Genomic DNA, 72089 nt, shown 5'->3' on the forward strand with positions numbered 1-72089 from the left:
AAACCTTTTGGTATTCTGTGCAGAATCTGTTGTGCATTTTCGATCGTGTGTGATTTTGATTTCTTAAGTGTAGAAAGAAGCTCGACTGATTATGTTCGCTCTCTCTAGTGTGTTCTCTATATCTCACGTTATAATTTCTTCCTGTTTGGCCAATGTAAAAGCTATTACAGCCGCCACATGTGATTTTATATATGCCTGGGTTATCACATTTCGATGTTCTAGGGGTGGCGGAAGGTAATTTTATTGAAAGGTGGTTATTAGTTCGAAAGGCTAGTCGAATATTTGTGGCTTTGAAAAGTGCATTAATTCTGTTGGAGATTCCACCAACGTAGGCTGCTGGTACTATCTTTTTTTCTGTGTCGGTGATGTTTCTCGAGTTACGCATATCTCGCTTTGTAATTGTGTTCTGCTTTGGTATTTTACATTTGTAATATGATTTTGTGATTATGTTGGGGTCAAAATCATTTGTATGGGCTATATAACGAAGTGTGTTAAGTTCTTTTTGAATTTCTGTCTTTTCTAATGGGAGGTTATGTCATCTATTAATCACTGAATGGAAAAATGCTAGTTTATCAGCCATTGGGTGACAGGAATTGGCATTTAGTAGTAGTAGTAGTAGTAGTAGTCGTAGTACTAGTTTATAATATTGTTAGAAATAATCCAAATAATGAAACATAACCTATTACAATAAAGGAAAATATACGTGGCTGGAACACTTGAAATTATAAATCTTTTGGAAACAGCATTAGCACAAAATTATTTTAAATTGAACAACAAAATTTACACGCAAGCAAATGCAGTAGCCATGGGTTATAGGCACATTAGCCGATATTTTCCAAAATTCTTTGGAAAATAAATTCTTTAACTCAAATTGGCCTGCTCTCAACCAAATTGTATACTATTTTAGGTATGGTGATGATACACTCATGGTGGTAGGTTGCAGCCACGCAGATATCGAAAATATCCACCAAAAACTCAACCAACTGCACCCTAAAATTAAATTCACTGCGGAAACTGAGAAAGACAATCCATTAACTATGTAGACCTCACAATTGGCAAAAATAATAATCGCCACACATTTGACATGTATAGAAAGAATACCACTTCTGACAATATAATCAATGCCAATTCCTGTCACCCAATGGCTCATAAACTAGCATTTTTCCATCCAATAACTAATAAATTAAACAATCTCCCATTAGAAAAACCACCAATTCAAAAAGAACTTAATACACTTCGTTATATAGCCTATCCTAGATCACACAAACAGAATCTTGGAGTCGTTATTATCTCTTAAATAATATAAGTGGTTAAAGAAATTACCTTTCGTTACTTACTGCGGCATCTATAACCTCAAATGAAATTATATGATATCTACCCATTGTAATTTTCTATTTGGTTTCCTTCATATTCTGTCTTCGTATTTGTCGAATCAAATTATAATTTAACTTTTCATGTCCTTTAGTACTTTCTTTAATAGAATTTTTAATACTTGTAAATACATATGGCTGCGCCACAATTATGTTTACGTGGTTTCCGGCTGCTTTTTCTGGGGCTCTGTCCGTTGAGATTCATGCCTTGTGTTGAAGTGATAGATGTGTTACATGCGTTTGTACGATTGAAAATGAGGTAAAGTTCGAAATCAACAAGTAGTACAAAACAGGGTACCTATTCTACGTTAAATGTATTCGAAATTGCAAATATGGATAACTATCAACTGTAGAATGGAATGACGACAGTGAAAATTTGCGCCGGACCAGGACTCGAAGCCGGATTTCCCGACCATCGCGAGCGGTCGCCTTATCATTTGGCTTTCCATGCACGATTCACAGCAGCCCCAAACTTCCATATCTCGTCAACCACGGCATATTCCTAATGACATTACAACTGCAGAGCATCATCGAGTGTATGAAAGGTGTTGTTTTGTAGAGACTTAATGAGCTTCGACGCTGAAGGAGACCACACTACAATCGGATTTCTGAACTTTTTTATATTTATGATACGTGAATTTCAGAATTTAACGATCAGTATGCTACAGCAGGTCAGTGCAACTCACAAAAAGGCCCGAGAAAATTTACTCTGAAATTTTCCGACCGTCTTATGTACGTTAAAGAAAGTTTTTCTGTTAACAACTAGTTTAACCTTGTAGTAGGTTACTTGCCTGACATATTAGATGCATGGATTTGATTCCCGGAGGAATACAATTTTTAAACAAAGCTGCATGTTCTACATGCATTGAGTACATAAAGACGTAAAGAAATTGCAATCTTTTTCTTTTAATTTAAACAGTCTTTATCCGGAATCTTTTATAAGAGAGCGTTAATTAAGAATTTATGTTAGCAAGGAAAACTGGATTTTACTGTTCGATATTTAATTAGAAATAGGAAGTCGTGCATTACTCATACAAAATAAATTAGATGTGTTAATTAGGATAAATTTGATGAATTTAAATGTCATAGGTATTCTAACTGAATGGAAAAAATGACCTAATTGAGACTCGATCCATCTATTACCAGTCTCGAGCATTGCCGATTTCTTTTCCATCTTCGTGTAATTTACGCTTCACGGAAACGCTCGTAGAATCGAAACAAGGCCCACCACTTGGAAAGCGAGCATTTTATACAGGGCTACTCTGCTTGTCAAAAATCTATCTTATTTTAACTTATTGACGTTGGGCGAAAAACTTTAAAGTCTATTTTCTCGAGAGTTGCATGGAACTGCTTTGGCTGGTAGGTATTTCTGCTCTGAAATTCCGTGCCATAAATATAAAGAATTACAAAAATTCGTCTGCCGTATAGTCTCCTTATTAGACAAGAATTTCAAGGGAAGTGTAACGGACCTGAAGAATATTATGAACAGAGTAAACAGCGATCTCGAGAATACAGCAGCGTACAATTTAAACGTGAATTCCCTGCTACTGTGCGAAAATATAATAGAAACAACATTTATTTGTGTTAAGATGGCCTTATATTCCCAACTCGATGCACTATTTCAGGCAGCACATTACAGTTTTCTGTATTGGACGTGCAACATGCAGGAACTGTAGTCAGTCAACGAATGAATGTACCATACTCTTCTGTAAAGGGATTTAAATAACTCACATATGAATCATTTTCATTTCATTGTTGGCGAAAGTTATCATATAAATTATTGTATAAAAGAACCTGTCTGCGCAGGACTTCACTCGGAAGAGCAACTGTGAGGGTGCACTTACTTCAAAACCTGTCACCTCCTTCATATCACTAGCAAAGACTGGAACCAACTTTACAATAGAGGACAGAAGTTCACCCGTTCAGCCATAAACCGTTACCATCACAAGAGAAATGATTCATTAAAAGCAAAATTTATAATGGAGAGAGTTCCAAACCATCGGATCTCTCTGAAATTGTTCTGAGTGTTCTGTCAGATGGAGATCCAAGAACTGTTGATATGGATATTGATGTATGAATATGTATGCTACTCAGCGCAGGGGCAGAGAAAATCGAATAAGTACTTTTAAATTGAAAAACATGCTCGTACCAAAACTGTAGGATATATCTGATATGTTTCAAAACCTCCAGGGTATTACATTCACTAAAGTTCCCATGAACATTGTCTACTTTCCAGCACACGCAAATGAGGAAAGTCAATTACTGCCTTATGTGCTACGTGTTATAAAACATATCAAGGTAGTAGTAACAAATTATCGTGGCATTTTTTCAAACTATCCCGGTATTTGCTCAAGACAAAATTATTATACTACACAGTTTAGTATGCTTCTTGTAACTTTCGTCAGAGGAATCTGTTTTTCTAGAAAGTCTACTGCTTGGCGCTGTATGTACGAGTATATGCTAATATTTCACGAACATTTTGCAGTTTTCCACTGTGGATGATGTTCATGTTACAGGAACTCATAGTGAATATCTCCAGCTTATTTCCAAAGCAATTTTTTTCCAAGCTGTTGTGCTTTTCTCTTTCTACATTTGATGATATTAATAGGAACCTCATATACTGATGTGTTAAGTGCTTCATCTAATTGCGGTCACCAACGCAAAAGGCTCGACCCTCTATGCAGAATCACAGTGAGCCGGTCATCTGAACGTAGCACAACACATTGTCCACGTGGCTACACGAGTTTGCATGTCGAGATCATGTGAATGCTAAACAAGCTATATTTCAGTCAATGCGGAAATTTCACGCTTGATGCGGATACAGGCAGCGCTGCTGTCGCGTAACGATGAGGCATTCATCATCGTGTGTACGCATATTAACACCAAATTCGTGACAAGCCTTACGAAAATTTGTCAGTGCGTGTATGCTCATACTCTGAGCACCAGAAATTACCCAGCTGATTATTTTTGGAAGAAGTTTTCTTCGGCTGAAAATCAAGTGGAATCTGTGATATGTTTCGTCATTATTCAAAACAAATAATACGTTTCAACGATTCTCGTACTTATATTTATGAAGACATTCATTATTACATGGTTGTAAGGTCATGGCCGAGGAAACTTTCGCGTGGACTGCAAACTGAAAATAAAACCAACTTTACGCAAACAAATCATTTCTGAATAAGATTTAACGAGACAGTAGAGAATGGTAAACAATCGAAACATAGGCTAGCAAAATCGACAGTTTACATATTAAATTCCCCTGCTTTGCTGTCAGTGTCCATACAAGCGATCTGAATCAAGGTGAGAGTGAAAGTTCACTTCCTAGCACCGTTTGGGTAATTAATGTTTGATAGTTGAAGTTGTTTTTTTGTAATTTTTCACCACAAGGGACACTGTAACACTATAGTAACGGTAAAATGAGTTTCTGGCAATACTGCTGGGCTGGGGTGGAAAACTATTCCATCGGAGTGATGTGATGATGAGTTGTGTACAATTGTTGTAGCACTAACTTCATTAAATTCTCAATTTATAGAGAGTTTCTTCTTTTCAGTGCTAGAGTGACCGATGTGCACGTAGTATTGCTACCCTATATGTAACCCATAATAAGAATGCATTTATGTGCCACAACGTTAAATTGAGGGTTTGAGCGCAGTGAACAGCGTATCGTCCAGTTCCTAGCCAGGCTAGGTTTCAGAGTGAGACTACGTCACAACAAGACTGTTGTCACAGTTAGTACTGTTATGTCATTACCGTTGTCTGTAAACTATATTGTTGTACTACCTTCATTACCATGCTGGATGGATGGGAAGAAGAAAGCGTTCAAGTATTCTGCTTCACAAATCACAGCCAAAGATATTTATCTGTTGCACTAAAATTAATTTTATCCTGATTGGGGCTTGATAAATTCGTTTTAAAAGCCATCTTGAACGTGGTTCTGCACTCAGCCCAAGGTGTAATCATTTAAGGTGGCAAAATAAAGCTCGCTCAAAGTGTGGATATGCTAACACTGGCAATTTTGTCAACAGGTCTTACCGTTTTGTAAATGAAGCTACCCTTTTTGAAGACAACAGGAAAAATATTCTCTTATTTGCCTGTTTTATAACGGTTTGATTATAGTTACACCTAAAGTCTTTAAGAAAATGAATATATTACTTTTGCTGACCCAGAGTAAGACTGACAGTAATTAAATTTTTAGGAGCTGCTAAATCTAGCATGGCATTATGGATGCAATCTTCCAGAAATGAGAAATTAAGTAATTAGTTCGTAAGTTGTATAAACCATTTCAATGATATTTTGATATGAATGATGTGGAATGGGTCAGTTTAGTTTTAAAATTAAAAAGCATAATATTTTTCAGGCCTGCTAACGCTGTTACACTAAGGAAAGAGTAATTTTTATTTTACGGGGTACTCCGCTCCCTTCATTCATGGACCAAGAGGTGGTGAGGTGGCTCTTGCGTGCCTCAACGATACACATACCTTAGGTGAAACCATAACAGAGGGGTCGGGTGAAGAGGCAAGCAGATTTGTGGTTCCTGAAGAGGGCATCAGTCCTTTCAGTAGCTGCAAGGGAAGTAGTCAGGATGATTAACTGATCGGGTTTTGTAACATCAACCAAGGTGGTCTCGCTGGTACTGTGAACGTCAGAAAGCAAGGGGAAACTACAGCCGTAATTTTTTCCGGTTGAATGCAGCTGTAGTGATGATGACCCCCTCTTGGGTAAAATATCCCGGATGCAAAATAGTGCCCCAATCGTATCTCCGGGTAGGGTCTACTAAGGAGGATGTCATCATCATGAAAAATAAAACTGGCAGTCTACGGCTGGAGCGTGGCATGATCTACCCCATAGTCGTACGGATAGGTTAGAAAATCTGATTAGTGATACGGATAAGTTGCAGTGAAATGTAATGGGGATAGTGACGTTCGGTAGCAGGACTAGTAGAACATCTGGTCAGCCGAATACAGGGTTATAAATACAAAATCAAACAGTATTAATGCAGGAGTAGGTCTAATAATGAAAAAAAATAAGAATGAGGATAGGCTACTAAGCAAAACATAGTAAAAGCATTATCGTGACTAGCATAGACACGAAGACAACACCTAACACAGCAGTACGATTTCATATGCCAAGTAGCTCCGCAGATAATGAAGGGCATGAAAAGAATGTATGATGAGATAAAAGCAACTATCTAAGACAGTTGAAGAAAAGGAAATACACTCCTGGAAATGGAAAAAAGAACACATTGACACCGGTGTGTCAGACCCACCATACTTGCTCCGGACACTGCGAGAGGGCTGTACAAGCAATGATCACACGCACGGCACAGCGGACACACCAGGAACCGCGGTGTTGGCCGTCGAATGGCGCTAGCTGCGCAGCATTTGTGCACCGCCGCCGTCAGTGTCAGCCAGTTTGCCGTGGCACACGGAGCTCCATCGCAGTCTTTAACACTGGTAGCATGCCGCGACAGCGTGGACGTGAACCGTATGTGCAGTTGACGGACTTTGAGCGAGGGCGTAAGTGGGCATGCGGGAGGCCGGGTGGACGTACCGCCGAATTGCTCAACACGTGGGGCGTGAGGTCTCCACAGTACATCGATGTTGTCGCCAGTGGTCGGCGGAAGGTGCACGTGCCCGTCGACCTGGGACCGGACCGCAGCGACGCACGGATGCACGCCAAGACCGTAGGATCCTACGCAGTGCCGTAGGGGACCGCGCCAACAACTTCCCAGCAAATTAGGGACGCTGTTGCTCCTGGGGTATCGGCGAGGACCATTCGCAACCGTCTCCATGAAGCTGGGCTACGGTCCCGCACACCGTTAGGCCGTCTTCCGCTCACGCCCCAACATCGTGCAGCCCGCCTCCAGTGGTGTCGCGACAGGCGTGAATGGAGGGACGAATGGAGACGTGTCGTCTTCAGCGATGAGAGTCGCTTCTGCCTTGGTGCCAATGATGGTCGTATGCGTGTTTGGCGCCGTGCAGGTGAGCGCCACAATCAGGACTGCATACGACCGAGGCACACAGGGCCAACACCCGGCATCATGGTGTGGGGAGCGATCTCCTACACTGGCCGTACACCACTGGTGATCGTCGAGGGGACACTGAATAGTGCACGGTACATCCAAACCGTCATCGAACCCATCGTTCTACCATTCCTAGACCGGCAAGGGAACTTGCTGTTCCAACAGGACAATGCACGTCCGCATGTATCCCGTGCCACCCAACGTGCTCTAGAAGGTGTAAGTCAACTACCCTGGCCAGCAAGATCTCCGGATCTGTCCCCCATTGAGCATGTTTGGGACTGGATGAAGCGTCGTCTCACGCGGTCTGCACGTCCAGCACGAACGCTGGTCCAACTGAGGCGCCAGGTGGAAATGGCATGGCAAGCCGTTCCACAGGACTACATCCAGCATCTCTACGATCGTCTCCATGGGAGAATAGCAGCCTGCATTGCTGCGAAAGGTGGATATACACTGTAGTAGTGCCGACATTGTGCATGCTCTGTTGCCTGTGTCTATGTGCCTGTGGTTCTGTCAGTGTGATCATGTGATGTATCTGACCCCAGGAATGTGTCAATAAAGTTTCCCCTTCCTGGGACAATGAATTCACGGTGTTCTTATTTCAATTTCCAGGAGTGTATAACGGTGATGGGGGACTTGGATTCGGTAGTAGAAAAAAGGCGAGAAGCGAACATTATGGGTAAGTATGGAACTGGGGAAGGGAATGAAAGAGGAAGACGCCTGGTGGCATTATGCAGAAAGCATAATTTAATCATCGCCAAATGTTGGTTTAAGACTCATGAAATAAGACTGTATCCGTGAAAGAGACATGGAGATATGGGAAGGTTTCAGACTAATATAATGGTAACAAAAAGAATTTGGAACCACATTTTAAACTAGAAGACATTTCCAGGGAGAGATTTTGAATCTCACCACAGTTTATTGGCTATGAACTGTAGACTAAAACTGAAGAATTTGCAAAAAAGTAGGAAATTAAGGAGATGGGACCTGGATAAGTTGAAAGAACGAGAGACAGTTGACGGTTTCAGAGGAAACATTACGCAACGAGTGCTTGAAACATGGAAAAGGAATAAAGTAGAAGACGAATGGGTAACTTCAAGACAGGAAATAGTGAAAAAAGCAGGTAAAAAAGACAAGGCCTAGGCGTAATATTTGGCTATAGCAGAAGAATTTGAATGTAACAGACGAAAGGACAAAATACAAGAATGTAGAAAATGAAGCAGATTGACAGTAAATACAAAATGGCTAACCAGGAATGGCTAGAGGATATATAGAAGCATATATAACTAGGAGAAGGACAGATGCCAACTATAGGAAAAGTAAAGAGACGTCTGCTGAAAAAAAAAAAAAACAGCTGTATGAATATACAGATGGAAACAAGAATTAAGCAAAGAAGAGGAAGCTAAAAGGTGGAAGGAGTATACAGAAGGGCTACACTACGGAAATGTACTTGAAGACAATATTACAGAAAGAGAAGAGAACGTAGTTGAAGATGGGATAGGAGATACCACACTGTGAGATGAATTGCACAGAGCACTGCAACACTTCAGTCAACTTCAGACGACGTTCCCTCAGATCTACTGTTATCCTTGGGAGATTCGGAATCAAAAATATTATTCCGCGTGGTATGCAAGTGTACGACACAGGCTAAATACCCGGTTACATCAAGAAGAATGTAATAATTTCGATTTCAAAGGAGGTAGGTGTTGTCATGTGTGAATGTTACGGATCTATCAGTTTAATAAGTAATCGTAGCAAAAATACTAGCACAAATTATTTACAGAAGAATTGGAAAACTGCTAGAAGTTGACATCGGGGGAGATCAGTGTAGAATCCGATGAAATGTATGAACAATCATGGCAATACAAACCCTACTACTTCTCTTAGACGATATGTCAACGAAAGGCAAAGTCACATTTACAGCCTTTGTAGTTTTGGTGAAAGCTTTTGACAATGCGGACTGGAACATACTCTTTGAAAATTTGACGGTAGCAGGGGTAAAATACAGAGAGCGAAGGGTTATATACAACGTGTGCAGAAACGAGACGGCAGCTACAACAAGCGAGGGGTATGAAAGGAAGCAGTGCTTGATAAGGGGTGAGAGGTTTGTAGCCTTTCTCCGATGCTATTGAATTTGTGCGTGTAGCAAGCAACAAAGGAAGCCCAAGAAAAATATGGAAAAAGGATCAGAGATCAGGAAGAAGAAATAAAAACGTTGAGGTTTGTGTATGATATTGTAAATGTGTCAGACACGGCAACAGACTTGGAAGAGCTGCTGAAGGGGATGGTCAGTGTCTTTAGAAAAGGAAATAAGATGAATCTCAACACAAGGAAAACAAGGGTAAAGAGATATAGTCGAATTAAATCAGGCGATGCTGAGGGAATTACAGTGGGAAACGCGACACTAAAATACTAGACGAGTTTTGCTATTTGTGCAGTAAAGTGATTTGTGATAGCCGAAGTAGAAAGGACATATAATGCAGACTGCCAGTGGCCAGAAAAGCATTTCTGAAGGAGACAGGAAAACATGTAATATAGGTTCAAGCGTTAGGAACACTTATCTGAAAGAATTTGGACTGTAGCCTTGTATGGGAGTAAAACGTGGACGATGAACTATTCAGAGAATAGAAGCTTTCGAAATGTGGTACCACAGCGAAATGCTGAAGATTAGATAGATAGATCACGTAAGTAATGAGGAAGTACTGAATCGAATCTGGGACAAAAGACTTCTATGGCATAATTTGACTAACAGAAGGGATCAGTTGATTGGACACAATCTGAGACGTCAAGGGATCACCAATTTAGCGTTGTGGAGCATGGTGGTGGGGGGGGGGGGGGGGGGGAGGGCAAAAATGGTAGAGCGAGCCAAGAATGAATATAGTAAGCAGGATGAAAAGGGTATAGTTTGCAGCAGTAATCTGAGATCACATGATTTGAACAGGTCGGAGTAGCGTGGGGATCTTCATCAAACCAGTCTTCAGACTGAGGAAGACAACAACAACAACAACAACAACAACAACAACACAGGCTACCACTTTTAAACAAACATTAGTCTATGGAATAGAAGGAGGTTTCTAAAATAGATGATTTTTGGTTACATTTAAAACTACCTCTGCTACCTGTCTATTTTATTGATCAAGTGACCAAAAATGTTTAGTGATGCCTTTTTACGTCCTTCCTTCGTCTCGACAGATTTAATAATGCGTCATTTTTTCTTCTAGCCTTGTAGGTAGGGCATCATTATCCTTCACCAGTTGTGATCGATTAAGTACGACGAATTTCATAATCAGATACATTACTTCCAAAATGGATATAGCATTCTAATCCATTCATATTATGTGTTTACTGTTCTAACCTTTTCTTTTATTTATTTCAAGATCATTGTTGCATTTCAATAAAATTAATGTACAGTTCTATGACAAAAGTGGATGGAACAAAAGCAACTGAAATCTACATGCGCTGGGAATGTTTTATTCTGTCACATTTGCTTCTTGCAAGGAATGTCAGTTTTCGACGTATTAGTAATGACTGGGTTATTTCTAAAGATGTATTACTATTATTTATCTGGTTTAGAATTTTATGTTTACCGGCCATAGATTTGCCCTTATATTAGTGATATTTTTTGTTGTATACGTCGATGCAGAGGACAGATACCTGTGACAGACTTCTGACATGTGATATTTGGCACTGACTTCCTGTAAGTCTTTGATTATTTATGGATGTATCTTTCCTTGTAAGTTTTTGATCACTTACACTCCAGGCTAGCAGGCAATCTGGGTAGCGAGCAATAAATGTTGTTTTATAAACAAGACTTTTAAATAACTAATAGTATAACGCAATATAAGGTCCTGAGGCTTTCAGACAAGTTAATTCGTTGAAATATTGCGTTAATAGGAATGAGACGTATCAAAACACCGTGCCATTTCGAGGAACTCATCCGTCTAAGGTAGCGTGAATTTTGTATTAGTTTCTCTCTCATGGAAAGACAATAATATCATACCTAATATCATGCTGCATCATGCTGTATTTTTGGATAGGAGCCGACAGGGGTTCAAAGGCTGTAATTTACTAGACAAAGCATTTGGTGTTCCAAGTATTTGCTAATTATACAAGCTACTTCTAAAATTACACCGGGAAACTTCCGTAGAAGGTACTTGCTGGAAAAAACTGAGTGTAGGTATACACAATTTGAGAATTCATACAACGACCGGAAAATGGGAACTAAAACTAAACAGTATACTACCTCAGCAGCACTTACGACCGACTTTTCCGCTGTGTATCGTTTCTGTTAGTCAAAGATCCGTCAATAAGAAACCGGATCAGAAGACTTAGACAAATTGCAATGACGTAAGGGATGGAAATCTAAATATCAACATGGAATGATGGAAAACAAAAATAGGGATACTATGGGTCTTCTGGTCCAAAGAGGATAAGTTTTGTGGCATACCGACATTAGTTCCATGCCTGTGTCATCACAAGCCTCATCTACGCCGGTAGCCACTCGTTAATCCAATCGCATCCAGAATTGGGAGGTATACCGGGTTGATACCCATGTTCCGCCTTAGATACACGCTACGAGAACCTTTGGAACACCTTCTCACACATGCACACAGAATATTACTCTACATGTCTCCGTGCAGTCAGGCTGGGTACACTACTTCCGTTGATGGGCGATGGGGGGGGGGGGGGCAGGGGGGGGGGCAGGGGGGGCGGAGTGAATAGGAGAGTGACGACCTTAGTTATTTGGTCTCCTTAAACACTTACTGAGCACTGGCGTTATGTATCTTTGTTGCCTACATGCAGGTGCAGATGGTACTGAGGAATGCGGTGGTGCGATGCCTTGTCAGGATTTGCATAACCGACACTGCTTCATCGCTTCATCAGCACACACACACACACACACACACACACACACACACACACACACACGCACATTTGTTATCTCTATCACAGCAGACCGTTTACTAAAAAATTTAATAAAAATTTTGTGCAAGAATATTTCTGTCCTGATTCGTTTCTTTGTCAAAAATTCCAAAACTCTCTCGTACATATGATAACCTACATGTGTCTTTTGGATTAAAAGTTATTAAAAGTGACCCTGGAAACTAGCTGAAAGTGTGTAGCTGAGACGACAGAATGCGGCGTTTCTTATCTATATGGACGATTTACAGTCAGTAATATCATCAGAATCATGTTTATGAAGTGTTTGCGTAAAGAGAAGTCCGTTCAGGACTTGTTGCGTGAATATGGCACTTATGACACTGAGGAGAAGGATGGCCCTACGTTCCTGCACTAAGATTATTAATGGATGTTGATAGATATGAGCCACTGATGAATAAGTTAAATGTAAAGTTGCTGGGTCTATGGTGGTATGATTGTCACTTGAGAGATTTCTCATTTCACAGCAATAAGTGGAATGCCGCTTGTTGTCAAATAAACACATAGATATTGTAATGATTTATACTAAAATTTATGTCTGGAGGAGTTTTATTTGGTTTCCCTCCCCTCCTCTTCCGTTCTGTAATATGTAGGGTGGTTAGAAGCAGTCTGAAAAGCTTCTAAGCGTGTTGCAGGTATATTGTGCTGTGAAGTAATTATTAAGAAAAAAACGATACTTTGAGCCATTTACGAGTTAATTAGCATTGAAATTATCCAATTAGGTGGTTCCTTGCGTAGATTCGGCCACCTGTCAGATACAACTTGTGTTCTAATAGCGTAGATGATAGTGCACGATATTGTTCAGCTTTTGGCTCAGGGTCGATCCTTCCTACCTTACCATGTCTATCTTTTGTAATGCTCTCTTGTTCGGTTGTATAAAACCAAAGTAAGAACACGTTTGGTGACAAGGGCCTGTTAGGGTAACTTCAAAGCCAATTAGCTAGGAAATAACGCAACACACCGATTTTTTTTCTAACCGATTTATTTATCAGCACAGGTTGGCCTGCAACAGCCTTACAAGCTTTTTAGACTGTTTCTGGCCACCCTGAATAACGATATATTTCAGTGTTAATGCCTCATTCTGAAGAGTTCATGTTCTTGTTGTTGACTTCACTAACCAAAGTCCTCATTTCATTCATCATGAAAACTGAAGTAGCTGACGAACTGCATCACCGAGGATGCTAAGTATATCCGAGGAGAGTAATTATCATAAAAAGAATTGATAAAATTCATCAGGATGATGTAGTAGACCTGACTGAACATTCTAAATACAATTCAGGCTGTAAATATTTATTAACTGTTACTGATGTGTACTCTAATAACTCAGAGGTTGTCGCTCTAAAAGCTAAAATTTTTAACGAGGTTGGAGGTGTATATAGAAAAATATGCGGGAAAGTTATAGGATTCTAAACAATTTGCAATTTTACGAAACCCCATTCAAGACGCTAATGAAGAAATATACGGTTGATCACTACGCAAAGTGTTCTACTTTGAAAACTTCAGTTGTGGAAGGACATAACAGAACTCATAAAAGTTTAAAAATTGAATGCTTGGCTACACAAGGTTTTTTCAAATTGACATGGTGCAAAATCTAGTAAGTCAGTACAATCACACAAAACATAGAAAAATTAATTTGAAACCTGTTGATGTGAAGGGTGAGGTACCTTCTTCCTCTGTGTATAATAACATAAGAATGATAGATCCACGACAACCTAAACTCAATCTGATCAGTTTTGTTACAATTAGCGAACATAAGACTTCAGGAAATAAACCAACGAACGTATCTGCTCGAAGATTACTTGCTCTGACCGGTAGCAAGAGGCTTCTGAAGAAAAGGAAACACAGTTTTCGTGAAATGGCTGTGTTACGATAAAACGCGCAATTCTTGGATTACACTTTAAGACTGTGCGTGAGCAAAGACTTGGCTGCTTGCAGAAAACTGAAATGTATGCTTACAAGGCCGAAAGATGCACGGCTTAAGAAGGAGTTGTAAATGAGAGTGGGGGAGTAAATACTTGTGAATTAGTGTGGGTCGCGCTAGTGGTGACGGAGCTATGTGCGTTCTGCGAATGATGATAAATCAGCCTGCCACCGTTCGCCTCCACGTCACCTGCTCCTGCTTGTAGGAACCTGTCTCGTACGACGTCACGGGGGCGGTATTAAGTATGACGCGGCACTAATATTATAAACCGTGGTCCATACTTCTCTCACTATTCCTACCAACATAAATCAGGTACTGAAGTCAACGTAGCTCACAGTAGAACCAACAACACATATGTTACAATCTTAACGTTGAATCTAATAGGTAACGTGCATAATTACAAGAAATGTTTGAGGTGTTTTAAAGTAGCACTGCTTCTCTAACTGACACTCGCCTCCGATGTCTGCCAATGAACAGAAATCTTCACACGATGGACGTATCCTGCCAACTAAATAATGTTCCAACCTCTCAAGCTTTCATCGTCTACGTTGCTAGAATTTTTGAAAAAATACGTCCAATTTGTTCAAGTCAGATGATCGTCACAGATACGCTATATATGATTTATTAGCTTAATAATTTCACTGAATAATGTTTCAGAACATACAAGGGGCAATCTAATGTACACGAGACAGACGAAAAAAACTTAGCTTCAAATGCGAACATTTTAGGTTAGGCTTTACCGGGACTGTTACTGACATTAAATGAAACAGCAAGTTTACTGTTACCAGTCACCCGTTTTGTTTGGTGTTTGTATATTTGGAGTGTTTCAAGGATGTCTAGTTTTCTGCCTTTTGGTTGGATGTGTAGGATGCTGGTACTTCTGTTGTTAACATGGTGTTTTGTTTCATGCAGGTGGCTGCCTATTGCTGATGTGTGGCATTTTTTTTTTTTTTTGTGCTGCTATGTGCTCTTTGAATCTAGTATCAAATGATCTGCCTGTCTGGCCTGCGCAGAAGCAGTCGAAGTCCAAACATTCAATTTTGTACACACCTGCGTGATTAAGGGGGTTTCGTGTCCTGACGTTGTGGGGTAGCTTCTGCCCAATCTTGTTGTCTGTGGTAAAGGATATGCTTATGCCTTTTCGTTTGAAGACATTGGCAATCTGATATGAAATTTTTCCTAGAAAGGGGATTGTATGGAAGATGTTACTTTCTTTTTGTTCTTTCTGTTGTGATTGCTTTACCATTATTGAGTGTTACAGGGTGTCGACTATGGAGCTGTCAAAAACATTTGCAATAGTTGTTTGTTTTATTATTTCGACATCTTGATCACATTCGTCTTCAGAGGGTGACAGTTGGATAGCTCTATTGACCATGTACTGGAATGCTGCCATTTTGTGTGCTGTGGTGTGAAAAGAGGAGTTGTGGATTGTAGTGTATGCTGTGGCAGGCTTCTGATAGATTTCAAACTGATGTCTGTTATCCTTTATTCTAATGGTAATGTCTAAGAAATTTATACTGTCATCTGCTTGGTGTTCAACTGTGAATTTTATGTTTTCATGGGAGTTGTTGAATAACTGGTTCAACTCACTGATGTCATCTTTAGTGCCTTTGATTAAAATGATGGTATCATTTACATATCTGTAGTAGTAGATGATATTTTTGAGGAGGTGGTGACTGGAATTCAGGATTTTGTCTTCTAAGCTTTTTATAAATATTTCTGCTAGCAATCTAGAAAGATTCGAGCCCACTGCCAGACCATCTGTCTATTTGTAGATTTTATTGTTAAATTTAAAAAAAGTTCTGTCAAAGTGCGAATTCAAGCAGGTCCATCAGTTTAGTAATGTGAGTTTAAGAGATTTTTTGTGCTTTTGCAGGTTGGCGTTGATTATCTGTAGTGTGTGATCTATTGGCACAGAGGAATAAAGGTTTTGTATGTCAAATGAGGTAAGTGTGACTCCATCAGGTACTTCTATGTTTTTGACATGTTGTGTAAATTCTGTTGTATTTGAAGTGTCCTCACATTATTGAATGTGTATGCGTCTTTGAGAATTTTGAAGAGCATTTTGTAGAGTTAGAATATTGGGCTGTTCTTACAGTTCACTATAGGCCTCATGGGGGACCCATTTTTGTGTATCTTTGGTTGTTATCTAAGGCAACGTGCTTGTGGGCTCATTGTTACAATGTTTCTTGCTTCTTGGATGGTGTGTAGAATGTTGATGTTGTTTGAAGTGTGTTTAACCTCTGTTTGTATTCTGGCTGTTGGATCTTTATGTATTTCTATAATGTTGTTGATTTGGAAGACGTTTAAAGTTTTTTTTATGTACGTTGCTCTGTTCATTACAACAATTGTGTTATCTTCGTCAGCTTTTACAACTATTGCAATATTTATGTTTAATTTAGTCTCAATGGTACGTGTAAGGGCTTTTTCTTTTTTCTTGTGTGCTGGGAATAGTTTTGCAATTTCATTTTCAGTGATTTCGTTAATTATGTGGCAGGCTGATATTCTGTCATTTTGCTTCTTAAAGGCGATGGTTGAGATCTGTGTGACACTAGTGATGAGCTTCTCTTGGTCCAGTGGAGTTTGAACGCTGTGTTTTAAACCTTTGCTGAGTAGTACCTCTTCTTCTCCAGTGACTATTACGTTCGTGTTGTTGAGGAAAGTTATGTAGAATGTGTGTTTCCTTCGGCTGCTTTGGTTCAGTTTTATCTGTTTTACCACTTCAACTGATTGTATAAACGACTATGAAGTTTAAGCTATTTTAACTTGTCAAAATCAGATTTATATACCACATGAAGTATTTATTCCAACTCATGTATTCGACACCTCAAAACAAACACGTCCAAATCCTTAACAAAAAAAAATATTCCTTAATAATGTTGTTACGATGTATATCCTTTGTACTTTGCGATAATGTTTTCTCTTCTGCGATACGATCCTTTCACCCGATAGTTTCCATACGCCATACTTGTTTACAAAGTATGGCAGTATACATGTGATGCGTTACGACAGCGACAGGAACCCGTGACCACTGGAGGTACTCTATTTTACTAATTTTATATTTACCATTAGAGGTACGTTTCATTTCTTATCAAAAGAAACCCTAACCCATGTTCTGAAATAGTGTTTTATTTTCTCCACTAGACAGTGCCACAAGATCCTCCAAAAAATCGTAACACAACACGCACACAAATGTCGTACTAACAAATGTAAATCCATCTCATGATTGAGTTTAAACCTTTGAAACGCGTCGTGGAGATAAATAAACATTGACTGGCAACAGAAAAAAGTTAGTAAGCTGTTTATTATATCAAAAGTAATCGCCATTAGAGTTAATACGTTTATCTAACTGTGAAACAAGATGGTGAGTACCTTCATGGAAAAACGTTGCGACTACGTATGGAGCCATGATTATACTCACGCGTGCACCTCTTCCTACGATGCAATTGCTTTGTTCAGGGCTCCTAAAATCAGGGAATCGCATGGGGAGAGATCAGGCCTGTGTGTAGGACGTGTAATGGCTTCCCCAGTAAACTTATTCATTGTAGTCGAAATAAATTTGCCAAGATCTGGGCATGCATGAAATACTACACTCATGCTCATAAATGAATGACAATGCTGATACATGGTGAAACAACCCTCTGGTGGGCGGTTTTTGGGTTTAAATCACCTCAGGGAATGACCATGCGGTGCATTTGACCTACGGTCGTCGCACGGTGGCGCTGGCAGCAGTCCACGTACGCAGAGGTGTGTGTGTGCATGTCGGAGTACGGTGCAGCGAGTAAGTGTGCAGACGTTTTCGGACGTGCTAATGATGACTGTGTTGAAAATGGCTCAAAGAATACATATTGATGATGTTATGAAGGGTAGAATACTAGGGCAACTGGAGGCAGGTCAAACACAGCAGGTCATAGCACGGGCCCTCTATGTGCCACAAAGTGGGATCTCAAGATTATGGCAACGATTCCAGCTGACACGAAACGTATCCAGGCGCTACAGTACGGGACGTCCACAGTGCACAACACCACAAGAAGACCGATATCTCACCATCAGTGCCCGCAGACGGCCACGGAGTACTGCAGGTAGCCTTGCCTGGGACCTTACCGCAGCCACTGGAACAGTTGTCTCCAGACACACAGTATACAGACGACTGAACAGACGTGGTTTATTCGCCCGGAGACCTGCAAGGTGCATTCCAATGACCCCTGGTCACAGGAGAGCCCGTAAAGACTGGTGTCAAGAACACAGTACAAGGTCTTTGGAACAGTGGTCTCAGATTATGTGCATGGACGAGTCCAGGTATAGTCTGAAGTGATCCTCGCCGGGTTTTCATCTGGCGTGAACCAGGAACCAGATACCAACCACTTAATGTCCTTGAAAGGGACCTGTATGGATATCATTGTTTGATGGTGTGGGGTGGGATTATGATTAGTGCACGTACACCACCGCATGTCTTTGACAGAGGAACTGCAACAGGTCAGGTGTACCGGGAGGACATTTTGCACCAGCATGTCCGCCTTTTCAGGGGATGATGGATGATAACGCGCGGCCGCACCGAGCTGCCATCGTGGAGGACTACCTTGAAACAGAAGATATCAGGCGAATGGAGTGGCCTGCCTATTCTCCAGACCTAAAACCCATCGAGCAAGTTTGGGATGCTCTCGACGTGTCGCTGCACGTCTTCAAACCCCTAGGACACTTCAGGAGCTCCCACAGGTACCGGTGCAAGAATGGGAGGCTATACCTCAGCAGCTGCTCCACCACCTGATCCAGAGTATGCCAGCCCGTTGTGCGGTCTGTGTACGTGTGCATGGTGATCACATACCGTATTGATGTCTGGGTACATGCGCAGGAAACAAAAGCGTTTTGTAGCACATGTTTTTCGGGACGGTTTTCTCAACTTATCAACAATACCGTAGGCTTATACACTCCTGGAAATGGAAAAAAGAACACATTGACACCGGTGTGTCAGACCCACCATACTTGCTCCGGACACTGCGAGAGGGCTGTACAAGCAATGATCACACGCACGGCACAGCGGACACACCAGGAACCGCGGTGTTGGCCGTCGAATGGCGCTAGCTGCGCAGCATTTGTGCACCGCCGCCGTCAGTGTCAGCCAGTTTGCCGTGGCACACGGAGCTCCATCGCAGTCTTTAACACTGGTAGCATGCCGCGACAGCGTGGACGTGAACCGTATGTGCAGTTGACGGACTTTGAGCGAGGGCGTATAGTGGGCATGCGGGAGGCCGGGTGGACGTACCACCGAATTGCTCAACACGTGGGGCGTGAGGTCTCCACAGTACATCGATGTTGTCGCCAGTGGTCGGCGGAAGGTGCAAGTGCCCGTCGACCTGGGACCGGACCGCAGCGACGCACGGATGCACGCCAAGACCGTAGGATCCTACGCAGTGCCGTAGGGGACCGCACCGCCACTTCCCAGCAAATTAGGGACACTGTTGCTCCTGGGGTATCGGCGAGGACCATTCGCAACCGTCTCCATGAAGCTGGGCTACGGTCCCACACACCGTTAGGCCGTCTTCCACTCACGCCCCAACATCGTGCAGCCCGCCTCCAGTGGTGTCGCGACAGGCGTGAATGGAGGGACGAATGGAGACGTGTCGTCTTCAACGATGAGAGTCGCTTCTGCCTTGGTGCCAATGATGGTCGTATGCGTGTTTGGCGCCGTGCAGGTGAGCGCCACAATCAGGACTGCATACGACCGAGGCACACAGGGCCAACACCCGGCATCATGGTGTGGGGAGCGATCTCCTACACTGGCCGTACACCACTGGTGATCGTCGAGGGGACACTGAATAGTGCACGGTACATCCAAACCGTCATCGAACCCATCGTTCTACCATTCCTAGACCGGCAAGGGAACTTGCTGTTCTAACAGGACAATGCACGTCCGCAAGTATCCCGTGCCACCCAACGTGCTCTAGAAGGTGTAAGTCAACTACCCTGGCCAGCAAGATCTCCGGATCTGTCCCCCATTGAGCATGTTTGGGACTGGATGAAGCGTCGTCTCACGCGGTCTGCACGTCCAGCACGAACGCTGGTCCAACTGAGGCGCCAGGTGGAAATGGCATGGCAAGCCGTTCCACAGGACTACATCCAGCAACTCTACGATCGTCTCCATGGGAGAATAGCAGCCTGCACTGCTGCGAAAGGTGGATATACACTGTACTAGTGCCGACATTGTGCATGCTCTGTTGCCTGTGTCTATGTGCCTGTGGTTCTGTCAGTGTGATCATGTGATGTATCTGACCCCAGGAATGTGTCAATAAAGTTTCCCCTTCCTGGGACAATGAATTCACGGTGTTCTTATTTCAATTTCCAGGAATGTAGATCTGTGTCGTGTGTATTCCCTATGTGCCTATTATATTAGCTCCAGTTTTGTGTAGTGCCACGGTAAGTGGCAGCACATTCTGCAGTTATCCTTAATTTATGAGCATGAGTGTAGATGCTAATCACCTGAGTGGCCTGTATTTGACATCAAAGCTTCGCCCGAAACTAAAGTTGCGATTAGTTACATGTATAAAAGTACATAGAGGAGAGACACACTGCAAATACCTTAATTTAACAGGGAAAGTCATAAGGATGAATGAAGGATAAAAATATAGTTAAGTGAGGGAAATGAAACCCACGGACCGGCCAGTTTGTATCACTTTTCCTGGAGGCTAAAGAGGTCACGTGGCAATCTGATCTGAATGAAGAAGAACTAGCTTCAGACTGGGAACTAGAGCGTGAAGTGCAGACTTTTACATATACATTTCGACGCTCAGTTCAGATGAGTTTACTCATTAATCAGTGGTAATGTTAATATACTTAAAAGAATTAACTACACTAACATTTAAGATGACAGACTGTCTCGGCGATGTTCTGCTGCACCCACAATAATATATTCTATATTGTCTCATTGTATCCAACAGTTATATAATGAGCATAGACGTTATTAGGATAACTTTTCTCAGTAGTCACTGGGATTTATCTCAGGATAAAAACATCGTCTGGAAACTTATTTGGGTACACGCGTTGTTCCAGCAGGACTTCTCGCACAGGTACAGCGCTGGGCAATAGATCTGCAACACCAGGAAACTTAATAAAATAACCAAGTTTGATATGTTGAATGTGTACAGCATAGAAGAAAGGATACATGATAAAATATATGGGTGATTTGGGGATACACTGGATGCGAAGTTTAGTACACAGAGTTGCCACCTCTGGCAGTATTAGTGGCTCTACCCCGATGGATATAGTGTCGGGCTGACTTCTTAGATGACAGATAAAAGTAAGTTATTCCATACTACTTAAACGATATGCGGATTATTCATTGATCACTATTGTTGGCAGTTGGTGGCTTGTAAGTCTCTCCGCAACATATGACCAGATATTTTCAGTGGTTGAGAGATACGAAGACATGTGGCCAGCGCAACAGTCGAAGACACTGTGTGTCACAGCACAAAGTAATACAGTGAGGTGGCGACAGTAATCAGATAGCGATTGGCACATATACAGATAGCGGTAAAATGGCATACAAAAGGTATAAAAGGACAGGATATTGGAGGTGCTGTCGTTTGTGCCCAGATGATTCATGTGACACGGCTTTCCACATGTGATTACGGCCGAGTGACAGGAATGAACTGATTTTAAACGCAGAATGATAGTTGGAACTAGATGCATGGGACATTCCATATCAATATTCCGAGATCCACAGTGTGAAGGGTGTGTCGACAGTATCAAATTTCAGGCGTCACCTTTCACTATGGACAGTATAGTGACCGACGGCCTTCACTTAACGACTGAGAGCAGCTGCTTTTGGGTAGAGTTGTCAGTGCTAAAATACAAGCAACACTGCATGAAATAGTCGCAGAAATCAACGTAGGAAGAACGACGAACGTATCGGTGTGGACAGTGTGGTGAAATTTGGAGTTAATGGGCTATAGCTGCAGGCAAAAGACGCGAGTAACTTTGCTCAAAGTTACCCAGGATCTTGTCCATATTGGTTGGACCCTATATATTGGAAAACCGTGGCCTGGTCAAACGAGTCCAGACTCCAAGTGATGAGAGCTGATGATAGGGTTCACTTGTGGAACAGACCCCACAAAGTTGTCAATAAGGCACCGTGCAAGCTTGTGGTTGCTCCGCAATGGTGTGGGTTGTGTTTAATGGAATGGACTGGTTCCTTTGGTCCAACAGGACCAATAATTATTCTCATCTACGTGGAGACCATTTGGAGTAATTCACGGACTTCACGTTGGCAAACAATGATTAAACTTTTACAGACGATAATGCGCCTTGTCATAAGGTCACAAATGGTTACGACTTCTTCGAAGAACATTCTGGGTTGTTCGAACGAATGATCTGGCCACGCAGATTGGCCGGAATGAATACCGTGAAATAATAATGAGACTCAATCGAGAGACCATGTCGTGCACAAAATTCTGCACCTGCAAGACCTTCGCAATTATGGATGGCTGTAGAGGCAACACGGATCAGTACTTCTGCAGGGATTTCCGACGATGTGTTGAGTCCATGCCACGTCAAGCTGCAGCAGTGCGCTGGGCAAAAAGAGGTCCAACATGATATTGTGAGGTATCACATGACTTTTGTCGCCGCGTGGGATTAGCCGAGCGGTCTTAGGCGCTGCAGTCATGGACTGTGCGGCTGGTCGCGGCGGAGGTTCGAGTCCTCACTCGGGTTGTGGGTGTGTGTGTTTGTCCTTACGATAATTTAGGTTAAGTAGTGTGTAAGCTTAGGGACTGATGAACTTGGCAGTTAAGTCCCATAAGATTTCAGACACATTTGAACATTTGACTTTTGTCACCTCAGTGTATGCTGTCTTGCGTCATCATGTTGAAATGTGACGTCGTGAAGTCCTAGCGTATCCTCTGTAGCCTCAATAAGTCAAAAATGTAGCTACTCGTACCCAAGTTACCAGGTATGAGAACCGGAAATTATAATGATCTTTCTCCATGGCAGTTTATTCCATCACGCCTTCACGAATGATATGTGGCATCACTCGCCTGGATAGCCGTGCCTGTTGAACCGCAGCTTCCTACACAGGGAGGTCAACTGATTCCGAATCTAATCCTCCCCGAGAAGTCAGTTTGCCAGCCCTCCTGGATGTGCTTTTTAAGCTTTTTCCCATACCCACTACGTAACTATCGGACTAGAAACCAATTCCTGCGTCAGTTAGGCGATTTGCAAACATTTAGAAAACATTTGTCCACTTTCACATGAATAACGATGCACACAGATAGTTGGGAAGACATATTCTGTCCCAGGGGATACGAGGTGGCGTCAGGTAGGGAATCCGGTTACCCATTAAATTTAACGTGGCAAACCCGTAAACAATCGTGCCTATCGTGCGCTGATGCGAGACAAAAGCACAAGTAAATGAAGAAGACGAATGAAATCTGGCAATGTTATTTTTCCTCGGAGCCATAACACACACGGATACCTTCACTGTCGCATATCTGTCCTCTTGGATGTTAGTCTTTTGGGGCCATTAGATCTGTTGTGTATGCCCCTCCAGACCTCATGGATTCCATATACGCATGACAGTCGTGAGATTGCGGCCAACACAAACAGTAACATTGCGTCATAATACGCCACAGTCCTGGTGGAACACCACCCGGCCGCTGTCGAATTTTCTCACAGGTAGCCAACATTTAAATGCCTTTTCTGACTGTGAAACACGTTATGTAATTTTTCCTCGTGTACAGATTTTGCAAAGCATTACTCTTACATGCCTTGTGGGGTTGTGCTGAAGTGCTTATCACTTACGTACTAGTATAGTTGCGTTGAAATGTTAATGCCTTGCAAATGCAAGCAAACAGTACACTTAATGCGAACTTGATGGTTTTTGAATGACGATTACATGATATTGGAATTTTAATTGCAGGGGTTATATGTTTCCCTTGTACATAATGATGTTTTTCGGTTCCACTCCGAAGCATGCCATATAACGTGAGTAACATGTTAACAATGATGCGCTGTGCAAATCACGCTATTACACAGTCGTGTATCTTGTGATGAGCACCACAACGCATGCAACACAATGGTTGTCACCAGCTGCACCTGCCGGCGACATTTTTACACATTGTACTGGATACTTATTCTAAAACACATTTTGGCTCCATCCCACACGTCACTGGTAGTATGCATATGTTTTTACGGCCAGACAGCTCCTGTTCAGAGTCTAGAAATAGGTGGCATTTTGGTGCGTTGTGAAATACAAACTGCGTACGTATTCACAAAGAAGTCTTATCAGTACTGCATGATCCTTTGGAAAAGTGTTTCTACAAGACACCCAAAAACATTGTATCCGAACCGTCTTCATCATTGCTCACCGGAAACACAACTTAGGTTACAAGTTCACATGACGTTGAAACATGCCTGCTTGGTTTTCTTAAAAATGACCTGGTAAGGTAACGCAAGTGAAAGCGTACTATTCTGCCTTTAATTCACATTCCGGTAGCAAAAATTGGGTGAAAGTACTTCTACCGAGCTCCTAATGGGCTTCAAATAGCTTCCAGTGGGATAAGCTAAATGGAAATATTAACTTCTGCGTGCTCCTTCAGCTCAGCTTCCTTCCCTACCGCTTAAGAAATTGCGATACGCGACTTTAAATCTGGTCAAGCTAATAATCACCGAATTGATGTGCAATGGAAACGTCTTCTGTGGCGCCTGTGGCGGAACATGGCTTACAGGAGACTGTCGTCATTGCTTAATTTCTTAAGACACGGTTAATTATTAGACACAACATTAAAAATCCCACTACAAAGTCACAAAGTATGAATGATTAGTGAAATGTCACACAGCAAGTTCTGTTTCCCATAACATTTTAATTCTGTAAATACATCGTGAACTCACTCACAATGGGAAGATCATTACGTACATGAAGGTAAGGACATTATTCTAATGCGTATCTTGCAGGCCTATTTGAGAATCGTACTTCTCTGCTAACTTACTTACTCTTACTCTCCTGGCCCTAGAAACCGCAGTCGGTTTTTGGCCTCATCAAGCAGCCACTTTCACACTAATCTGTCTTTGGCATCTTCTTTCCTTGCTCCCAGTATCTGGAGATCCTTGGCAGCCTGGGCTCTCCATGTTATTTTCGGCCTGCCTAGAGGTCTGCGTCCTTCCGGTTTATTCTCTGAGACTTCTCTCTTTTGAATGTTTTCTCCTTGGAATATTCTCCATCCATTTCCACTACCCATTTCGAACCTTTCAGTGTCACTTTCACGAGATTTATAATCTTCTTCGGTATTCCGAATCTTTGCATTTGCGCCCATAGCTTATCTTTGGATATACTTTCTAACGCTTTCTTAAAATCAATAAATAGTATTGGCATTGTTTTCTTATACTCCCAATATTGGATATGGCTTCTTCCAATATGAATATCTGGTCAGTTGTTGAACGATTCTTCATAAATCCCACTTGTTTCTCTTTATTATCTTTTTTAAATGTGGTTTTAACTTTTCTGGGGGGTCTTGGAGAACATTTTATAGGCGGTGCTAATTAATGAGATGCCACTATTGTTCCTGCACTTTTGTTTGTAGCCCTTCATATGAATTGGTATTATTACCGCTTCTGTCCACTCCTCTGGCATTCTCTCTTCATTCCAGATGTTCGTAACAAATTTGTGTATTTGTTTTATAATTTTTATTCGTCACTTCTTAAACAATTTATCTATTATGCCATCTCTCTCAGGAGCTTTGCTGTTTTGTAGTATTTTGATTGAGTCTATTGTCTCTTTTATTGTCGGTGGTTCCACGAGGGGATCTAAACTCTGATAATCATGTTGTTGCTTCATTTCTGCACTTCTATCTCAAACATTTAAAAGGTTCTCAAAATATTACCTCCAAATTGCTTCTCAAAATATTCCCTCCAAATTTCCATATCTTTGGACCTTTCCAGAACTATGTTACCACTTTATCTTTAATGCTATACATCCATGATATATAACTTTCTCTGAAAAATCTGACTGATCCGTAAAATTTCTTGCATTCGCTGCTCTTTTGGTTAAATTATCCATATTTTCTATCGTTTTTCTACTCAGGAGGTTTCCAGTTTTCCTATTAACATTTTCATATGCTTCTTTACTTTCGTTCTAATCCTCTTGTTTCGTTGCTCATCTTTCTTTCACTTTTTGCTCACAGTCTTCTAAAAACCATGTATTCTTTTTCCTTCTTTTTCTTTTCCAGCATACTTCTAGTGCCGATTCTTCCACATTCGTTTTTATAATTTCTCAGTGGTCTTCAATGTAAAAATTGTCTTCCATTGCTACAACATCAAACGTGTTTTGCAGGTTAATGAAAAAACCCTGTGCTTTGCCATTATCCTTCAATCTGTCTATGTTAATGTTACGGTCTTCTGGATTAACAGAAACGATTGAGCGAGAACAAAAGCTACAGGAATGTGACCTAACATGGCCTAGATCTAGACTTTCCGAGAACAGCAGAAGACTATGTGGAATCGCGATGGAGCAGTTGCCGCTGCAAAAGAAGGGCGCTGCACCTACATCCACGTTCCCTTCGTCTGTCAAGTGTCTCGCGCTTGTCCTCACTCGACGGACACAGCAAATCATCGCTGCAAGTTAAGTCCTTCTGCGGTCCTTAGGAGTAGGTGAAAAGAATATGCGTTAAATCTGAATGTGTCTAACCATAATCTCTCCCGAATGTCGTAACTTTTCTGCCATAGTCTGAATTTATATCTAGTTCCGTCAACCGCCACATCGACGCTTTTGCGAGTGTTACTTTGGGATCCAAAGGTGACGATAAAACTCATTAGATTTTAAAATGTGCAATCATCACAAAACTTTCCGCTTTGCATCCATCTTTCTTTATCTCACTTAGCCATCTCTGGCTTCTCCCGGAATTACCCTCTGCCACAGGCACAGGGAGGGAAGGCCACCTGTTGATTGGAGAATACACCAATCAAATCCTGAAAGTGGCTCTGAGCACTATAGGACTTAACATCTGAGGTCATCAGTCCCCTAGAACTTAGAAATACTTTAACCTAAGTAACCTAAGGACATCACACACACTTCCATGCCCGTGGCCGGATTCGAACCTGCGACCGTAGCAGCAGCGTGGTTCCGGACTGAAGGGCCTAGAACCGCTCGGTGACCGCGGCCGGCCTAATCCCACCCTGCACTTCTCTCTCATGTCCAACACTGACTCTCTGTCGAGTGGTCTGGAGGAATTTTCGTTAGAATTTGAACACGTCCATGGTTCTTTCCTTGGTTGATTTGCTCTTTATCATCTCCCTTGTATAAAGGCCACTTTCTCACCTCCAAAGTAAAAGTCTTTCAAGTGGAGGGGCGGACATTTAGTGACAGCTTGACGTGTTCCTCTAGCAACGCACGTCTTTGTTACGCTCGAAGTAACGTTAAGTATTCGAGTGGGATAATTTATCGTCACCATTTGAAATATAAAATAGACGTTTACCGTGCTTACTGTGTTTTTCTGTTACCTGTGACTATGATACGTAAAATTTAAACTGTCCATACACTCTTCCAACTGCAGTTGTACATTGGGTGAGGAATAAAAGAAATTGGCTGACATAAAACATTTAAATGTCCCATCTTCCTTCTAAAAGGCTTTACTGCTGTCTCCTCGATGTAAAATTAGCGTGGTGCATTCCCCATACCATCATCAGAATAAAGCTGACTCGTACAGCGCCACCGGCGTGATGCACGTATGACACATCAGGATCATACATCATTATTTCTTGTGGTATCTCAGTTCTGTACAGGTACCATTTGGATTAGTATTTCAAGATGTTAGCAGGCGAGCTGTGAGAAACCGTCGAGTACCCGCCCTATAGTTCTGATCTCTCTTCATGCACTTATCAGTAGGTACTGGATTTCAATTACCTAAAAAACAGTGAAATATGCTAGCATTTATGACCTAAAACTTACATAAATATGACCTTAAAAAATAAAATATGAGATTATAGAAGTTTATTTAAAGCATTTTTTTGTTTATTTAGTTTTTTATTCACCATAAAGGAATACGAAATTCACTTCTAAAAATGTTGTAAGTATAGTTCTTTCTTCCTGTAGGTTTTGTGGCTAATTTGCACCTATTTTTTGAATGTCTGAATGTTTTATTTTCTAAACACAAAGTACAGTGAAAAGATCATCTATCGAAACAGTAAAACAATGTTTTTCTTTCTACATAGTATTTAAAGCGTTTCACATTATTTAATACCGTATGTCAATCTTCAGTATCTGCAAAGTTGCACTGGATCACAAGATGCATTTTCAGGTTTTCTATTGTCAAAGATATACGGTTGTTGCTGAGGATAGTTTTGTACCCGAAACAGCTCCTCTCCACTTCACAAGACGTCACTGGAGCGTATTTGAAGGCAGCCAGGTGACTGGAGCTCAGCTTTGTTTCAGTATCTTCAAATGTTGCGGTATTCCCTGAAAGACTGTCACTAATTTTGCACAGTGTAGAATATCCAGGATTCCGTTGGAGAACACTTTGCAATTTGGTTTTCGCTTTGTCAACCGCATGACCACGAGCTCGACCCAACTCACTCTGCACATGTTGCACAATACTCAGGGCCTCACATAGCTGAGTGCCAACAGCTTCCAGTCGTTTCATGGCTTTTGATATCACGGAAGAACTGGCGTTGATGTATGCCAAGTTTCTAGACAACGTATCTGTAAAAACGTCTTTCACAATTTTGATAGCACTTGATTCATCGCTATCAAGCTCACAGAAGATTGTCTTTATTTGGGCGTAGTTGGTGCAGTAATACTCAGCAGCCCGCCCAGTTGGCCGTGCGGTCTAACGCACGGCTTTCCGGGCGGGAAGGAGCGCCTGGTCCCCGGCACGAATCCGCCGAGCGGATTTGTGTCGAGGTCCGGTGAACCGGCCAGTCTGTGGATGGTTTTAGGTGGTTTTCCATCTGCCTCGGCGATGCGGGCTGGTTCCCCTTATTCCGCCTCAGCTTCACTATGTCGGCGATTGCTGCGCAAACAAATTCTCCACGTACGCGTACACCACCATTACTCTACCACGCAAACATAGGAGATACACTCGTCTGGTGTGAGACGTTCCCTGGCGGGTCCACAGGGGGCCGAACCGTACAATAACCCTGGGTTCGGTGTGGGGCGGCGGAGGGGTGAAGTGGACTGCGGTAGTCGTCGTTGGGCTGTGGACCACTGCGGCTGCGGCGGGGACGGAGCCTCACCGTCGTTTCTAGGTCGACGGTTAACATACAATACAATACATACAATACTCAGTAGCATTAAGCCAAGAACCCCATCGTGTAGAAACAGATTTAAGTGGGAGGGGCGTTGAAGGTGCTTGTTCCTTGAATTTCTGCACCCGTAGCGGAGCCTTCACATAGATTTTCTTGCCACAGGAAACTGATTTGTCCACGTCATGGTAATTTGATCGCATCTCTTCGGCAACTCTGTGTAACGCATGTGCAAGGCAAGTGGCGTACACCATACTGCAGTAGAGAATCTGAAGCCCTTTGGCTGCTTTAGCCATATATGAAACACCATATGTTGCAAGCAGCAAAACGTTGTCTCTTTTCACACCATCCGGCCACAGTAGCTTCAGAGAGTTGTCAAACAAAATAGCAATCGTCGAATTGTTTTATCTATCGAGAGCTTCACGCGTTAGTAGGAACATATCTCCAGGGCCCTCAACTTTTAGAACACCAACAACATCATTTGCAATATATCGCCCACTAATATCCGTAGTTTCATTTATCGACAGCCAGATCTTTTGCTGAGCAATAGTAATTCGTATTTTATTGAGTACATCATTGTAGCATACGGATATATAGTTCATTCTCAGTGTAGATTCATCGGGAACTGGATGTGTTGTGTACTTCTCCAAGAACCGTCTAAAGCCTGGATTCTTCAGGTTTTCCAATGGGATGCTGCAGGACACCATCATCTCACACAAATCCTTGCAGAATGATTGCACGGTTGACGATTGTTCAAATAACAGCGTTTGCGTGCTGTTATTTTCAGCACTTCGTTTCACACAGCTGCTGTGTTTAGCGGTATTAACGTGTTCTTGCACATTAAAGCGCTTTTCTGCACTAACTTTAACTTCACACAGTTTACAAAATAATATTTTCCCATCATTAAAATAATATTTTCCCATGATTACTAAAGAACTTTTCTGCTACAGTCCTGAGAAATAAAGCTTTGTACTTATCCGTTTATCTTTCATAATAGCACGTTAAATATTATCTCTTGAGCAACATATTCGTTTTCTTATTCGTGTGTCCCCAAAGATACAGGAAAATCGGTATATGCATTTTCGGCAAAAACTGACGGAAATATGACGTATTATATTAAAAGTTAGCCGAAATATGACCTATTACTAAAATTAGTTGAAATATGACATCATACGCACAATCAAAATACATTTTTCGACACTAAAATGCCTAGATTTGTGTATAAATTGTTCTAAAATTCACCCTATAGTTCAGAAAAAATATGACTTTTCATTAAAATCCGAGCCTTAGTTATCACACCTTCAGTCGCTTAAAAAACGCCATGGACGGTCAACGATTACTGTCGGCAGAGGATGTGCACCAGGCAGTTACGGATATCTTCACACAGCAGGATACTGTGTTTTACCAAACGTGTATCTCCAAGCTGGTGCGTCGATGAGATAATTGCCTCAATGCTCAAGGCTATTTTGCCTGATTAGCATACCAATTCTGCACCGTACGGCCTTCGAATGGAAACTTTTTCATTGTCCCTTACATTTAAGTGAGTAAGGAAACAATTCCCGTTCGTTTGAGAGCTTTATTCTGCACTTTACGTACGTGTAATGCCCCATTTCCATTCTTAAAGTCTTTTTGCCGTGAACGGTCTGTCTTCTGGAGCATTTACCTTATTTTATAAGATATCTACATGATCATCAGAAAAAGGCTGTTTACGAATATGGTTATTTAAATATTCACTCCCATAACTTTAATATCGAATGGATGATACAAAAGTTATATTTACTGTCACGTAATGTTAGTATGATTAAATTAAGACACGACAGTGCACGATAATAATATGCTGCAAAAAGCTGCGCGCGAAAATGCGATTTCTCGTAGAGTCTTATCTTGGGTTCTGTTGATAACAGAGATAAAAGGTCAAGTGTTTTGGGTAGTCCTTGGCCTAGCGATCATTTGTATACCTGCCGCGGTGGCCGAGCGGTTCTAGGCGCTCAGTCCGGAGCCGCGCGACTGCTACGGTCGCGGGTTCGAATCCTGCCTCGGGCATGGATGTGTGTGATGTCGTTAGGTTAGTTAGGTTTAAGTAGTTCTAAGTTCTAGGGGACTGATGACCATAGATGTTAAGTCCCATAGTGCTCGGAGCCATTTGTATACCTATCGGAAGAACGGGTATACTGAAACTGTCCTACACTACAGGGTCAAAATTTAAACATTGCGCACTTCTTCCAGCCCAGGCAAATTAAGAGTCAGGTGTGGTCTAGGATGGACCTGAGGCGCCTTATAAAAGCACCATGTATTCAATGGCGGTTCCAGAGAAAACCCCGAAAAACCACGATTTTTGGGTACGAAAAGTACCTGTTCATGGCGATGCTAACTTCTATAATTTCTATTCGTGTCACGTCGTCGAAATTTTTATCATAGGTTCTCAAAATTATATTTTCGGGGAACTTCTAATCTATTTTAAATATCTCTATCCGTTACCAAGATGAAGAACCCATAAGACCGGTTTTTACTCGTTTTTACACTGTAGACCGCAATTATGTAAATAACTAACAAAAGCATACTCTTTAGACATTCAGAAACGCCATTTTCCTGTTTTCTGAACTCTGTAACAATTATCAAGACACACTCAACTAATCTTGATTTTTTTGTTAGCAAACGTTGCCATTGTGGATGTTTCCACTTCTAGATTTCTAATCATGACAAAAGTGGTTCAAATGGCTCTAACCACTATGGACTTAACATCTGAGGTCATCAGTCCCCTAGACTTAGAACTACTTAAACCTAACTAACCTAAGGACATCACAAACATCCATGCCCGAGGCAGGATTCGAACTTGCGACCGTAGCAGCAGCGTGGTGTAATCAAGACAACTGTCGAAATTTTTACCATATTTTATTAAGATGATGTTCTCAGGACCTTGAAACTTTTTTTCGATATTATTATGCGTTACCGAAATCCAGAGGTTCTAAAGTTAGTGTAATTATATATGTAAAACATGCGTGTAATATCCTGTTTGATTCGTAAATGTGTTTTAAGTGACACAGTGAACACGTGGAAAGGGTTCTAGGTACATGATACAAGTCTTGAGGTTACCAACGCATATTTTTAGTTGGCATTTTTTCACCAATAAATCTTAATGTCGTACTGTCTTATGGGCGCTTCAGGCCTATACTAGTTTGCACAAAGTGGTGCTGCAGTGACAAAAAATGGGCTAAAAAGGGCCTTAATAAGCATAAAAAACTTAAAATGATCGTCAGAAATTAGATAACACTGGAGAGCTGGCATATTTAGTTAAACGTTTCTAATAACATTATTACTCTTTTGAGATACAAATCGTAAGCTGGGCGTTTGTGTTGAATTGAAATCGATGAGCAAAGAATCCAGAAAAAATCGGAAGCAATATAAGAGCATTCTTATTTTCTTTATCTTATATTATGGGTAGCGGTCATTTTTACGTGTCAAGGTATATAAATGTGTCGACGTATATAAATAAACTCTCAAAATTTTACTGGTCTATATAATTCGTTTTATCTAAGCAGCACACCATTCTGTAGATGGGAAAAGAAGGTATCCAGTGGAAAATTGCTTCTGTCGTAGCACAAAATGGCGAATATATTTCTGTTCAAAAGACAATGATACGTAATTGGCGATCCTGCTGCCTGAATCTCCATTCCACACCCGTCAGCAAAAATTTTTGCATGCGAAAGGACCCATGAATTTTTGTGCTGAGACATGGTAGCAGAGAGAAAGTGATTGTGGAAGAGAGAAGAGAGAGCCAGTGGGACAAAAAGAGAGAATGGACAGTGGTGGTAGGAGAGGGAAAGTGGCAGTGAAAGAAAAGAGAGCTGGATGGAGGCAGAAGCAGTGAGAGCAAAAGAGAGAGGAGTTTCTAAATGAAAAATAAACAAGACAGCAGACCATACTCAGGCTTGCGGTGTCCCGAACTATGGATCTTCCCAGACTGGAGAACTTTAAAGTAGGTGTACGAGAGGGCGCATTTTGGACTGAATGTTTTAACACTTTGTTACAGGAGAAAAAATAAGTTGCAACCCCCAGAATTTTTGAGGTCCCAAGATATGGTGGAATTAGTGGCAGTGGGCCAGAAAGGGAAAAGGAGACATTGTAGGTGAAAGAGGAGACCAGGTGCATATGATGAAAATCAATGGGCGAAGAAGGAGACAGTGAGAGAGAGACATATATAGAGTGGCTGTGAGAGGGAGAGGCTGAGTATGGAGGCATAACTACAAAGAAAGACTCGGTTAAAGGATTTAGAATATTCTGTGGTAAAAGAGAGGGGATATGCTCTCACGCCATGATTTATGGTGAGGAAAGATGAATGAGAATTGACGCAGCTGCTTCCCTTCTTTTCTGTCAGAGTCTTTTAAACAGGAACGTATTTTTGCTGCGACAGCAACATGTTTCTGCCGGTTTAATAACACTTCGCTCTTCCAAAATATAAACAATGAAACTTACTATGAAATATCACTTCAGGTGAATTGGACAACTAATAAAACCTCAGTGATCCTAAGGAATGCAACTCCCTTCTTGCTATCAGTGTGTCGAAACGAGTTAAACCTTCCACAGACTGTATTCGTTGTTTACCCTCGTGTAAACGAACACACGACTGGTGCTTGTTCAGTGTCGAATACAGCTACTGGATGTTGGTACGCTACTGGGAATATGTCGAGCTTATGTATTACGTATACTGTTGTTATAGCACTACGAATGATACTCTGAGGCATTTCAGACGCCATACTCCCGCACCGTAGATAAGGATAGATGTCGATTTAAGTTATCGAAGCTACGTTAAGCTGTGACCTCAGTGAAGTGTGAGGTGCAGGAGGGAGATCTTCGTCGCCAGGTTGACGAGGGACACAACTGTGTAAATGTTATCTGTCTGCTATAGAAAGACGCCAATTAATGCATCGGTGTGCCCTGATAATTATCAGGTAGTAAAAAGGTTTTGTGTATGAATATCATGCATTCTTTCATTTTCAAACACACTCGCTGTGCTATTTACTGTTTAGTAGACACACAGAACACGAGTTCGTCGCACTACTGAAGTGGTATAACTGATATACAACTGAATTTTTCAGCTATCGTAACCGTAACAGTTGACACAAAGTGAACCGACATGTACCGTTTACAGTTAGAGAGCCAAACCTCAACTTACAGGCATCGTAACACTTCTCTTTGGTGCGAAACCTTGCTGTAAAATAGTTATCTCATATTCATTCATTGCAAACAAAAATTGCCATATTTGAATATTAATTCTCTACAAAAAATTTCATGGCTGTGGTCGGGGGAGGGGGGGTTGTGGGTCGAGGGGGGGGGGGGGGAGGCAGTGTGACATACCATGTCACTCAATGTGAAAGTGGTCAGCCGCTATCTTTCAACGTGTCGCGACGGGCGTAGGGTTTAGAATGATTACTGTGTGTTGTGTACATAGTTCCGCGTAGTCAGCGCGTACACCACTTTCCCACTAGAGCGCGCCCCGCTAACCACAACAGCGCAGGCGCCGCGCTCGTCCGTCTCCGCACTACGAGATGGCGCTGTCTTAGAGACGGACCAAATTCTGCTTCCGCTGATCCGCGTATTAATATGTAACGCAGCCAACGAGATTGCTGCTAACGTAGAACCTTTTCTCCTCACGGATCACACTCCCGCAGTGATACCTGAACGCGCGAGGTATTATAACGAGTGTACAGACCTCCGATTAGTCAGTCTGCATTAGTCTATAGTCAAGTTTCAGTCTGCGCATAATAAGATTATCATATTCCTGTACATAGCCATGAAGATAAATGTATAGACAGTTTGTAAAGTATCAGAGATATGTGAGAGTAAGATTAACGTACTAAGACCAAAGGAACCTCAGATTGTCAATTGTATATAGCATCCAGAATCAAGTTAAGTAAGGTTTATGATTGTTATTATTTTAATAAATGTGTGTGAAAATTAATCAAGTTCTGTTTAAAGTTGGTGACCGTCAATCTGCTACTCTAAACGTGCAATTGGCATTTCTATCGTCTGACCTAACGGCAGAAGATAAACACGCCACGATAAGACCACGAGACATATTGCTGACACTCGCCTACTTCCTTAGAGCGACAAGTTAAATAATCTGATGGTGTGTGCACCGAAGGTCTTACAGTACGCACACCACACTGTGCCAATTGGTACGGCACTGTTCTCGGTTTTTGGTGCATTGACTCTATCAAGTGGAAGCCACAACGTTCTGATTATGGATTTATTTCAAACATTTTACACTCTTAGTAGTCTATTAAGACAATAAAATGTGTCAGTAGTAAGGCGTACTACCTAGATGGTTTCAAGAAAATCGTAAGAGAAATTTCACGCACCAGTGATGCATCGGTGCGTTGCGATCCTGAGTACGAGATGGCGACGGTCATATGGTTAGCGTACAAGTTCAGTCTGCCTTTGACAGGGAAACAGTGCGGACAGCACTCAGCCGTTCCCGCCGTCCCCGACGGTCCATGAGGTCGTGTAGAACGCTATAGTAGAAATCTTTTGCGTGGCGGTTTCACCTGGCTTTGGCAATACAATATTGGTTACAGAGTTCAGAAAACAGGAAAATGGCGTTTCTATATAAATGTGCAAAGACTACGCTACTGTTAGCCATTTACATAGTTGCGGTCTATGGTGCAAAAACGAGTAAATACCAGTTTTTCGGGTTCTTTTTCTTAGTAGGGGATAATGACATTGAAAAAAATGTAGAAGTTTTCCGAGAATATAATTTTAAGGACCCATGGCAAGACTTTCGACGTTGTGACATGAATAGAAATTACAGAAGTAAGCATCGTCACAACTGGTACTTTTCATACCCATAAATCATGGTTTTTCGGGGTTTTCACAGGAACCGCCATTGAATACATGGTGCTTTTATAAGGCACCTCATGTCCATCCTAGACTACACCTGTCTCTTAATTTGCCTGAGCTGGAAGAAGCGCTAAATATTTAAATTTTGACCCAGTAGTGTAGGACAGTTTCCGTATACCCGTTCTTCCGATAGGTATACAAATCATCGCTTGGCCAAGGACTATCCAAAACACTTGACCAGTTATCCCTGTGATCAACAGAACCTGAGATACGACCCCATCAAAGATAGAATTTTCCGCCGCAGATTTTTGAAACATACTTGTATCGTGCACAGTCGTGTGTTAGTTTAATCATACCAACATTACATGACAGTAAAATTTTATATCATCCATTTGATATTAAGGTTATGGGGTGAGCATTTAAATAAACCATACGTGTATACAACCTTTTTCTAGTGGACACTTTAAGAATGCAAATGTGGCATTATACGTACGTGAACTATAGAATAACGTTCGCAAACGAACGGGAATTGCTTCAGTACCCATTTAATTATAAGGGACAATCAAAAAGTTTATGTTCTAAGGCCGTACAGTCCTGAATCGGTATGCCAATCAGGCTAAATCGCCTTGAGCGTTGAGGCAATTATCTCATCGACCCACCAACTTGGAGATACACGTTTGGTGAAACACCGTATCCTGCTGCGTGTAGATGTCCTTAACTGCCTGCTGCACATTCTCGTCCGACAGGAATCGTGGACCGCTCAAGAGCTCTTTTAAGAGATCGAAGGTGTGATAATTGCACGGGGAGAGATCAAAACTATGGGGCGGCTGTTCGAGGGTTTCTAACAGTTCACCGGCTAACATCTTGAGATATTGTTCCAACGGGAACTTTAACAGAACTGAGATTCCAGAAGAAACAATTACCCATCGTCCCGGTATGCCATTTGTGCATCGCCCCGGTGGCCCTGCCCGGACTGTGCATTCGTAATTTTATACCTGAGAGTCAGTACTACAGCCTTCAGCCAGTGCTCGTGTATAGAATGCGCCACGATAATTTTACACCGGGGAGACAACAGTAAAGCCTTCTGGAAGGAAGATGGGATATTTAAGTGTTTTACGTCAGCCAGTTTCTTTTATTACTCAACCCATGTGCAACTGCAGTTGGATGAATGTACGGGCAGTTTAAATTTTACTCATCATAGTCACAGATGACAGAAAAATACAGTAACCACTGTAAACGTCTATTTTATATTTCAAATGGTGACGATAATTTATCCCACCCGAAAACTGAACACCACTTCGAGCGGTTCAAAGACGTGTCTTGCGTGAAGAACACGACAAATATCACCAGAAATTTCTTTGAAAGTGAGAAAGTGTCCTTTATATGAGGGAGATGACAAAACGCAAATCCGCCAAGGAGAGAATCATGGGCATGTTCAAAAATCTAACGAGAACTCCTCCCGCCCACTCGATAGAGAGAGCCAGTTTAGGACATGAGAGACGCGCAGGATGAAAAATGGACAGAAAACGCGTATCACCCACGGACCTCGACTGAAGTATCTCCAATCCACTGGTCGTCTTCCTTCCTATACCTGCGGCAGAGAGTTATCCCGGGAGAAGTCTGAGATGGCTAAGTGAGAAAAAAAAGGTTGATGCACAGTCGTATGTTTTGGGATGATTACACATTTTAAAATATAATGAGTTTTATCCTCTCCTTTGTATTCCAAAGTGACACCCCAAAAAGCGTGGGCGTAGAAGAAGAGAGAACAAGAGATAAATTCAGAAGAAGACAGAAAAGTCACAACATTCGGAGGAGAGTGTGGTAGGTCCCTTTCAGATTTAACGCATATTGCTTTACCCTTTTCCTAAGGACAGTGGAAGGACTTGACTTGCATGCGTGATTTGCTGTGTACGTCGAGTGAGGAGTTTGTGCGAGAGACTTGACAGGCGAAGGGAACAGGGATGCAAGTGCAGCGCCCGACTTTTGCGACGATAACTGCTCCGTCGCGACTGCACATAGTCTCCTGTTGTTCTCCGGAAGTATATACTTAGGCCATGTTAGGTCACATTGCTATCGCTTTTGTTCTTGTTCATTCGATTCTGTTAAGTAAGAAAGTTGTTCTGGGTCCTTCATTCATCTTATAATGGTAGTGGATTCTACAAGAAGTGTCGTCGGATGCATGGCACCTGCTACTGATACATAACTTTTTTTCTAAATTGCATGTAAATATTTGTAATTTAAATGCTTTCTTTTAATAAGTAAGGACATTGCTTCACTGTATGTGTACAGTCTGTTGACGTTTCATTGTATTTATCTGTGTTTTACTGTGATACTTATAAGCTCTTGGAAAAAGGCAAAGGAATTGTTATTTGCATCGACTAGCAACGATAACAGCAGTGCTTGTGCGTTATAAGATCTTTGGGTAGGAGTTGTTGCGCGGAGAGAGAGGGAGAGACGGGTTCCTGCGCTTGTTGTGTGCGGAACTGTGGTGTTAACGCTCTCGCAGTATAGAGTACCATTTTCGACGGCATCATGTACTCGCGCCGGCCAGATGTATAGAGCAGGAGTACGGACAGTGGATGGGTGGAAGAGGCTGTATTAATTACGACTGCCCGTTTCTATAATTAGCCGTGGCTACACAATATGCTACCGTCTTCAACAACAGCAGCAGTTCCAGCAACACAGTTTCGTCGTTGGCTCCGAGTTTCGTCGTATGCACAGCACTGAAGTAAGAGTGTTCATTGGTAGAAAGTATTAACGGCTAACCCAGCAGCACAACTGAATGCGATTTCAAAAATGGTTCAAATGGCTCTGAGCACTATGGGACTTAACTACTGAGGTCATCAGTCCCCTAGAACGTAGCACTACTTAAACCTAACTAACCTAAGGACATCACACACATCCATGCCCGAGGGAGGATTCGAACCGGCGACCGTAGCGGTCACGCGGTTCCAAACTGAAGCGCTTAGAACGGCACGGCCACACCGGTCGGCCGAATGCGATTTGATTGATAAGATTTACTTAAATAATGATCAGTTAAACTCAGGGCGATTGTGTCCTCATTACCCCCAGACATTGTAAGCAAGCAGGATCCTTGTTCTGTTTTTTTTTTTTTCCTAATATGCTAACTGAGTGTCATAAGAAACAAATTGAATAGTTACAGCCATTTTAATAATGAATAATTTGTCTTTAAAGAATGCCAGCCTCAGTCTGCTTTCAATTAACTGTTGTACAACAGAGGCTTCAGTATCTGACTAAAGTAAAGCAATTTCATTTTTCAAGTTTAAGAATCACTCACTGGAAAAAAGTCCAAATCTAAGGAAATGCACAAATTAAGAGTGCAGAATTTTTATTTATTTTACATATTGCTTCGAGCACATGGCAGTTTGGTTTTGTAGGTATTCTAGTATTTAACTCTGTTCAAGTCAGTAAAAAAGGCTCAGTTGTTCAGACAACAATATGAAATCCAATTTGCTAAATAACTAATGGCAAAGTAAAAAGTGCTTGCTTTTTTTCTAAATTTCCTTGATGACGTTATGCTGAGGTCACTGAAAGTCATTGTTCATTTAACGAAGTTCATTACAAACACACAGTTTAATTGCATATCTTCAAATCATTACTCGATTGCCTTTTTCTAAATTTAATGCCAAACACAACGTAAGAGTGACTTCTCAGTTTCCTTTATCATTACATACTCACTTAAAATTAGTGTCAAATAAAACGTGGCAACCTTTAGTTGCCACGTCAGCGTTTAATAATACATGTTTTTCTTTCCCATCTTCTTGTAGAGGATTTTGGACGTAAATTGCCCTAGTTGGCTGGTTACCGTTAATTACTTCCTTTTCGTTCATTAGTGTAACTTTTGGTTTCATGATCAGTGGTACTCCTTTCTGTCCAGTGTTGTTCGTGAGTGAATGCACAAAACAACTTTCATTTTCCAAATTATAGCCCTGTTCGGTTTAATTACTTTTATTTTTAGTAGACTTTCCATCAGAACGGTCGGTTGTACACTTTCCTCCTACTTATCGGTATATCTTCTTCGGGACAGATAGCCTTATACAATTAGAAAAAATCCATTAGGCATACACGCGATCCACGGTCATATTTTATATCGCAAGCGGGACAGGCCGATTATTAAGAGGGAGGTTACACGTGGCGTCGCAGGTGACAGGAAAATATCAGTTTGGTATTCTTCTGGGCACGAATTTGCATTGTGCAGTTTTGTAGCGAATAATAACTTGTTGCTACAAACCAAGTCGCTCACATACAATAACAGTAAGTGACAGAAATAAGCCGCACATTTAAATTTTACAGCAATCAGCAAAATGGGCAACATGAATAAATTAGGCGAAACAAGTAATTTGATTGTACCAAATCATATGTGGAACAATCGGTCGATTAATGCATGACCCGTGAAGCGGGACCCATTGTTCAGAATTCGGCGGCTAGCATCATAGACGCTGCTGCAGAAAATCGAACAATGGCAAAAATGGAATTCCAGGCACTTGCAAATGCTACGGAATACGGAATAAAAAGTAAAACGGAACCTATTCATGATGGATACTAGGAATCTATTAAGACAGAATCGGTGTTCCAACCTGTGGTTTCCGGAAATATAAGAGATTTGTTCAGTTAATCAGTGAAATGGATGCCAAATCAGCAAAATAGATGACCAGAATAAAGTAATTAAAACTGTTAACGGTAATATTGGAATTGTTAACACAACGGTAGATAAAATTGGAGCAGAAGTAGTAGCACTGAGTACCGGAATCGGTAATCTGATGCTTGATATGGAGGAAGCCCAAACAAAGATAGGAGACGTAAATAGTCGTTTCGAAACTGAAGTAGGGAGGATAGGACAGAAACTGGTAGAGACTGTTGGTCCCACAATAGAGAGCAAGGTAGCTGAAAAAGTGAAAATAGCTCGAGAAGAGGAGTTGGGAAAATAACGAGTTTACAGACTTTAGTATCCGACGTAGGTGCTAAAGTATATACGCAATCGGTTGTGTGTAACGAAAAGAAACAGGAGGTGGAAACGTTATCAGTTGCCACTTGCCAAGTAGTTACAAGGAAAAATGAGTTAGAGAAACGATTAGAAGGAAATCTGCACTATTTATCATACCACGCACATAGGTCTGAAATATTAGGGAAGGAGGAGAGTTTCGATCCCCTCAAAAAGCAGGGTGGACTGCACGCTACAGACTTCATTAAAAATTGTGAAAGGGTATTGCCGGAATCATGGACAGACAAGAGGAAAGTAAATGCAGTAATCGACGTGTTAGCTGGCGAGGCTAAGCAATGGGGCATAAACCTTGATATAACAAACATGACGTTTCAAGAGTTCAGAAATGCGTTCTTGAAAGAGTATTGGTCAGAGCAGAAACAAGAGTGTGTATGGCGCGATTTCGTAGTGTCGAGGCCCTACGATGTAAACACGCGCGGCTCCATGAAAGAATTTTGTGAAAACTGGATCCGCAAATTGGAATATTAGCGCAATTGGGAAACTGATAGTAAGATTACGGCGCTGAGATCAAAACAAGTTCAACTACGGCAAGGCAGACAAATAGAGATCAAAAACATTCAAACAAAAAGAATTAGAAAACCGCCGGATAAACCGCTGTCGGCATCGGAACCGGACTGATTTTTCTGGGACGACCTGGAGATAGATAAGGATTTGTTGTGGGAAGACCAAACCATTGATAATGACAGGTGCAGACAGATTGTAGTGCCCGTTAATATGCACCAACTAAAAATGCAAATTTTAATTGATACAGGGGCAGAGCTAAGTGCTACACCGGGAAAAACTTTTGAATTACTTAAAGATAAACTAGAAGTAGTAGTAATACCAGTAATGGAAGTCAAAATAATCAGTGTTACCGGAAGGAATAGTAAACCGATGACAAACCAAATATTTGTATGTTTTGAGATTCACAGAGAACCATTCGAACAGGAATTGATCGTTGTGTCAGATTTGTGCACCGATATTATTGTGGGTTTAGATTGGTTGTTAAAAATGGCTCTGAGCACTATGGGACTTAACATCCATGGTCATCAGTCCCCTAGAACTTAGAACTACTTAAACCTAACTAACCTAAGGACAACACAGAACACCCAGTCATCACGAGGCAGAGAAAATCCCTAACCCCGCCGGGAATCGAACCCGGGAGGTTGTTAAAATATCGTGCAATTATTAACTGCAGTAATAAGACCATGAAGTACATTTCCAAAGACAAGACCGAAGTAAATGTGAATTTTGATGAAACGAGTGACGATGTGAGTGGTGAATACAAACCTATTCATCTTGTTACTTCTCCTAACGAGATTGGTTTAGGCAGAAAAATGGAATACAACGGTATCCGCAATATGAACATCGACAATTGTTTGGAAGACGAATTAGAAAGCATTGTAGACAGATTGTCAAACGCCCCGCCTGAACAAAAACGAGACCTATATGATGTAATAATGAGAAATAAACCGTTTTCAAATAAACCGTTGCTTGTTACTGGGTGTCAGTGCAAGTTAAATGTAATACCACATCAATCATTCTTTGTAAGACCATATATGGTACCGCTATCCAAGAAGGAGACTGTCCAACAAGAGATAGTTCGGATGTTAGAATGGAATGTTATAGAGAGGAGTATCAGCCCCTGTAACAATCCCTTAATAATAGTAGTGAAACGTCCCCTTTGAAAAATTGGACATGGACTGTGCTTAAACTTACACGCAATATTTTTAGCGCAACGCAATCTGACTTTCAAAAATCCCTACAAAAGAATGGCCCTGACTAACATTAACCTATACGTTTTACAAATCACTTACCTCACAAAAATCTTGGTTACTCGAGCTACTGCAATAAAGCGAGCGCCACTACTGCCAGCTAAATAAAAGATTCAAACTACAGAAGGCACTAACTACTGATAGGCATAGTTAGCAAATGAAAGAATTAAATACAGAACAAACACTGTATTTACCTTAATAGTCATAATATATATACACTCCTGGAAATTGAAATAACAACACCGTGAATTCATTGTCCCAGGAAGGGGAAACTTTATTGACACATTCCTGGGGTCAGATACATCACATGATCACACTGACAGAACCACAGGCACATAGACACAGGCAACAGAGCATGCACAATGTCGGCACTAGTACAGTGTATATCCACCTTTCGCAGCAATGCAGGCTGCTATTCTCCCATGGAGACGATCGTAGAGATGCTGGATGTAGTCCTGTGGAATGGCTTGCCATGCCATTTCCACCTGGCGCCTCAGTTGGACCAGCGTTCGTGCTGGACGTGCAGACCGCGTGAGACGACGCTTCATCCAGTCCCAAACATGCTCAATGGGGGACATATCCGGAGATCTTGCTGGCCAGGGTAGTTGACTTACACCTTCTAGAGCACTTTTGGTGGCACGGGATACATGCGGACGTGCTTTGTCCTGTTGGAACAGCAAGTTCCCTTGCCGGTCTAGGAATGGTAGAACGATGGGTTCGATGACGGTTTGGATGTACCGTGCACTATTCAGTGTCCCCTCGACGATCACCAGTGGTGTACGGCCAGTGTAGGAGATCGCTCCCCACACCATGATGCCGGGTGTTGGCCCTGTGTGCCTCGGTCGTATGCAGTCCTGATTGTGGCACTCACCTGCACGGCGCCAAACATGCATACGACCATCATTGGCACCAAGGCAGAAGCGACTCTCATCGCTGAAGACGACACGTCTCCATTCGTCCCTCCATTCACGCCTGTCGCGACACCACTGGAGGCGGGCTGCACGATTTTGGGGCGTGAGCGGAAGACGGCCTAACGGTGTGCGGGAGCGTAGCCCAGCTTCATGGAGACGGTTGCGAATGGTCCTCGCCGATTCCCCAGGAGGAGCAACAGTGTCCCTAATTTGCTGGGAAGTGGCGGTGCGGTCCCCTACGGCACTGCGTAGGATCCTACGGTCTTGGCGTGCATCCGTGCGTCACTGCGGTCCGGTCCCAGGTCGACGGGCACGTGCACCTTCCGCCGACCACTGGCGACAACATCGATGTACTGTGGAGACCTCACGCTCCACGTGTTGAGGAATTCGGCGGTACGTCCACCCGGCCTCCCGCATGCCCACTATACGCCCTCGCTCAAAGTCCGTCAACTGCACATACGGTTCACGTCCACGCTGTCGCGGCATGCTACCAGTGTTAAAGACTGCGATGGAGCTCCGTATGCCACGGCAAACTGGCTGACACTGACGGCGGCGGTGCACAAATGCTGCGCAGCTAGCGCCATTCGACGGCCAACACCGCGGTTCCTGGTGTGTCCGCTGTGCCGTGCGTGTGATCATTGCTTGTACAGCCCTCTCGCAGTGTCCGGAGCAAGTATGGTGGGTCTGACACACCGGTGTCAATGTGTTCTTTTTTCCATTTCCAGGAGTGTAGTAGTTCATGACAGTCTTACAAATTTCAAAACTCCGCCATCTCTCTCCCCACATCCATCACTGCTGGCGGCTCACCTCCAACTGCGCAACACTACGCGCTGTTAACAGCCCAGCTGCCCAACACTACAATGGCAGACAACAATGCAAACCAGCCACAGATTGCACACAGCACAGCCAGTGATTCCCACACAGAGCGCTACGTGGCGTTACCAATAAGAAAACCTAAACAGCCTACTTACATAGCCCCCATGCTCCCCACAAAAAATTTTACAAATTGTTTTGGGCAGTGACCAATAATGATTTGATAAAATTTTTCATAATTACAATAACAAAGATATCAAATGCACACACTTATTGATACAATGTTGGTCAAAAGCTAAAATTTTTTCACAGTCCATAAAGACAGTCTTGATCATTCATCACAGTAAAACTGCCGTTTCTTTTCTCAAAGTCTGAGCAGTAAAAGACAATGCACATGGAAGTAGTGGATTTCCATGCAGTCTTGAAGAAGTAGTGTTGTCCTTCCAACGGAAAGACAGTGCTGACTCTTGACATGCTGACAGGTAATGGGCCACAACAGAGCAAACCCACAGCAGAGTCAGTCGAAGTTATGAAGAATATTGGTAGGTACGTCATCACAGAGTAGACCCACTGTAGTCCTAGTAGAGATTACGGTATTGGTGGGCCATCAGAGGCTCAGACCCACTGCAGTCCTTGTAGAAATAATGGTACTGGTGAGTCATCAAAGATGCAGCCCCACTGTAGTCCTTATAGAGACGGCCAGCAGCCATCTGTTGCAACTGTGCAGGTGCACAATCACCATCGAAGAGTCTTGCGGACAATATAGCAAGTCCATAAACCATAGCTTGTGCACTCACAAAGTTTTTGAAATTGTCCTTAGAACCAGCAATGCTGTTATCCAGTCCCTTGCTGAATTATTAACACACATGCAAACACTAACAGTCCCTACTTCTCACATATTGTCCATACACTATGACCAACAGAAACATGTGCAGTGAAATGTAACTTACAAGTTACTTAATTTGATGAACTGGTGCCAATTACAATTTTATAACATAAGAATACAATAACAAAGGTACAAAATACATCATTAAAGAACATAACAATACAGATAACATTCATAGTAAAACAGGCTTTACAAAAGAACAGAAATAAACATGTACATCAGTGTTACAGGAATTATGACGTAAGTACATACATGAAAGATCAGAATAACTTTTGAAACTTCACACATGAGCAACAAAACAGAACAGATAAATAATGTCTAAACATCTTTACAAAGTAAATAACATAGTATTAGAAAAATTCTACAACAGAACAACATCAGCTAAACACATAAAGACAGGAAAAACACAAATATACAAGAGTATACAAACACATAGTGGGATAACACAAGGAAAGGACAGGGTTTCTTTTACTGCAGTATTTTGCAAACAAAACTTTCTTTACTTCTCGGAGATCTCCCTTCGTTCTTCATTGTTTCCAAAAAGTCCTATCTATACCTGCTTTCTATACTTTTTTCGTATGACTTCTCAATGCATTTCATCGCAACTCATTCTCTTATATAGTCTACCCCTGTTAAGCTAACTTAAATCTACTGAGCTCAGATACTACACTAAGGAACGAGGCAATGCAGCAGCACAAAACAATTAACACAAACAGCAGTGATAAAAAATACAAAAGGCAAAGCAAGCAGCATAAATTACAACTAATATAAGGCAATGAGCAGCAAACAAGAAAAATAAATCACTAGTAAATTTCACAGGTCGAAAATTTGCGTTACAAATGTGTAGAAACAAAATCCTGTAAATATAACAGCGTCCAAAGAATTTTCGCCAGCATTGTGATACATTCACGCATATACACACATTTCATAACTCTTAAAGTACGATTCTTGGTTTCCAACAACCTTTTTCACAAACCAGAGTCCCTAACCACTACTCATTATTCCTTACCTTATTCGTCGACACTTCTTCAATATTTCATCATTACAGATACGTAGCATAATCAAATAACTCATATAGCATCAGCTTACTGATCATAAACATACCGCAACAGCATAATACACATAGTCATCGTAATAATAACATCATAACACCTCAGTCAACTCTCAAAATCGTCGTAGCTTCCTCCAATAATTTCAAAACCTAAAAAAATTCTCTGCTCATGTCAAAAGTGTCATCTGCCTCAAACGCACTTTAAAAATCATGATCCCATACCAAATAGATCATTCAAAGCTCTCATAGTATCACAATGGTTCTGAAAAAATATGAAGAGTTCACAAAGTACAGACAAAATACAATTTCATAAGTGTGAAGTTATCCAGCTGTGTAATTACGTAAACATCTGTCACTGATGTAATAAAATAAATTTTTGTCTCTCCCAGTTAAATGATCAGATAGCTGTGTAATTTATGTGTTAGAGAAATATGGTACCGATGTGTAAAGTTGTATAAGCAAATACCATATTAGCTAGGGCTCCTTGTGCTTGCCAAACACATGGTACACAAAGTAGGCATGTACCCCCCTGAGGATTAATGTAATTATACCCTCAGGTGTTACAGATAATTGCAATGGAATAAAATGTATCACGGAAAACTTTCCTTGTAATTCAAAAACCTTTAAAAATAAATGTTTTAAGTATAAAATTAATCACTCAAATACATGTATTGTAGCGCTAAACTGTGCGTGTTGTTGTAAGATAATCTCTGTAGAAGTGTCGTCCTCCGCAAGCTAAGTTCTGCAGAAGTCAATGTACTTACCTCATGATAAACAAAAGTGAAATGCTTTGCGTATAGATATCTTAGTTATTACGCTTATTGGCGTGATGAAGAAATTACTGTGCTGTAACGTATTGTTGTGCTACGGAAAAGGCAGTCTCATTGTAGCTATACCACAAAAGTTACTACTAAAACATGTTTTACTTTCCAGAATAATGCAGAAAAACTGTGCAGATATAAAACAGATACACTGCAAAAGCAACATTGTAAATTGTCACTCATTAGTAGCGTCGTGATAAAATCGTGTAGCTGTCACATAAACTAACCACTGTGTCATCTGGTATCTCACAGAAAGTACTTTAAATCCAGAAGGTATTTTCAAGTAAATCAAAATGTTGCATTAAAATCTCATTAGCAGTACTGGTAAATGTTCTAAGTATGTGAGCCTTATAGTCGTTACGTAATCGTGCAACTAACAAGCAAGAATGTACAAATAACAACATTGTGTCGTCTGTTCACTATAACAATGCATTCATAATATCTGTTGAAATAAGTTCTCTTGGTTCTTGACTGGATATTTAACTTCAAACATTGTTGCATATTAACAGATTCTAAGTCTGACAAAGCCTACTAGCAATGTAAAGTGAAAAGTTATATGGCAAAGACAAAGTTAAAAAGCAGACTATCTTTCAATAAACGGTTTTACAGGTGAAGTGTGGTGCAATCCTTTACTCTTCCTAGTACGCAGAGTTTCAACTTCAAAGCAATTATCATGTTGTATACGTCGCTAAGGAATGCTAAAATTTGCTCAAGGTTAGCGTCTATGTTATTTTTCCCTGAGCCAGCGGGCGCAGGTGCCTGCGGTGCGAGTCATTGTCTGTTTCTTTGTTGGCGCGCGTCGTTACTGGGATTAGGAGACCTAACTTCTACAAATTCGCCTTGCCGAGAGGGCCCAGCCCTGTTTACATCCCGCCAGTTCTGATGAAATTCAGGTCTGTCGTTATGATTATATCGTCTGTCGTCGTGTCGGTAGTTCCTGTAGTTTCTTTCTTGTCGGTTAAGTGGTGGAGAATTTATCCCTGAATTATCACTGCACGGTGGACCGTTGCGTCTGAAGTTATTCTGTCTCCCGTGATAATAATAGTTCTGGTTGCCAAATTGTCTGTTTCTATGATTGTCTCTGTCATATTCATTACTACGGAAATGCGATCTTTCTCTGTAACTATTACTCTGCCAGTGGTTGTCATACGGGTGGTGTCTGTTTTGGTCACAATTTACGTTGTAAGAATAGGCTTGTCGTGTCCAGTTATTGCTTCTGTCGTCACGGAATTGTGACGGATGTGACTTGTAGTGATTGTTTTCCTGTTTTCGCATCCCGCGACTGTCTGTGTCAATTTCTGATTCTTGTAAGAGTCCCTGAAAAGCCTCAATGTCTTCTTTGCAACGTCCTGCTAAAATAATATGTCGTAAATGTTCAGGTAATTTGATTAAGCAAATGCAGATGAGTTCTGAGGGGCTGTATGGGTTTGTCAGGTACTGATTCTTGTGCAACATGTCTTCAAAATATTTCACAAGACTGGAAAATTCAGATTGTTCGAAATGTTTCATCATTATGATGATATGTTTTACTCGGTCTTGTGTAGCTTGAGACCAATATGCTGAGAGGAAGGCATGATAAAAATCTCTTTCATTGTGGCAATCGTGAATGACCGATCGCATTCTTACAGCTGGTTCATTCTCCAAGTAGCCACACATAAATTCTAACCTGTGCTCCAATGACCAGTTGAGAGGAAAACAATGAGAGAATTGATGGAGCCACGCTTGTGGATGAATGTCGTTGCCAGAATTCTTAAATGTTTTGAATTTACGTGTAGTAATGAACAGCTTAGAGTCAAAATCATCATGTCGGCGAGTCGCATATCGGTCATTGTTACGTCGTGTCGGCGGTTCCATCTCAAAATTCGGTGCACATTGCCAATTTCTTTCATAATTTCCGAAATGCCCTGTGTTATTATTTTGTGGCTTTTCCGTATTTCTAAGTTCCTCTTCCCGTGTTGGAGCGCGAGTGTCCTCTGAAATATGAAATTTTTGTATTACTTGTGCCAACTGATCTTGTACTTCCCGGATTTCTCTTTTGTATTGCATATTAATTTGATTCTGATTTTGTTTGAATTTCTTAATTTGTTCATACTCTTCTGTGTCAGTGATGGCTACAGGTCTTGTGTCATTCAGATCATCATCTACCTTTGCAGATAAGTTAGTGAACTGATCCGAAAGTTCGGCTACTTTCTCCGATAGTGTACTTATTTCCTCAGTGTGTTTTTCTGAACCAAGTTTCAGAGTGTCCATTTGTGTTGAAATCGTATCTACTGTGTCCTTTAAGTTTTCTTGAGTTTTTGCAAGTTGCGTAACCGAATCGGTAGATACAACTGAGTCAGTTTTAGCTTTCAAGGTGTCGTGATTTTCATGAACAATAGTTTGCAGTTCTTTTATGGCTGCTTCGTGATTCTGTAATGCGTTTTCATGTCGCGAAAAAATAGGTTGAAAATGCTCACAAATTTGTGTTTTTACCTCATTACAGACTTTTTGACATTTCGATTCAATGTTATGTAACTCAGTAGTTAAATCTTCACGTGTTTGTTCAAGAGTTTGTTCCAATGAGTCTAACTTTTTAAGATTTTGTTCCACTGCGTCTAACTTTTTAAGATTTTGTTCCACTGTGTCTAACTTTCGAAGCTTTTGCTGTGTTTGTCTCTGATTTTGTTCCATTGTGTCTAACTGTTGCTGTGTTTGTCTCTGATTTTGTTCCATTGTGTCTAACTTTTCAAGCTTTTGTCCCATTTGTTGCATTAATTGTAATAACAACGCACTGGTGTCTGAAACATGTTCCTCAGTGCTTTTCGGCAGTGAATTTGCACAGGCAACATTCACATTTTGACAAGCGGAAAATGTGTCTTGACTCATTTGAGAAAACGGTGAGGACGCAAAACCTGAATCTACAGTATTTGCAAAATTTTGTCCTGTCATTTCGTATTCCTGAGGCGAGCTGTTGCCGAGCGATCGATCGATAATGCTTTCCAGTTCACTACCTGTTTCACTGTCTACGCCATTGTTTGCAGCCCGCTCCATTTCCCTATGCACAGTTACCAAATTACTACTTTGAACGTCTGTTAATTCATTACACAGTGGTGCTGGCAAGCTACGCTCGTCGTCACTATTATTTGTCAGTTTACTTTGGAGTCTAGTGTTACGTTTTTCACACGCCATTATTGTCACAATATTTCACACGATAACACAGAAAAACACAATTTGAAGAGCAAAAATAAGAGAACATATTAACATAGCACTGAAAATAATATCTCGTTAATTGCAAGCGCAGCTGCGAAATACTTGGTGCAAATCTACATGCGTGCCACAACTGTTTTGCTGTACAACAATGAAAGACTGCAACTACAAAGGAGTTTCTCTCTACAATTACGCGCTAGCAATAAACAAAAGCTACACTAATTACACAAACTACAAGAAATAAATCAGAAGATTCCAGTGAGGTATCCTCGGCTAAGGGTCGACATATGAAACGTCCCCTTTGAAAAATTGTACATGGACTGTGCTTAAACTGACACACAATATTTTTAGCGCAACGCAATCTGACTTTTAAAAATCCCTACAAAAGAATGGCCCTGACTAACATTAACCTATACGTTTTACAAATCACTTACCTCACAAAAATCTTTGTTACTCGAGCTACTGCAATAAAGCGAGCGCCACTACTGCCAGCTAAATGAAAGATTCAAACTACAGAAGGCACTAACTACTGATAGGCATAGTTAGCAAATGAAAGAATTTAATACAGAACAAACACTGTATTTACCTTAATAGTCATAATATATATAGCAGTTCATGACAGTCTTACAAATTTCAAAACTCCGCCATCTCTCTCCCCACATCCATCACTGCTGGCGGCTCACCTCCAACTGCGCAACGCTACGCGCTGTTAACAGCCCAGCTGCCCAACACTGCAATGGCAGACAACAATGCAAACCAGCCACAGATTGCACACAGCACAGCCAGTGATTCCCACACAGAGCGCTACGTGGCGTTACCAATAAGAAAACCTAAGCAGCCTACTTACAGTAGGTAAGAGATATGGTAGTGTCAGGATTGTGACAGACGCACGCACATTGAACAAGGTCGTTCAACGTGAGACAGATAGACCAGAAAGTATGGGAGAGATACTGCGAATATTTCACAATGTACAGTTTATGACTAGCCTTGACCTCAAGGGGGTACTGGCAAATAGCCTTAGAAGAAAAGTGTAGGAAATATACGTCGTTTTTATATGCAGGCCGATGTTACCAGTACAAGGTAGTGCCATTCGGCCTGAATATATCTGTTTCTGTCTTTATCAGGCCCCTAGATAGGGTGTTAGGTGCTGCCCTGAACTCAAAACTGACAGTGCACATGGACGATTTGCTGTTGGAGAATTCGTCGTGGCGAGAACATTGCGAATTGTTATATTAAGTTTTCAGTGCGTTACGCAAAGGCGGAATGACGCTGAAACTGAAGAAGCGTGAGTTTGTGAAGAAAGAAGTGAATTTTTTTGGTCACATCGTGACAACAGAGGGTATCACTAAAGATCCACAGAAAGTGGAGGCAATAAAGAACTGTCCACTACCGAAGACTACGAACCAGTTAAAGAGAGCCCTAGGGCACTCAGGATTCTATTGCACGTTCGTGCAGGGGCATGCCTTCAATGATCCAAACCTGAACAACTTGTTGCGAAAAAATACGCCATTTGTGTGGACTGACAAGTGTCAGGCCGCATTTGAAAGACTGAATTACTACAGAATAATATATTGTACCATCCTGATCTTGCGTATCACTTCTTCGGGAAATATAGCCATAAACAATTAGAAAAAATCCATTAGGCACACACGTAATCCACGGTTATATTTTATATCGCAAGCAGTGAAGGTTTCAGGCAAATCCAACACCTTCCATGAAAACCCTGACATGATAGCAAATCCGGCAATATGTCACATGTTTTTGTTGTGGTCCTCAGTCCTGAGACTGGTTTGATGCAGCTCTCCATTCTATTCTATCCTGTGCAAGCTTCTTCATCTCCCAGTACCTACTGCAACCTACATCCTTCTGAATCTGCTTAGTGTATTCATCCCTCGGTCTCCCTCTATGATTTTTACTCTCCACGCTGCCCTCCAATACTAAACTGGTGATCCCTCGATGCCTCAGAACATGTCCTACCAACTGATCCCTTCTTCTAGTCAAGTTGTGCCACAAACTTCTCTTCTCCCCAATCCTATTCAATACCTCCTCATTAGTTATGTGATCTATCCATCTAATCTTCAGCATTCTTCTGTAGCACCACATTTCGAAAGCTTCTATTCTCTTCTTGTCCAAACTATTTATCGTCCATGTTTCACTTCCATACATGGCTACGCTCCATACAAATACTTTCAGAAATGACTTCCTGACACTTAAATCAATACTGGATGTTAACAAATTTCTCTTCTTCAGAAACGCTTTCCTTGCCATTGCCAGTCTACATTTTATATCCTATCTACTTCGACCATCATCAGTTATTTTGCTCCCCAAATAGCAAAATTCCTTTACTACTTTAAGTGTCTCATTTCCTAATCTAATTCCCTCAGCATCACCCGACTTAATTTGACTACATTCCATTATCCTCGTTTTGCTTTTATTGATATTCATCTTATACCCCCCTTTCAAGACACTGTTCATTCCGTTCAACTGCTCTTCCAAGTCCTTTGCTGTCTCCGACAGAATTACAATGCCATCGGCGAACCTCAAAGTTTTTATTTCTTCTCAATGGATTTTAATACCTACTCCGAACTTTTCTTTTGTTTCCTTTGCTGCTTGCTCAATATACAGATTGAACAGCATCGGGGAGAGGCTACAACACTGTCTCACTCCCTTCCCAACCACTGCTTCCTTTTCATGTCCCTCGACTCTTATAATTGCCATCTGGTTTCTGTACAAATTGTAAATAGCCTTTCGCTCCCTGTATTTTACCCCTGCCACCTTCAGAATTTGAAAGACAGTATTCCAATCAACATTGTCAAAAGCTTTCTCTAAGTCTACAAATGCTAGAAATGTAGGTTTGCCTTTTCTTAATCTTTCTTCTAAGATAAGTCGTAGGGTCAGTATTGCCTCACGTGTTCCCACATTTCTACGGAATCCAAACTGATCTTCCCCGAGGTCGGCTTCTACCAGTTTTTTCATTCGTCTGTAAAGAATTCGCGTTAGTATTTTGCAGCTGTGACATGAAACTGATAGTTCGGTAATTTTCACATCTGTCAACACCTGCTTTCTCTGGGATTGGAATTATTATATTCTTCTTGAAGTCTGAGGGTATTTCGCCTGTCTCGTATATCTTGCTCACCAGATGGTACAGTTTTGTCAGGACTGGCTCTCCCAAGGCCATCAGTAGTTCTAATGGCATGTTGTCTAATCCCGGGGCCTTGTTTCGACTCAGGTCTTTCAGTGCTCTGTCAAACTCTTCACACAGTATTGTATCTCCCATTTCATCTTCATCTACATCCTCTTCCATTTCCATAATATTGTCCTCAAGTACATCGCCCTTGTATAGACCCTCTATATACGCCTTCCACCTTTCTGCTTTCCCTTCTTTGCTTATAACTGGGTTTCCATCTAAGCTCTTGATATTCATACAAGTGGTTCTCCTTTCTCCAAAGGTCTCTTTAATTTTCCTGTAGGCAGTATCTATCTTACCCCTAGTGAGATAAGTCTCTACACCCTTATATTTGTCCTCTAGCCATCCCTGCTTAGCCATTTTGCACTTCCTGTCGATCTCATTTTTAAGACGTTTGTATTCCTTTTTGCCTGCTTCATTTACTGCATTTTTATATTTTCTCCTTTCATCAATTAATTTCAACATTTCTTCTGTTACCCAAGGGTTTCTACTAGCCCTCGTCTTTTTACCTATTTTATCCTGTGCTGCCTTCACTATTTCATCCCTCAAAGCTGCCCATTCTTCTTCTACTGTATTTATTTCCCCCCTTTCTGTCAATTGTTCCCTCATGCTCTCCCTGAAACTCTGTACAACCTCTGGTTCTTTCAGTTTATCTAGGTCCCATCTCCTTAATATCCCACCTTTTTGTAGGTCACATAGCTCCAAATAAATCTGACATTAAATTAACCAAAGTAATACGATCAACGAGTGAGCAAATGGAATAACACAGACTAACACAAGAACGCCTAAATGCATGTCATACCTTCCCACCGTGAAACAGACGCAGTTCCGAGGGGAGAAACGTGAACACAAGCCGAGAGCAGAATCGTGTAGGCTAGGAGGCCATACGATAAGGGACGGACACCCACGTCGTCAGCCGACCGCCAAAACTACCCCCTAGCCCATGTTAAAAGATAGAGTCCTCCAGAAGAACAGTATAGATCTTACGATAACACTAAAAGGGCCACACCAGCTGCAAGTTTTAGCGTGAGACTTTTTCGCGTCTCTGTTACTTTGCAAACGTTAAAAACATTGCCCCACCAGGAAAAGTATAACGTTTCTCATTGGATAAACAAAATTTTGTAGGCAGAGCTTAAGGTTAACATTGAGACCCTGATTGGTCAGTTGAAAACACAGCCAGATAGCTTTTTTTAAACCAACTTCGGTAAATTGTAGTAAGGAGAAGTTAGGAGAGAGTTGCTTCTGAGATGGCGAGGTGCGTGGAGCCGTGCCGCCCGCCGCTCCCTGAAGCTGCCTGAACACCGACAAGGTAATGAACGCACGCGATGCCGCATTTTTGAGCGCATAAGGCTTCACTCAGAACTGCAGAAGTCTCATCTGTTACACCCCCGATCGTCAATTAAAGCTCATGGTATTCACATTTGCTACGTGAAGTTAAAATCTGAAACGCGATGATTTTTCTGTTATATAATTATTGAGAAGCCACATCAGCCACTGTAATTTACGACAAGTTAGATAAGTAATTAAACATAATTGAGGGTCACTGTAGACCATTTTGATAGTTTTCCCTTTTATGAAACTTAACTTAAATCTAGATTATAGATGTGATATGGCATAGGTCATCCTTCGTTCCATTGTAGAACTTGGAAACCCATTCAGTGAATATTCGTTCACATTTTTGTTGAACGCAGTTGGTTTTTATCATCCTGTATTAAAATATTTCCTTTCATCAACAGTGCAATTTATAAACAATGTTTTGTGAGTAGAATAAAAATTCCAATGGTAAACTTAACTGCTTTTTCGACGTTATTTTACCAGCTAACTAAAAATAGGAAAGCCTTGAACCCCTTCCACTAAATTTAGTTAGTATTAAGATTTTTTTTACAGGGAGTGCAGTGGAGCTGATACTGAAATCATTAAGTATTTCATTATATCATCGTTAGTCTCACTGAACTCTTCTGAACTCTACATGTCATGTGTGGTCTGGCGTCTCCTTACCAGCAACAGGTCCCAGGTTCAAACTAGTCAATTCCCTAAAAAAACACGCTCGGAGCGTCGTTGCGCGAAAGTGGTAGGGAAACACGACTTAGAACAAACAGACACCACGCAGAATGTTAGAGCAGGATAGGCCGATTAGTAAGAGGGAGGTTACAATGTCCGTTCCCGTCTCTCCGTATTCTTCCCTCTACCGGTTAACAGTATTTCAAACAATTGTCGGTAGTTAACAGAGAAGCATGATTCTCAAGTATGCCTGCAAGATACGCATTAGAATAATGTCCTTGCCTTCATGTACGTAATGATGCTCTCGTTTCGCTCATACCTGAGTGTATTCCCCATGTAATTACAGAGTAAAATGTTACGGAGAACAGAACTGGCAATCTAATGTTGTACTAATAATTCATACTTTGTGTCCTTGTCCTGGGATTTTTAATGTTGTGTCTAATAAACAACTGTGTCTTACCAAATAAAACACTGATAACAGTGTCCTATAAATTATGAGTCCCTTTGGAAGTCAGATTTTGATGCTGGAGAGATGTTCATGTGTGCTGATGAGGCTGTGTGGTTTATGCAAATCCTGACAAGGGATCGCACCATAGCACTCCTCAGTACCATCTGCCCCTGCACGTAGGCAAGAGAGGTGTGTAATGCTATGGCTGAGTAAGTGTTTAAGGAGATCAAACACCTAAGGTCATGAGTCTCCTTTCCACCAGCACCACCCACCCCTTCTCAGTACAGAAGCAGTGTACGCTGTCTGTCTGCACATAGACACGTAGAGTACATTATGTGTGTAAGTTTGAGAAGGTGTTATAAATGTTTTTATACCGTGTATCTAAGGCGGAACGCAGGAATCAGCCGGGTATACACATAGAGGGATGTTGGAAACCAGCTAGAAACCACATCCAGGTTGGCCAGCACATTGAACGCTTATAGTTAATTCACCAGAAGAATTTGATCCGGGGTCAGCATACCTACCCATCCTGGATGCGACTGGATTAACGCGTGGCTATGCATGTAGATGAGGCTTGTGATGTCATGGTGATGCAACTAATGTCGGTATTTCGCTAAGCTTATGAACTATGGATCAGAAGACCCATAGTACTCCTATTTTTGTTTTCTATCATTTTTTGTTGATATTTAGATTTCAATCCGTTACGTTATTGCAACTTGTCCAAGTCTTCTGATCCACTTGTTATTTACGGATCTTGACTAACAGAAACGATACGTAGTGGAAAAGTCGGCCGTAAGTGTTGCTAGGGCGGCATACTGTTAAGTTTTAGTTCCCATTTTTCGGTTGTTTGATGAATTCTCAAGATATGAAGACCTACAATCAGTTTGTTCTACCAAATACCTTCTGCACAAGTTTTCCGGTATAATTTTAGAAGTAGCTTCTATAATTAGCGAATACCTGGAACAGTAGGTGCTTTGTCTAGCAAATTACAGCCTTTGAACCCCTTTCGGTTCCTATCCAAAAGTACAACATGCTGCAGAATGATATTGGTACGATATTGTAGTCTTTTCATGAGGGATAAACTAATATAAAGTTCTCGCTGTTTTAGCCAGATGAGTTCGTGGAAAGGTCACGGTGTTTTGATGGGTCTCGTTCCCATCATTGCATTATATCAACGGACTTACTTGTCTGCAAACCTCAGGACCTTATACTGAGTTATAGTTATTTAGAAGTCTTGTTTATAAAACATTTACTGCTCGGTGCCCAGATTGCCTGCTAGCCTGGAGCACAAGTGATTAAAAATTTACAAGGAAAGATACATCCTTAAGTAGTAAATCAATGACTTTCAGGAAGTCACTGCCGAGTATCACGTGTCAGAAGTCTGTCACAGGTATCTAGCCTCTGCATTGACACATGTAACAAAAAACATAACTAATATAAGAGCAAATATATCGCCCGTAAACTTCAAATTCCAAACCAGATGAATAATAGTAATGCATTTTTATGAATTACCCAGTCATTACTAATACGTCGAAAACTGACATTCCTTGCATGAAGCAACTGTGCTAGAATAAAGCGTTCCCAGCATATATAGATTTCAATTGCTTTTGTTTCTAACTACTTTTGCCAAAGACCTGTACATTAATTTTATTGAAATGCAACAATGCTCTTGAAATAAATAAAAGGTTAGAATAGCAAACACATAAAACACATTCTTCTGACACATATTATTTTCCTTGGCCACGATATAAACGCTTCAAATGGCTCTGAGCACTATGGGACTCAACTGCTGAGGTCATTAGTCCCCTAGAACCTAGAACTAGTTAAACCTAGCTAACCTAAGGACATCACAAACATCCATGCCCGAGGCAGGATTCGAACCTGCGACCGTAGCGGTCTTGCGGTTCCAGACTGCAGCGCCTTTAACCGCACGGCCACTTCGGCCGGCCCACGATATAAACGGATTAGAATGCTATATCCATTTTGAGAGTACATCTAACAGATAATGAAATTCTCCATACATAACCCATCATAATTGGTGAAGCATATTGATGTCTTACCTTCAACGCTGGAAGAAAAAATGATGCGTTATTAAATGACGCATTATTAATTCTGTCAGTGGCTGAGAAAGGAGGTAAATACGCATCACCAAACACTTGCTCAATAAAATATACAGGTAGCAAAGGTAGTTTTCATTCTAACCAAAAATCATCTATTTTAGAGACCTCCTTCTATTTGCACAGACTAATGTTTGTTTAAAAGTGGTAGCCTGTGGTGTTGTTGTCTTCAGTCCGAAGACTGGTTCGATGCAGCTCCCCAGGTTACTCCAACCTTTGCAAGCCACCTGATCTCAGAATACTGCTGCAAACTATATCCTTTTCATCCTGCTTACTGTATTCATTCTTGGCTCACTCTACCATTTTTCCCCACACAGTGTTCCCCGATACTACACAGGTGGTCCCTTGAGGTCTCAGAATGTGTCCCATCAGTTGATCCCTTCTTTTAGTCAAATTATGCCACAAAAGTCTTTTTCTCCAATTCTATTCAGTACTTCCTCATTGCCTACATTATCTATTTGTCTAATCTGCAGCATTTCTCTGTGGTACCACATTTGGAAAGCTTCTATTCTCTGAATAGTTCATCGTCCACATTTCGCTTCCGTACAAGGCTACACTCCAGACAAGTACCTTCAGATAAGTCTTCCTAACGCTTGAACCTATATTACATGTTTTCCTGTCTCCTTCAGAAATGCTTTTCTAGCCACTGGCAGTCTGCATTATATATCCTTTCTACTTCGGCCATCATAAATCACTTTACTGCACTAATAGCAAAACTCGTCTTCTATTTTAGTGTCCCATTTCCCACTCTAATTCCCTCAGTATCGCCTGATTTAATTCGAAAACATTTCATTACCCTTGTTTCCTTGTGTTGATGTTCATCTTATACCTTTGTCTCAAGACACTGTCAATTACCTTGAGCAGCTCTTTCAAGTCAGTTGCCGTGTCTGACAGTTTTAAAACCTCATCCACAAACCTCAGCGTTTTTATTTCTGCTTCCTGAACTCTGATGATTTTTCCGGATTTTTCTTGGGCTTCCGTTATTTCTTCCTCCGCGTACAAATAGAACAGCATCGGAGAAACGTTAAAAACCTGTCTCACTCCCTTCCCAAGCACTGCTTCCTTTCGTGCCCGTCGCCTCTTGCAACTGCCATCTCGTTTCTGCACACGTTAACCTGTCTCACTCCCTTCTCAAGCACTGCTTCCTATCGTGCCCGTCGCCTCTTGTAACTGCCATCTCGTTTCTGCACGCGTTGTATATAACCTTTCGCTCTCTGTATTTTACACCTGTTACCGTCAAATTTCCAAAGAGATTTATCCAGTCGCATTGTCAAAAGCTTTCTCGAAAACTACAATAGCTGTAAATGTGGCTTTGCCTTTCGTTGACATATCTTCTAAGAGAAGTCGTAGGGTTTCCGTCGCTTCGCGTGTTCATACATTTCATCGGAATCTATACTGATCTTCCCCGAGGTCGGCTTCTACCAGTTTCGCCATTCTTCTGTAAATAATTCGTGTTAGTTTTTGTGCTACGATGACTTATTGAGCTCTAGGTCTCTAGAATAATTTGAGCGCGAGAAATTTCATGCAAGGCAGTAATACGAGAACTTTGTAATAAATAACTTTATATCATCTATGGCGGAATGTTTTTGAGGAAACTGGTACTGTCTTGACAATGAAAGTTCAAATAAAAGAATTTATCTCTGTCAATCACTTTTTTTTCCTCCCACGACGCGTTTCGAGAATTTACACTCTCACATGCAGGTGGAAAATAGCGTTATCTTGTTAAATCTGCGCCAGATAGATGCAGATAGTTTCAAATGTATGATATTAGTGCCGTATGACAATAACAAGTGTCTGTTATACTTTCTGTAGCAATATCAAACCAAAACAAAACAAAAAATACACATGTAACAGGATATCGCTGTTTTCCACTTGAAGAGGGGAGTATAAACTCTCTAAATGCGTCGTGGAAGAAAATAAAAATTGGCTGGCATAGATAAATTGTTCATTTGAACATTTATTTGTAACGAATGGTTCGACAATTTGCTGATAAAATTTTGGCAATCGAAGTGTCTTTACTCTGAAAGTGGACCAACTTCCTTTGCTGCTTATCGACTGGCGAGGGTTCATCGGGATATGTCAAACTACCACCTAGCCCAAAAATCCCTCGTACCCTCCCCAAGTACTCTGCTACCCTTGAAGTTGCTTTCTTTGTATAATGAGCCCTTGACCTATCAAAGGGAGTTCCAAAAATTAGCAACGGATAACGCAGGACTATAACTCTACAACGAAAATCGTCACGGAGTGGACGAATCCTTTGGTTGAGACACTCCTCTCAGCTCCAACTCAACTCTGGGAACAGTGCTGCAACTTCAGTGCTCTGGCTGTACCCACATGTGAGACCAGCAGCCTTCACCACTTCCGCCAGCCGCCTAAGGATGGCCTCAGAACCCATGCGACAGGCGTCATTGATGCCGACGTGAGCCACAGCTTGCAGACACCAGCACCCTGCACTCTCGACATGTGCAGTCAAGGCCGATTTCACATCTCGAATGAGGCCTCCCCAGCAGACATAACGACTGCCTACTGAATTTCTTTCCAGCCCTGAACACTCCTTACCTAAGGGGCTAAATAATGTTCCTAACGTTGGAGCTCCTGATAAGTGGTAAACTCCCTCCCAACCCCCACGTTCCTGAACGTACCCTGCTAAAGGGGCGGTCGCCTGTCCACTCACAGGGTGAACGGGCGAATCCAAAGCCAGACGGGCAGCCTCCACATTGGCTTGCTACCTCAAAGAATGCGAACGCGGTTCCACCGGCCATTTATTCTGCTGTGAGGGCGGATCCACCGCAAACATCATTACACTTAAATCTGAAACAATGGCAGTGAATGCATCGTCTGACTTTAAGAAGAAAGGTTTAATAGGCCCACTACTGAATTTCCCAAAGGTACAGGTTATTAAGATGGATCCCAGTAAATTTTACACATATGGTCAGAAAGTGGATATTCTCCCTGCCAGTACAAACCGTGTTGAGTGTGACATTTCAGCGAACTCATATCTCAACGATAGGTTTATTAATTAAATTTACGGATTCTTCCGATCAGTTGGAACAGGGTATAAAATTGTTGAGACTCCTGACAACGCTCTATACCTTCCTGTGACAGTCCTGACACTGGACTACCCGGAGCTACGTTTCGTGGACCAGAATAACCAAACTATTGACTTTTGTGGTGAGGAAATAGAGTGCGACTACATGTAAGACAGGGGGTGTGTAAGGTATAAAACCAGCGCACACAGTTCACAGCACAGCACTTTGCAGCAGAACCACAAGGTGATAACACTTGCGAACTACGAGGTTCTTAAGTCAGTGGGCTTGAACCCTCGCAATGACGTAGTCGCTCAATATACCTCACCCAGTGGTATATGATAAGCGAATCATACGGCAGGAATACATCTTGCATAAACCTTACCCTTCAACATTTAACAATAACGATGAAATTAGGATTTTCATACAGCACCAAAACGCTTTAACTATTCCATACAAGAGTTTCATATATTCATGTGGATCATTTATGAGAAAGGATGGTACTCATACAGTGGGATCAAAGGTTAGACGTAATGCTTTGGAATTCCTGTACCCGGAAATACGATATTATGTTAACGAGGTGGAGGTTGATCGTACACGTAATGTTGGCATAGCATCAACCCTTAAAACATATGTCTCATCATCAGCCTTGGATCTGAATGGTTTAGAAAATGCAGGATGGTTCGTAGATGAGCTTGTAGGCAGAACAGCAGAAGAATACTTCTGATTTACTGCATGCATAACTCTGAAAATGCATAGTTTGAGGAGACATAGCGTATTATTATGAATGCTAAACAGAAAGTTATTCTGGTACGGAGTGCAACGAATAGAAAATCAGAGGACAATCAGTTCATCATCAATAAAACAATATGGGAAATGCCACACATCACTGTGGCAGACGAGGAGCCCTTGAAGCTTTTAAAAGCTCTGAGTATCGGTACGTGTCTGCCATTAACTTTACGCTCTTGGAAGGGTTTTGAGCATCCGGTGTTACCGACAATGAGCAGACAAATATGGGATATTTAAACCTCCGTGCAGCTGGAAAACCGAGATCCATTATACTTGCATTTCAGAGAAATAGAGGGGGAATTTAGAAAATGATTCGCACTATAATTTAACTAATGCCAGACTCTACCTGAATTCAGGATTATATCCACATGACAATTTACTGCTACAGTAGGACCAGAACATATACAGCCTAGCATTTCACGTGTATGAAGGGTTCTGTGCTTCTTACTATGAAGATGTTAAAGAAGAAGGACGCCTACATAGTCCACGGAAACTCAAGGAGCTGGCACTAACAATCGTAATAGACTGTTGTAAGCAGGATGAGATTGTTAGATCATGACCAATAGATGTAGGAATCGAAATTTAATCTTCATCAAATTTCCCAGAACATACAGCAGTGTATGCTCTACTTCTACATGACCATGTGATTAATTACTACCCACTAACTGGTGTTGTGCTGCGTGCTGTATAAATGACAAAGTGCTGTGGCATACCCAGTGCGTTTCACAATGACAACTTGCAGTGTGAACGTCGTTGGTGACATTCAAGGTTTTTGTGGTTATGGATGTAGACAATTCATATTAAAGGTGTTGCATTTATAGCATACACAGAAGATGCTGGTAGTATAGAGACATTCTCGGCAAGAATTGCATCACCGAGGAATCTGAAGGATGTATGTTGTGCTAGACACGGAGGGGTGAAAGTGGTTAAGAATGCACATGAACTCACACAATCACACACACACATGAAGTGCAAAAGAAAGAAATACGGTAAACTATTTTTTAATATATAATTATAAAATGTTAAAAATATGCAGTATAGTCACTATGTGATCAAAAGTATCCGGACACCCCCAAAAACATACGTTTTTCATATTAGGTGCATTGTACTGCCATCCACTGCCAGGTACTCCATATCAGCTACCTCATAGTCATTAGGGATTGTGAGAGAGTAGAATGGGGCGTTCCGCGGAGCTCACAGACTTCGAAAGTGGTCAGGTGATTGGGTTTCACTTGTGCCATGCCTCTGTATGCGAGATTTTTATACTCGAAAACATCCTTAGGTCCACTGTTTCCGATGTGATAGTGAAGAGGAAACGTGAAGGGACGCGGATAGCACAAAAACGTACAGGCCGACCTCGTCTGTTGATTGACAGAGACCGCCGACAGCTGAAGAATGCCGTAATATGCAATAGGCAGGCATCTGTCCAGACCATCACACAGGAATTACAAACTGCAACAGGATCCACTGCAAGTACTATGACACTGAGGCGGGAGGTGAGAAAACCTGGATTTCATGGTCGAGCGGCTGCTCATAAGCCACACATCACGCCGGTAAATGCCAAACGACACCTCGCTTGGTGCAAGGATCGTAAACATTGGACGTGTGAACAGTGGAAAAATGTTGTGTGGAGCGACGAATCACGGCACACATTGTGGCGATCCGATGTCAGGGTGCGGGTATGGCGAAAGACCGGTGAACTACATCTGCCAGCGTGTGTAATGCCAACAGTAAAATTCGGAGGGTATAGTGTTATTGTGTAGTCGTGTTTTTCTTGGAGAGAGCTTGCAACCCTTGTTGTTTTGCGTGGCCTACATCGATGTCTTAAGCACCTTCTTGGTTCAAATGGCTCTGAGCACTATGGGACTTAACATCTGTGGTCATCAGTCCTCTAGAACTTAGAACTACTTAAACCTAACTAACCTAAGGACATCACACACATCCATGCCCGAGTCAGGATTCGAACCTGCGACCGTAGCAGCCGCGCGGTGCACCTTCTTGCTTCCCACTGTTGAAGAGCAATGGGGGATGGCGATTGCATCTTTCAACACGATCGAGCATATTTTCATAATGCACGGCCTGTGGCGGCGTGGTTGCACGACAATAACGTCCCTGGACTGGCCTGCACAGAGTCCTGACCTGAATCCTATGGAACACCTTTGCGATGTTTTGAAACTCCGAATTCGTGGGAGGCCTCACCGACCGACATCGATACCTCTCCTCAGTGCAACACTCCTCTAAGAATGGGCTGCCACTCCCCAAAAAACCTTCCAGCACCTGATTGAACGTATGCCTGCGAGAGTGGAAGCTGTCATCAAGGCATATTGAATTTCAGTATTGCCGATGGAGGGCGCCACGAACTTGTAAGTCATCTTAGACAAGTGTCCAGATACTTTTGATCACATAGTGTATTGCACATTTTAACATATATAAAACATATACAAATTAAACATTATAAATTCTGTTATTTTTTTTCAGCTCATGGTGCTCATGCAATCATGCATACATAGTATGCTACTTATTCAGAAAAAATGGAATGTATTTACCCACGGGCATAAATATATACACAGGCATTAACAAATTCACAGACAAGCATAACACAGACACATAAGCACTCGCACATGTAGGTGCGCCATATATCATACACATACAATATTTACACCATGATAAAAGAGCCATACTATTCGATACAAACACTCACACAGTCACTCACTCATTGACCCACTCATTCACACTGTCAGAGTCCCTCACCTCTCCTTGCGCTTCAAGTAAACAGTATGAGTATGGAACGGTTTCGATCTCGCCATCACAATTGGCTCTCTAGTAGTCATGAGGTGACAGTCCGACTGTAGACTGCAGCACAGTGTACACATCGCGACCTCGCAGGCTGGATACTAGTTTACTGTACCAAATGTAGAGGTTGCGGCAGAGCACCACGAACACCACTGTACAGGCACTGCAAGTAGTCTATGGTAGTGAAGACATGAGACGCCGCACATCACACACCATTATTCAGGGTGTATACGACCCGGGACAACCGGGAGATACGGGACAAACCCGGGAATTTTTCCATCCGGGAGAAAACCAGGAAAAACCCGGGAATTGTTTAGAATTCCGGGAATTTTTCATTGTTTTAGTTTTCAGTTAAATTTTTGTGATTTTGACTGGTAAGAACCAATACTCTAACAAAGGATATTATTGTATCCCGCTACTGCAGAATGATACTGCAGCTACAAAACATGAACTAGGGAAAAAAACGAAAATAAAACTTAAGTTGCAAAGGAAATGCAACGTATACAACAACAAAACAGTGCTCATACAAGCGTCTACCAACAGTAAAGTGTGTCAAAGGCTTTAGGAACACTATGCAATGCTTTATAACAACAAATTGCCTCCGATGACCGTGACGTGACAACTGTTTAAATTAGATTCGTTTGAGCAGTTGCGAGCGGGCTCCTCCGCATGCGCAGTTGAGTCGCGTATGAGTAGTACCTTCTCCCGATTCTGGTTACCTAAGTGTGGCTGGCCGCCACTGCTTAACATTGCCCCGGTTCGGAAATATCGTAGATCCGGGGCTGATGCACAGAGCATCCCGAGTTGTGGTGGGGAGGTGGGTCGTCTCCACGTGACCTGTGTTTACGTTCAGTGATTTTGTTGTTTCCTCTTCGTTTATTGCTCTCACGTTAAATGATAACAAAACGGATTTTTGTCGCCGGGAGCTATCAAATGAAATAAAATACGTTCGCATAATTACGGCAGGCTAAAAGATGTTAATAGTTTTAGATTTTATTTCCACCTTTGACAGTCAAGCATTAATCGCCTCACAGAACAATGAAGTTATTTTTGCTGGTTTGCTAAAGAGATTTGCCTTTTATTAATTCTTTCTACTGACGCAGTCAATTTATTTGAAACGAAGTGTTTAATTTCACACTATTGGCTAGTTTCAACTGTTCGCTGCATTTCAAGTGCACGTATGGCATTATGCTATAATAAAGAACCAAACATAAGTACTGGTACTCCAAGAAAATTTGCATACGGATGTGCATTTTAAGCCGAATTATACACTTTAGTATGGTTCACGAAATCCCGACGCTCTTCAAGTATCTTTGATGTTTTGTTTCCTTTATGACATAATGCAAAATCTTTTAATGTTTTACATGTACGAACATATGGGCTTCCTGCGTCATCGTAGCTGTGCAAGAGCGGTGACGCCAGTTATCTGGCGCTTTCCTGCAACTGCTGAAACGAACCTATTTCTAATAGGTCGCACGAAAATATTGTGAATGGTGGTTTGAAAAGCGTTACATTGAAAGTAGATTTCCTTTTAAGTAAGATGAATTATGTACTAGACTCTACGATGAATTTCTTAAATCACAAAGCGTTTGACTCTCGTTTAAAAATCAACTCTTTGAGGACGACCATTTAGAAGTATTTAGAGCCCAGAAGATGAGACATTTGCGTCGTTATTAAAAATTTTACTGGCACATTTATGTGTTTATCTTAAAGTGCAACACGAGCAAAAAAGATCAACGTAATATGTGGAAGATTAGCTTCTCTTCCAACTTATTAATCTTCGAGACCAATATTAGATGTGAATGCTATGTATATTAGTTTAAGCCATTAACTTTTCTTATTTGTGTATTCGCACTACTTAAGACTGATCTTGCTATTGGCTGACTACATTACGTGTCCTATTGCTGTCATCAGCTGGCGAGATCACGTGAATGAGCTGTGACGCTTACAAAAGCTCATCGCAATCTCAATTTCAATGCTTCGGAAAGTGACATGCGTTATTTGGTGGAATTCAAATTTATACCTTCGTAATACGAAAACATGCAGCGTACATGTTGCTGCACATCAAAGGTGTTTTAAAATGTGTTGTTCCCCCTGAGTTTCGTTTTCTAAAGTGCCGGGAAATAGTACGTCGTTTATAAAACCATTAACATTCAAAGGACTAATGACTTTTACAGTGACGAGAAACAGTATACTGCCACTTAACACGGAAAAAGTGTGTTTTCATCCAGGAGAAAGCGATTTTTAACCAGGAAAAATCCGGGAATTTTTTTCCTTGTCCACGTATACACCCTGTTATTACGCCTCTGTGTGGCTCCATCTATTGTATGACATGCACACATTTTGGATTTTAGACACACAAACTCCACAATCGGCAGTCCATACACCTAATCTGTCATTAAGCTGGTAACCTTCTTGTTCTGAGGAACAATACCATAGGGAGTATTGCGTACGTATCCAAATGTGTCGAAATCATTACCATACCACCTAATTTCTTCATGTGGATAACAATTCTTCAGCCAATAGCTGAAGCTATCTGTCTCCATATAGAGTAACTTTGGTTCCATGAAATGAGTTTTAGCAAACTCATAATGGAAGAGGTGCATGCGGAGTGTGAAGATGTCCAGTATACTCATATCCAAATCGATTGGTTTTTTAAACTGTACTGAAACCTCTGACATCTCCACACCAACAAGTTCTCATTGAATATACTGAGATGCTTAAAATTTGGCCTGTCAGTGCATTTTCTTACTCTAGACGGCCCCTTCCATTCGTTCCGAATCAAAATGTATCATTCATTTCTTACATTCTGCATCGTTTAACCGACAATGGAATTATTCATTAATTTATAAAAATCTTTTAAGACGTCACTAGTCGCACCCGCTTGCTTTTCAGTATATAATTCAATATACTCCTTCAACCATAGAGACTGATTGAAGGAAATAGCCCGGATGATTCTACCTAGCTCCATCCTTAAGCTGAGACACTGCTGGAGATCACGATAATGCATGTGTCCAACACTAGTCATCAGTTTACGAATAGCCCTTTATCGCACAACTTGTTGCTCTTGACATAACAGCAAGTCACATGACATTTTATGGATACTAACAGGGTATATGATGTCTGCCTCCGCCATATATTCAACATCAGAATCAGTGCCCAGAATCGTAATTTTCCACCTAAACCCTCTAATTTGTTTTCGAGCACGAATTGAAACCGACCAAACAGCAGTGGTTGGATCATGGTGTGCCCGTATCAGTTATTCACATCCAAATACACTACTGCCCATTAAAATTGCTACACCACGAAGATGACGTACTACAAACGCGAAATTTAACCGACAGTAAGAAGGTGCTGTGATATGCAAATGATTAGCTTTTCAGAGCACTCACACAAGGTTGGCGCCGGAGGCGGCACCTACAACGTGCTGACATGAGGAAACTTTCCAACCGATTTCTGATACGCAAACAGCAGTTGACCGGCGTTGCCTGGTGAAACGTTGTTGTGATGCCTTGTGTAAAGAGGAGAAATGCGTACCATCACGATTCCGACTTTGATAAAGGTCGGATTGTAGCCTATCGCTATTGCGGTTTATCGTATCGCGACATTGCTGCTTGCGTTGGTCGAGATCCAATGACTGTTAGCAGAATATGGAATCGGTGGGTTCAGGAGGGTAATACGGAACGCCCTGCTGGATCCCAACGGCCTCGTGTCAGTAGCAGTCGAGATGACAGGCATCTTATCCGCATGGCTGTAACGGATTGTGCAGCCACGTCTCGATCCCTGAGTCTACAGATGGGGACGTTTGCAAGACAACAACCATCTGCACGAATAGTTCGACGGCGTTTGCAGCAGCATTGACTATCAGCTCGGAGACCATGGCTGCGGTTACCCTTGACGCAGCATCACAGGCAGGAGCGCCTGTGATGGTGTACTCAACGACGAACCTGGGTACACGAATAGCAAAACGTCATTTATTTGGATGAATCCATGTTCTGTTTACAGCATCATGGTGGTCACATCCGTGTTTGGCGACATCGCGGTGAACGCACACTGGAAGCGTTGATTCGTCATCGCCATACTGGCGTATCACCATGCATGATGGTATGGGGTGCCATTGGTTACACGTCTCAGTCACCTCTTGTTCGCATTGACGGCACTTTAAACAGTGGACGTTACATTTCAGATGTGTTACGACCCGTGGCTCTACCCTTCATTCGATACCTGTGAATTCCTACATTTCAGCAGGATAATGCACGACCGCATGTTACAGTCCTGTACGGGCCTTTCTGGATACAGTAAATGTTCGACTGCTGCCCTGGCCAGCACATTCATCAGATCTCCAACCAATTGAAAACATCTGGTCAATGGTGGTCGAGCAACTGGCTCGTCACAATACGCCAGTCACTACTCTTGATGAGCTGTTGTATCGTGTTGAAGCTGCATGGGCAGCTGTACCTGTACACGCCATCCAAGCTCTGTTTGGCTCAATGCCCAGGCGTATCAAGGCCGTTATTACGGCCAGAGGTGGTTGTTCTGGGTACTGATTTCTCAGGATCTATGCACCCAAATTGCGTGAAAATGTGATCACATGTCGGTTCTAGTATAATATATTTGTCCAGTGAATACCCGTTAATCATCTGCATTTCTTCTTGGTATAGCAATTTAAATGGCCAGCAGTGTATAAAACATAACTTGAATCAAGGGATGCATTGAACCCCTCACCCATACATCGATTATTTGTCTTGTCGTGTCTATGGACACACTGCCAAAGTCTCCCATAGATCCGACACTCAGAAAAAAGGAGCATATCAGCATCAGTCAAAAGTTTGATGCTGCACCTCGTTTTCTGGAGAATCGAGTCTCAGGACAACCCAGGTTCCATGTAATAAAAGATGGAGTCCAGGGAGTATGTGGCCATGCTTGCACTGTGGAACTTTTCAAAAACATCCGCAAGCAAGGGGACGTCGGTGTCCACGTATAGTCCGGCGGATTCACCCAAACTGGGAATTCGGAATTCTCACCAGACTTTCACTTAATGCTCATAATCTGCACTGGTTATTTCATCGTCTGTGCGAGTTCTGGTAAATGCAGATATGTTGGGTAGCCTGGTTTCTTAGAGTTTTGCCTTACTAGCCAGATAATCATAGAGAAAAACTAATTTTTTAGTCACAAGCTGAAACTTCACCTCATCGGGGAATGCAGATTGGGTGATATGCATATTCTCCCGAGTTTGAGTTTCAACGAGTTTCTAGAGTGGCACATGGACAAAGCGTAGAATGTCAAGGAAGCAGAGCGTAATTCTTGGAGTCATTCGTTTGGAGAATGAAATATACTTCTCTACACTCTCAGGCAGAAAACTGACCTGTTTTTTCTACCAGCCGAAATTAACCAACTGCTCAACAAGAATGTGAGCGTCATACCCTCTTAAATTACGGAAGAAGTGGTAACTTATGTTTCAAATTGGATGCGTTCTGGGATGCACTCCAGAACTTCTCTGTAAGATAACAATGGTCCCCACAGCGAGTTTCGGCTTTTCTATCTAATGGCAGCACACAGATATGACATTTAACCACATCATTGTATACTTTTTTATCCTCCTCCGATTCGATCATGGGGATGTTGGTGCTGTAAAGCTTATCAACATCCCATGAGAGTTTTTCAGACCCAGTGACTAACCTAACTGCAGGATCATCCCCGACATGAGATCCACATGATTAAGACTTAAATCATATGAGCATACAATTTAGTATACTGCCATATACAGCGCGTTTTTGTGCGTGAAGGTGGTATGAGAGGCTAATGGATTCCCTTCACAGGGAGTGACAAGAGGCAAGGAGACATTCAAAGTCAGAGTCTACAACAAACTGACATCATTCCTGGTGGTGAGCTTTCTTGAATTTAATAAACTCTTTTCCTTCTGTAGGCATAACTACACATACCGGTTCCTTGGATTCACAGTCTTCTGCAAACTTTTTTAAATACTTTTCTTCTAAGAAGATATTTAGACACCTGAAGCGAATGTGTTTTTTATGTTCATGTTTCAACAACTGTGTACATGAAGATGTTTACATGAATATCACACTCACCTGCATCTTTCGAAAAATGGAGTGGTCCAACTACTGTACGCTTGTCCTGCTCATCTGGTTTGCTTTTCTGCTTCTTCTTCAGGTTATAAATGTGAACCTATATTCCGAAATTTTCTGCCATAGGTTTTGGTATGTCCTGAATCTTTACGGGGAACTCGCTACCATAAAAATTATAACATCCGGTGATGTTATTCCTTAGTTAATTGTATGTTGTTGTGCGCTGGGGAGGGAATTTGTAATGGTAATTCCTCTCACAAGCTATGACTGACCATGCAAAAGAAGTGTTATCCTTTTCATTTTGAATGTTAATACAAGCCTGCTTGTTCTTAATATCCTCAGGGAGTTCGATATAACTGGACCCTCCATTTAATGGATCATAGACATGTATATGGATGTCGAGGTGTGGGGTTTGGCTGAGAGATTTAGCTAACCGCCATATTTCCATCCTGGATAAACCAGGCCAGTATAACACCCGAGATGGGTTCACGATACCACTTGGCGCTTGGTGTACTCCGAGATATAACGCCATTATCACCTCAGATGTAGGGCAGGCTTTTCTCCTCAGCAGCACCCTGTTGTTTGGGAGGATGAGTTAACTTGCAGGAGAGTACTGCGTTACATTTAAAGGCAATATATCTCGGATCATCTAGGGCTTTGAGGAGGTCTGCCTCCAGCATTGAGATGCATGCGTCTAGTAACCTGCTGGGTCGTGATACCACACGGCCAGATTCTCAATTATAGTGAACATATACGCCCTTGAAAGGCCTAGCAACCACCGAGTATTATAGAAGGATCATGACGCCGCTAATCTGATGTCATTCACTATCAGGACTGGGCGGAGCACTACCGCTAGCCACAGGTTCATTATCATTAACACTAGAACT

This window comes from Schistocerca piceifrons, chromosome X (genome assembly GCF_021461385.2).
Source record: "Schistocerca piceifrons isolate TAMUIC-IGC-003096 chromosome X, iqSchPice1.1, whole genome shotgun sequence".
In the NCBI taxonomy this organism is placed as follows: Eukaryota; Metazoa; Arthropoda; class Insecta; order Orthoptera; family Acrididae; genus Schistocerca; species Schistocerca piceifrons.